The sequence below is a fragment of the Hyla sarda genome, chromosome 6 (genome assembly GCF_029499605.1).
Source record: "Hyla sarda isolate aHylSar1 chromosome 6, aHylSar1.hap1, whole genome shotgun sequence".
NCBI lineage: Eukaryota > Metazoa > Chordata > Amphibia > Anura > Hylidae > Hyla > Hyla sarda.
In genome coordinates this window covers 12,753,253-12,825,341 of record NC_079194.1, presented here as the reverse complement: position 1 = coordinate 12,825,341, position 72,089 = coordinate 12,753,253, and the positions used below count along the sequence as shown (strand labels likewise).

At 43.8% G+C, this 72,089-nt stretch overlaps 1 long non-coding RNA gene across 1 annotated transcript; it reads left to right on the top strand.

Annotated features, from left to right (window-relative positions):
- Positions 1 to 13,345: 13,345 nt before the first annotated feature.
- Positions 13,346 to 61,701, top strand: LOC130277654 (uncharacterized). The gene is made up of 3 exons (XR_008845511.1): positions 13,346 to 13,402; positions 26,055 to 26,144; positions 61,549 to 61,701. It is a non-coding gene; the product is annotated as an uncharacterized LOC130277654 (long non-coding RNA).
- The last annotated feature ends 10,388 nt before the right edge of the window (positions 61,702 to 72,089 follow it).

The window sequence follows — 72,089 nt, the reverse complement described above, 5'->3', positions numbered from 1 at the left end:
CTTGATTGACAGCTGCAAAGAGTCTGACTGAAAGCTGCACAGAGCCTCAGTGGGAGCTGCACAGACTAAAAACAAAAATGGTGCCGTAAAACTTTATTCTCTCTTTTAAAAGCTACACCCAAACAAAAAAGTGTATGTGTGTCAAAATGGTACTATCACCAACAAAAAATCTATATAATAAAATGCAACCCACCATTCGGTCATAGTCCCTGATAATTATTGGATTTCAAACATCACATTATGTATATGCATTATAACCCCTTGCTATTCACCCAATGCGTTTCTGTTCTGCCAACAATAAAGAACAGACCGAACATCATCAGGGGTTAGAGAGGCGCAAAGAGTAAATAAATATATCTACAAAAATGTTTTATCACTAATTTGCAGTTAGTGGCCAAGACAAGAGGTCCTCAATATAGGTATATAAAAAAAAAAAAATAAAAAAAAAATATATATATATATATATATATATATATATATATGTGGTAGCCCTTGGGGGGTGTTGGTAGTGGGGGTATTGTTTCAGTAAATGAGGGGTTAATATTAACCCTATAGTTCGTGAAGCCAGGCTGAGGGCTAGTATGCTGAGGTAATTCTCCGGCCTATCGCCGCCCTTCCCAGTAACGATAGGTGCATGTAATAAAATGACTGGAGATCCACAAAGTAGTTGAACTTTACCTTGAAGAACTTTACTTAGATGTTTGCGGTACATCCAATGAACAATAACAGTCTCAGGCAAACAGTCTTTATATATCTCAATGACTGACAATTGTTGCGGACTTTGAATGAAATTAAAGTCTCTGAATTTAGGGTAATTATTGTAGATCCGTCCAGATTTAGGGGATAGAAAAGGTCCGTGTCAGGATTCGGCAGGTTGGAGGTGGATCCTCTGTGTCAGAGAGGGATTGGCGTGGACCGTACCGGAGGACCGGTTCTAAGTTGCTACTGGTTTTCACATGAGCCCGCCACAAAGCGGGATGGTCTTGCTGCGGCGGTAGCAACCAGATCGTATCCACCGGTAACGGCTCAACCTCACTGACTGCTGATAGTGGCGTGGGACAGGAGGACCAGACAGAGGCGAGGTCAGACGTAGCAGAAGGTCAGGGCAGGTGGTAAGGTTCGTAGTCAAGGGCAACGGCAGAAGGTCTGGTAACACTGGTAAGGGCACTCACAAAACGCTTTCACTAGGCACTGAGGCAACAAGATCCGGCAAGGACAGGAAGGGGAAGTGGGTTTATATACACCTGGAGCAGGAGCTAATAGACACTGATTGGGCCAGGCACCAATTAGCGGTGCACTGGCACTTTAAATCTTAGAGAGCTGGCGCGCGCACGCCCTAGAGAGCGGAGCCGCGCGCGCCAGGACGTGACAGCCGGGGAACGGTACAGGTGAGTAGATTGGGATGCGACCCGCGAGCGGGCGCGTTCCGCTACGCGGATCGCATCCCCGCCGGCAGTGGGTCTGACCGGGGCGCTGCAGAGAGGAGAACGCCGTGAGCGCTCCGGGGAGGAGCAGGGACCCGGAGCGCTCGGCGTAACAGTACCCCCCCCCCCCCTTAGGTCTCCCCCTCTTTTTATCTGCATATCCCTTCATATGAGACGAGGCCAGCAGGAGCGACTCTTGAGTCTCCTTCCAGATAACGGAGAAGTCCTGGGTTATTTCATCTACGGCAGGAACTCCAGAAGAAGTGGGAATGGGAAGGGGGGGCAGAGGGTGAAGCTTGCCACGGGGCAGAGTGGTACCAGGAAGGAGGCTATGAGGAGGTAAGATCTCTGCTTGCTTTTTGCAGAAAATATCAGAAAAGTCCTAGTAAACCTTGGGAGGACCCGGTAAAGGTGGAATCTCAGGAGTTGGAACGGATGTGAGGCATTGTTTGTGACAAGCAGGACCCCAAATCTTGATCTCCCCGGTGGTCCAGTCAAGGGTAGGAGAATGGTGCTGGAGCCACGGCAGACCAAGGAGGACTTCAGAGGTGCAGTTGGGCAGAACAAGAAATTAAATTTTTTCGTGATGCAGTCCAATTCTCATAAGCAGGGGTTCTGTGCGGTAACGCACAGTGCAGTCCAATTTTTCTCAGTTGACAGAAGAAATGTAGAGCGGCTTGACGAGACGGGTTACTGGGATACTGAACCTATTAACGAAAGAGGCCAAAATAAAGTTTCCTGCAGAACCGGAGTCCAAGAAGGCCACAGCAGAGAAGGAGGAGTTAACAGAAGGAGAAATCCGCACAGGTACCGTCAGACGTGGAGGGGCAGAATTTATGCCAAGAGACGCCACTCCCACGTGAACAGGGTGCGTGCGTTTCCCAGACACGGAGGATGAATAGGGCAGTCCACTAGGAAATGTTCGGTACTAGCGCAGTACAGGCACAAATTTTCATCTCTGCGACGAGACCTCTCTTCTTGGGTCAGGTGAGACCGATCCACTTGCATAGCCTCCTCGGCGGGAGGCACAGGAGTAGATTGCAGAGGATTCTGAGAGAGAGGTACCCAGACATCAAGGTCCTTTTCCTGGCGGAGCTCCTGGGGTCTTTCAGAAAAACGCATGTCGATGCGGGTGGCCAAATGGATAAGTTCAGACAGGGTAGCAGGGATTTCTCGTGCGGCCAGGACATCTTTGATGTTGCTGGATAAGCCTTTCTTGAAGGTTGCGCAGAGGGCCTCATTGTTCCAGGATAGCTCAGAGGCGAGGGTACGAAACTGGATAGCGTATTCACCTATGGAAGAACTCCCTTGGACGAGGTTCAGCAAAGCAGTCTCGGCTGACGAGGCCCGGGCTGGCTCCTCAAAGACACTATGAACTTCAGCGAAGAAGGACTGGATTGTACCAGGGGCAGGATCGTTGCGGTCCCAGAGCGGTGTGGCCCATGCCAAGGCCTTTCCAGACAGGAGGCTGACCACGAAAGCCACCTTAGACCATTCAGTGGGGAATTGGTCCGACATCATCCCCAAGCGCAAAGAACACTGGGACAGGAACCCACGGCACAATTTAGAGTTCCCATCGAACTTGTCAGGTAGGGACAAGCGGAGTCTGGAAGTGGCAACTTGCTGCGGAGGAGAAGCAGGAGCAGGCGGAGGAGATGGTTGCTGCTGTAGAGGCAGAAGCTGCTGTAGCATGACGGTCAACTGCGACAGCTGTTGTCCTTGTTGGGCGACCACGGTGGCGAGGTCAGCAAGACTAGGCAGTGGCACCTCAGCGGGATCCATGGCCGCATCTACTGTCAGGATTCAGCAGGCTGGAGGTGGATCCTCTGTGTCAGAGAGGAATTGGCGTGGACCGTACCGGAGGATTGGTTCTAAGTTGCTACTGGTTTTCACCAGAGCCCGCCGCAAAGCGGGATGGTCTTGCTGCGGCGGTAACAACCAGGTCGTATCCACCGGTAATGGCTGAACCTCACTGACTGCTGAGAGTGGCGTGGGACAGGAGGACTAGACAGAGGCGAGGTCAGACGTAGCAGAAGGTAAGGGCAGGCGGCAAGGTTCGTAGTCAAGGGCAACGGCAGAAGGTCTGGTAACACTGGTAAGGGCACTCACAAAACACTTTCACTAGGCACTGAGGCAACAAGATCCGGCAAGGACAGGAAGGGGAAGTGGGTTTATATACACCTGGAGCAGGAGCTAATAGACACTGATTGGGCCAGGCACCAATTAGTGGTGCACTGGCCCTTTAAATCTTAGAGAGCCGGTGCGCGCGCCCTAGAGAGCGGAGCCGCGCGCGCCAGGACGTGACAGCCGGGGAACAGGACAGGTGAGTAGATTGGGATGCGACCCACGAGCGGGCGCGTCCCGCTACGTGGATCGCATCCCCACCGACAGTGACAGTGCAGCGCTCCTGGTCAGCGGGTCTGACCGGGGCGCTGCAGAGAGGAGAACGCCGCGAGCGCTCCGGGGAGGAGCAGGGACCCGGAGCGCTCGGCGTAACAGTCCGGTGATCCTGCAGAGTGCTTGGGGATTGATACACTCGCGATCCTGAATATATCAGCCATTGCCGTAAGGCTCAGGCCTAATTCACTGCGATAGACAGCTGTGCAGATCCTGCTTGTTTGACAGCCCGCGAACAAGAGCGATGCTTACTGCTTGGCTGCGCAGGAACAAGAGAGATGCTTACTGCTTGGCTGCGCAGGAACAAGAGAGAGAACAATGGCCGCCGCTCCCTTATATGGGCAGGGGCGGGGTGAATCTGATTGGTCCGAACATCTGTCATTCACTGTCACACAGTGCGATGGGATTTACTACGTCACAGTGACCTCCAAAGGTCCGTAAGCAGAAATACCATAGAGTTCACCTGACCACGTGACCCACAGGTCCTGCTACGTTATAGACAGGTAATTAACAATTTATAAACATTGATATCATATTTACATGCTTCCTAAATAAACTATTAGTGCAATAACTATCTGGATGAGAGGCGACCAGGGGTGAACAAGACAATGGGGACCCCGACGTCCTAGGGACTCTGGCTAAGGGGACCCACACACGCAGGTACCGGATAGGATACGGTACCGGGACACCATATGTACGTAAGATAACCTGCTAATAGATCAATGCTATCTAGATTTGGGGTTTTAGTCTCTTCTCCTCCCGTCTTTTATAACGCACTCCACTGGGGTATCATGGTACACAAACTGCCAGTGGGGAAAAAGAAGGCCAATCATAAGCGGCTGGATAATAGTTAAAGGGGTATTCCAGGCAAAAACTTTTTTTTATATATCAACTGGCTCCGGAAAGTTAAACAGATTTGTAAATTACTTGTATTAAAAAATCTTAATCCTTCCAATAGTTATTAGCTTCTGAAGTTTTCTGTCCAACTGCTCAATGATGATGTCATGTCCCGGGAGCTGTGCATGATGGGAATATATAACCCCATAGGAGCTGCACAGTTCCCGGGATGTGAGTCATCAGAAAGCAGTTAGACAGAAAACAGCAACTCAACTTCAGAAACTAATAACTATTGGAAGGATTAAGATTTTTTAATAGAAGTAATTTACAAATCTGTTTAACTTTCTGGAGCCAGTTGATATATAAAAAAAAGTTTTTGCCTGGAATACCCCTTTAAGACCAAAGCATAATCCTGCAGTGGCAAGAGACCCGTCTTGTGCCAGGGCTTTAACCTCTTTCACCGTGTCCATGTGCTTGTACTACCACCCGCCATTCTATACATATTGTAGTTGTATTTCATTCAGCTTGGTGGGGGTGCCAAAAGTCTAGAATTGAGGGCCTATCCAGAGGATACACTATCCATTTTAAAAGTCCAGATAACCCCTTTTAACTTCTTTGTTTTGGCTTCTACATACAGTACTAGGTGCTATAAAACCATTTAGGCTTCTTTCACACTGTGACACGGAGGTGCGACGGACGTCAGGGAACACGGGGAGAATAGTGGGAGAAAAAATACATCATGCAAAGTCTTTTTCTACGGCTACTCCCGTCAAAAAACAACTGCTCGACGGACCCCATAATAGTAAATGGGATCTGTCGGGAACCATTATTGCCCATTGTGCCGCTGGGCCTAATGGACCTTTCCAGACGGGGCACAATGACAGTGTGAAAGGGGCCATACATGTAAATATTATCCATAAGCTAAATAAAATGAAATAAACATAAATAACACAGAAATACAGCAAAGAATAATGTTTTATACACTAATATCTGACTGGTAAATACATTGTATTTATATAATTCTTGGATGGAAAGAAAAGCGATATTACACGCTGACAAATATAGCAATGGAAAAAAAAATTAAATCAGATTTATTTGCACAATTTAAGCCTTCCTTGTTGGCTCGAAATGTTAATGTTATTTTGAACTGCCGTTACAAATAAAATGCCATATGCTGTTTATTTTTTATAATTGTACAATTAGTACTTTCTCTGGTTATTCATGCATATGCAAATGATATTTTTACACTGGTCGTAATTTTTTTGTCATTTCTAAACCATTATCTCGAGCACAACTAGATCACTTTCAAAGTACAATATAAAATTAGAGGTTACCCATAATTCTCATGAATTAACATTGCAAATAGTGAGAGCCGACGTTCAGACAGTGCAGGACCCCTGTGCAGGGATAGTGTATAGGGCCCCCTGCTTTTCAATAACTTATCATATTGTCTGGTGTCTTTCTTACAATCTACTGCTATTTATGAGCCAGGAAATCCATGATCTTAGTTTTTTACACACAGTCTCATATATATGTAAGGTTCTGTAGCTTCTAGCAGCTTTTAGGGTGGCAGTGGCCCTCTTATTTGGGCTTCCCCGTAATCGCACAGTTTGCATATATGGTTTTCCCATCCCTGACTTCTGTTGACGGCCATAAGAAAGTTATTTTATCAGCGTTATATCGACAACTCTTGTCCTTGCTGGGGCAGTACCTGACTAAGTGTAGGGAGAGATGATGTATCTGCCATATAAAGTAGTTTCAGGTGAATAGCTCACCTTACTTCACAGATGGTATATAGATGTGTGGTAGCCTTGGGGGGTGTGGAGTAGTTGGGATGTTGTAGTAGGTAAGGGGTTAATGTTAACCCTATAGTTTGTGACGCCAGGCTGAGGGCTAGAATGCTGAGGTAATCCTCCGGCCTATCGCCGCCCTTCCCAGAAATGACAGGTGCATGTAATGAAATAACTGAAGGTCCACAATGTACTTGAACTTGAACTTGGGTAACTTTACTTAAGTGCTTGCAGTACATCCAATGAACAATGACAGTCTCCGGGAAATACAGTCTTTATATAGCTCAATGACTGACAATTGTTGCAGACCTTGAAATAAATTAAAGTCTCTGAATTCAGGGTAATTATTGCCGATCCGTCCGGATTTAGGGGATAGATAAGGTCCGGCGATCTTGCAGAGTGCTTGGGGATTGATACACTCAGAATTTATAAGTTATTGGCCGTCGCCGCAAGGTTTAGGCCTAGACTCACTGATTTCAGCAGCGCAGATGCTTCTTGCTTGCCTGCACAGGAACAAGAGAGAGCGAGAACATGGCCACCGCTCCCTTATATGGGCAGGGGGTGGGGCTAATCTGATTGGTCCGAACATCCGTCATTCACTGTTACAATGAGTGATGGGATTGACTACGTCCAAAGGTCCTCAAGCAGAAATACCATAGAGTTCACCTAACCACGTGACCCCCAGGTCCTGTTACGCTATGGGACAGGTAATTAACTATTTATAGAGCTTTTATATAATATTTAAATGCTTCCTAAGTAAGCTATTGTTGCAATAACCATCTGGATGAGAGGTGACTAGGGGTGGACAGGACAACAGGAACCCCCGACGTCCTAGGGACTCTGGCTATGGGGACCCACAATAAAAAGGTACCGGATAGGATACGGTACCGGGACACCACAGATGACTGTATGACGATGCTATACTATAGAACCCGGAACATTACTTCTCCTTATGTAAGTGCCCTCATACATGGTCCAGCATGCAGTCTAAACAAGCAATGATCTTGTGGACCATGGATCGTTTGTGCAGCCCTCTGCCACCATTGTTCATCAGCAACACGTCCCCTATTAGACAAGGAGATGTGGAGCTGAGGAGCCGGTCAAAATGGCGCAATAAGCTGAGGAAGGAACCTTTGCTGGTTTGTCGTCTGATCACTGACTATTACGCAGGGTGATACCGGCCTATTTGTCCCTGAATGGGCGGTAGAACTGAACAAAAATTTAGTGTCCTCGTATGTCAGTGCCCAACCAGGACCGGTGGATTCCAATGCCTGATCTTTTGTGTTCTCAAGAGAAAAGTTTGGAGGAAAGAGGAGTCTGGAGGAGGACAGCAGGGTTTGGAGGAGGACAGAGGAGTTTGTGGGGGAAAGAGGAGTCTGTAGGAGGAACAGAGTAGTCTGTAGGGGGGCAGAGAAGTCTGTTGGGGAATGAGGAGTCTACAGCATGAACAGAGGAGTCTGCAGGGGAAAGAGGAGTCTGGAGGGAACAGGGAAGTTTGGGGGGGCAGAGGGGTCTGAAGGGAACAAAGAAGTTTTGAGAACAGAGAGGTCTGGAAGAAGGACAGAGGGGTCTGGAGGAGGACAGAGTAGTATAGGGGAGACAGAGGAGTCTGGAGGATACAGAGTAATCTGAAGGAAACAAATAAATCTGGAGGGGACAGAGAGGACTGGAGGAGGATAGAGGGGTCAGGGTCAGTAGATGGATGTGGAGAATGTAAACAAGTCTGTCTGGCATTGGTTTATAAGAATGTGGGCAAAGATGTGATTCTGTTTTTTTGTTTTTTTTTAAGAAAATGTAGCTATCACGGTCAAGTGTCTCAGCCTTGCTGTGCATTCCATAACCAAAAATGGTGATTAAAGGGGTATTCCGACCATAGACATCTTATCCCCTATCCAAAGGCTGGGACTCCGCCGCGATCTCTGTGCAGCACCCATGCAGCACAGTATGTTTAGAACGCTGGGTTTTTGGGGCTGGAGACGTGATTTCATGCCACGCCCCTCGTGACGTCACGCTACGTTCCCTCCATTGTGTCTATCGGGGACATGAATGGAGGGGGCGGGGTGTTACGTCAGATGTCCGGCCGCGGACACCCAGCGTTCTCAACATACTGTTTAGAATGCTGGGTTCTGCACAGAGATCGCGGGGTGTTGCAGTGGGATAAGATGTCTGTGGGCAGAGTTCCTCTTTAAACCTGTGGTTGAACTGTATCTGTAATACAGATAACAAAATTGGTTCATAATACTGTATTGTGACCCTAACCAAAGAATTCTAACACACAAGGATATTTTTTGCAGTAGAACAATTTGTCCTTTTCGCCATTCTTTCATTCAGTACTTTACTATAGTGATTCACGTGATCTACAAACCAATTACTTTTCAAATGTCCATATATCGAAAGAAGCAAAAAACACTTCAGTTTCCATTATGAGAGATTTCGACAGATTCTGCAAATGACGATATCTCTGGATTTTTCAAACACTATAAAATTTTTTTTTTTTTTAGAAATGAATGAATTAACATGAATTATATTCTTTTTCATTGTTTAAAATTAACTTTTTAACAAGTCTTATCTCCTCATCTAATGCTGAATTCTAAAACTTTATTTTAAATTAAATAATTATTGGGTAAACATTCACTTTAAACAAAGGTTTAAATTTTAGCAAATCTGTTATGTAATTTTTTATTCTTAGTGACCGTAAATGCAACTTTTTATAATAGTCGATGGACTATTTGCTTATGTGGTGTCCCGGTACCGTATTACCTACGTTACATTGTGGTGAAGTCCCCAAAGTCAGAGTCCCTAGGAACAGTGGGGGTCCTCTTCCTTTGTTAACCCCTCATCACCCCTCAGTTAGCTAGAATTTATGTAAATATAAATGTAAAGATGTATATTTAATATTCCTACCTTGTTCGCGTCGCGGGACCTGCGGGTCATGTGACCGGTTCACAGAACTCTATGGTTTTGCTGAAGGACCTTTGGTGGTTCTAGTCAGGTGATCACCCACAATCCATTGTAATGGTGAGTGACAGCTGATATGGACCAATCCAAAACAGCCAGCCCCTGCCCATATAAGGGAGCTGCACCATTTTGTCTCTCTCTTGGGTTGCTGACTCTGGACGAGGTAGGACCTCCGCAGCTTACAAGACAATTACTAGGCCAAAGGCTTGTGGCCTAGGCCTGCGCTAGAGACGGATAGTTCTTACAATTCCCCGCTATCTCCTCAAGATCTCTGGACCTAGTCTAACCACTAAATCCAGCAAATACAAGCCTCCTAATCTTAAGAGAACTTTCCGATCCTAAGCAACTGTCAGTCACTGCTGTGCTGTCTATATAGACTCTGTTATCTGGACTGTTACCGATACTTCATGTACAGAAAATCTTCAGTAAAGTTCTTGCAAGTTTTAAGTTCAGCACTGCTGTGGACAATCCATTTATTTTACACTCACCTATCGCTCTTGGGAAGGGTGACGATAGGCCCAGCATCACTACAGAGTTTTAACCCTCACCCTGGCGTCACGAGTGACAAGGGTTAACAGCACCCTTTATTATACAGAACCACAACACCCCAATTACCCTACATCCCCCCACAAGGCTTTCCACACCGTGCTTCACCACACTTAAACCTAAATGGTTAACCTGTTGGGGACCATGGGCATATGGATACGCCCTTGCGTCCTGGTACTTAAGGACCAAGGGCGTACCTGTACGCCCGTTGGAACTTCGATCCCCGCTGCTAGCCAGACAGGGATCGGAACGGGATGCCTGCTGAAATCATTCAGCAGACATCCCGGCACATCACCGAAGGGGGTCCTGAGACATCTCCCATATCGGCGAACGCCGGTCAATTCAGACCGGTGTTATGCGGCGATTCTGGTCCCCGCCGGCACGCCAGGCGGGGATCAGAGCGGGATGCCTGCTGAAATCGTTCAGCAGGCATCCCGTCACATCGCTGGGGGGGTCCTGAGAACCCCCCATATTGGCGATCGCCTCAAATCAATGGTCAATTTAGACCCGAAGACCCGGAAGTGCAAGGTGATCTGGTGACGTAACAGAGTCCCCAGATCATCCAGCAGCCTAGGCAGTGCGAGGCAGTGTAATGCTCCTCCCACAGCAATTTGATTGGACGGTCCTGTACGACCGTCAAATCAAATCTATTGGAGGGAGTGGAGCGCCTCCAGGTCCCCTCAAACCTCTGCTCTGCCCACCAACAGCTGTTATTTGGTGAGCAGATCAGAGCCTGTGAGGAGAAAATGTGAGATCCCCCATACTGTGCCCCAGAGCCCCCCAGATGCCCCCTGTAGCCCCTTGTCCCCTTGCCCTGTTAGGGAAAGCTTGTGTCCGGCAGGGGCAGAGTTTTCATATTTTTTTTTTCTTGTGCAACGCCCGCTGTCTGGGTTTGGAGAGCACTTTTTTGCGTGCTCTAACCCTTACAAGGGCTGCGGCTTACTCCCATAATTTTTTGGGGGCGTGTAAGTTTTTTTTTTTTCTCCACTATTTGCTAACTTTGGCCAGACTCTCTTCGCTGTAAAGAGTGTCTGGCCATTGTTAGTGAATTACCCACCCCACCAGGCTTTTTTGGGGTGCAGCGTTTTTTTCAGGTTTTTCTTTTTTTTAGCACCTTTTAGGGGGATTTGCAGTCCGTTCCACCAGCAGCAGGTCCGTGATGTGATGTGTGGACAGACCGCACCCCTGAGTGCGCCTGCCCTGACCGCTGACAGTAATATATAACTGAGCAGCATTTTTTTTAGGGTTCAGGCAGGTGCTTTTTAATTCCCCTCCTTTTTGGTGTCTTCTGCGCCCCCTGCCGCCACTGAGCCCTAATCAGTGGCGCACACAACTGATTAGGTACTCTCTCTTTGGCGCAGGTTTTTTGCGTTAGAAGTACACCCTTAGTTTGTTTCTTTTCTCTCTTTTTTTTTGTTTTGTTTTTTGTTAATGAGTTAGGTATAAAGTAGAACATATACACAAAGTAAAAAAAAAACACACACACTCCCCACCCCCCCTCCCATAAGTTTTAGGCAATGGCTCACAGGGCGTTTTCAGCGGAGGAGGCATATGCCATACTTGCTTCTGACTCTGAAAGCTTCAGTGAGGGCAAGGAAGACCCCACTTTCCTGGTCTCTTCCTCGCTCTCCTCATCATCAAGTTCTGACCCAGTGACCCATACTAGCCGTCTACTGGTGAGCCTGTCTGAACAACCCCAGAGAACTTTGAGCCCGTGATTCCTGGGTTTGTTGGCAAACCCAGGAATCCAAATTGACTGGAGCGGGGACGACCTCTACCAGACCCTGCTCTACAGTATGGTCATGGCACAGTGACATTTTGAAGCCATAAGGAAATGCCTGCATTACAATGATAATGCAGCATGTCCCCCCCAAGGGGATCCTGCCTATGACCGGCTGTACAAGATACGGCCGATCATAGATCACTTTGGGGCCAAATTTATGGAGGCCAACGTCCCCAAAAGGGAGCTGTCTGTAGATGAGTCTCTTATCAGTTTTAAGGGGAGACTCGTTTTACACCCAATATATTCCATCTATGCAGGCGAGATATGGCGTGAAGCTGTATAAACTTTGTGAGACTACATCCGAGTACACTTATAAGTTTAGCATATACGTGGGTCGAGATTCCCGTATTGAACCCCCAGAATGTTCCCCCCATTCTGGGTGTCAGTTGGAAAATCATGTGGGACCTTTTGCACCCACTATTAGATAAGGGTTACCACCTTTACGTGGATAACTTTTACACTAGTATCCCTCTGTTCAAATCCCTCGCCACTAGATCTACGTCCGCTTGTTGGACCGCTCGGAAAAATCAGAGAGGCCTCCCGACCTATCCCCTCCAGGCGCCATTCCCCAGGAATGAATCCCATGCCTTTAGCCATGAAAACCTGTTGCTGGTCAGGTATAAGGATAAGAGGGATGTCCTTATGCTCACCACAAACCATGGTAACGGCATCACACCTGTCAGTGTCCGAGGTACCACGGCATCGGTTCTCAAGCCTGATTGTATTGTGGACTACAATCAGTATATGGGGGGAGTTGCTCTTACTGATCAAGTCCTCAAGCAATACATGGCCATGCGGAAAACACGGGCATGGTACAAAAAAGTTGTGATCTACATGGTCCAGGTTGCCATGTACAACACACATGTACTATACCGGAACGCTGGCAACACTGGGAGATTTCTACAGTTCCAGGAGGTGCTCATAAAGGTCCTGATCTTTGGCGATCAGGGGGGAGCAGCCCCGAGCACTTCCGGAACTGTATGCACCAAAAATGGAAAAATGCAGAGTGTGTCGCAGGAGGTTGATACGGAAAGACACCACCACTCAATGTGACACTTGCCCCGATCATCCGGGCCTCTGCATTAAAAACTGCTTCAGGGAGTATCACACTTCCATGGAGTACTAAATTCTCCTTTTCCAATTTTAATTCCCCTTGATTTTACCCCAATGTACCTGTCCCCAAAACTCATTTACATAATACCCCTGTTAAGACCTCTGGTGGTATTGGGTCATGTGTCAGAGTGATTTGCATCGGGGGTTTTCATGTTGCCTCAAATGCGCAGCGTTCTCTCTACACCTGAGCGGGTGCACATTTGAGGTAACAGGTTAGGGACGGCCACACACATCACATTCCCAGAATGATGAATCAGAGTATAGGGTTTGGGGCGGGCATAATGTTTACTTTTGGCTGTACTCTGGGTCATCATTCTGCGTACCCAATTGGTATATTATTAGGAAAATTGCAAATTTTTTTTTTCAACAAACTGCCCTTCATCCATTCCTGGAAAATCAATCTAGGAAACGCCCGTCCATTCACAATATGGTCACATGGGGCTGTTTCTTTTTTTAACTTTCCTCTGAATGTAACTGTCAGTTACTGATCTGTCAGGTAGAAACACAGGCTTCGCAGTGCTCTCTCCTCCCCCGAGCGGTGTGCGCATTTTCAGGTAACAGTTTAGGGATTGCCACTCAAAAACACATTCCCATAATGATGAAGCAGAGCATAGTGGTGGGCACACGTTTTACTTTTGGCTATGCTCTGGGTCATCATACTAAGTATACAGATAGCATATCAGTTGGAAAATTGCAATTTTCCTTTTTCCTAAACTACACTTCATCCATTCCTGGAAAATAAAAATAAGAAACACCCGTCCGTTCCAAATGTCCCTATAAATATTCCTCAGGGGTTGCACTTTCAATAATGGTGTCACATGTGGGTTTTTCTTTTTTTTTTTTATCTTCCTCTGAATATATGTAACCACCACGTAATGAAATGTCATAGCCCTCAAATGCGAACATAGCTCTATGAGTCTTGAGTCCTGTTATTTGCCCACACAGCAAGTTACGTCCACATATGGGGTATTTTTTTTACTTGTGAGAAATTGAGCTAAACTTTTTGGGGCTTTTTCCCTATTAGCCCTTGTGAATTAGCAACATTTTGTGTAACAACAGCATTTAAATTGAAAAAATCTATTTTTTAAATTTTACTGGCAACTGTTCCAAAAACCTGTGATGTGTAATATTCACTGTAGCCCCCTTTTTATGTCCCTTGAGGGGAGTAGTTTCCAAAAAGATGGCACAGTTGGGGGGATCCTCTGTTCTGCCACCATGGGGGCTTTGAAAATGCACATGGTCCCAACTACAATTCCAGCCAAAACAGCGCTCCTTCTCTTCTGAGACCTGTAGTGCGCTCGCAGAGCAATTTACGTCAACATATAAAGGTATTTACTTATTCATGAGAAATCGGGCTACACATTTTGGGGGATTTTTGTTCATTTACCCCTTGTTAAAATGAAAAATTTGGGGTAACACCAGAATTTTGGTGTTAATAATCTAATTTACTGTATTAATGTAATGCTTATTACGTTCCTTGAGGTGGTGAAGTTACCAAAATGGTGTCACATGTGGAGGGGGGGGTTCCGCTGTTCTGCCACCATGGGGGCTTTGTAAATGCACATTGCCACCTAACTTCAATGACAGCTTAATTCCTTTTCTTCTGAGACCTGTAGTGCGCTCGCAGAGCAATTTATGTCCACATATAAAGGTATTTACTTATTCATGAGAAATTGGGCTACAAATTTTGGGGGGGATTTTTGTTCAATTACACCTTGTTAAAACTAAAACTTTGGGGTAACACCTTTAGTGTTTAAAATAAAAATTTTCATTTTCATGTCAAACTATGACGAAAAGTTGTCAAACAACTGTGAGGTGTTAAGGCTCACTATACCCCTTGTTATGTTCCTTGAGGGGTGTAGTTTCCCAAATAGTGTGCCATATGTTTTTTTGTTTTTTTTTGCTGGCACCATGGGGGCTTCCTAAATGCAACATGCCTCCCAAAAACCATTTCAGCAAAATGCTCTCTCCAAAATCACAAAGCTGCTCCTTCCCTCCTGAGCCATGTTGTGCGTCTGCAGAGCATTTAACATCCACATATGAAGTATTGCCAAACTCGAGAGAAATTGGGCTACACATTTTGTAAAAAGTTTTAAAAAATGGGGCTACAAGAACATGTTAGTGTAAAAAATGTAGTTTTTAATTTGTTTTCCTCCACTTTGCTGCTATTCCTGTGAAACACCTAAAGGGTTAACAAACTTTCTGAATGTCATTTTGAATACTTTGAGGGGTGTACTTTTCATAACGGGACCCCTTATAGGGATTTCTTACAGAAAGGCCCCTCAAATCCACTTCAAACTTAAAGTGGTTCTCCCTTGTTTATACTGTTTTTTGTTATTATGTTTGTGTGTTATGTGTATATAAGTATGTGTTTTTTTTATGTGTGTTGTGATTATGTATATATGTATTTTCTTACCTTTTGTGAAGATCCGGAAGCTGGCCCCTTTTTCTTCCACTGGCTTGCTGTGTAACCTCGGCCTCCGCCATGTTGTGTTCAGTATATGGGATGTCAGGGGGTGTATTCTTGCTTCTGTCCTTCCTATCTTCTGACGTCCGAGGCAAATCTTTTCTTCCTGTTTCTTCCGAGGCTCAGCGACGAATCTGCGGCCTCTTCCGCCGCATGCGCAGGTAGTTTGTTTGTCTTTTTTACCAATAAAGTTTTTTCATCTAATTGACAAACTGTCTGCGCATGCGCGAGTACGCAAGTGCTACGCTAACAGCGTAGCGTACGTTAGGTCTACGCTAATAGCGTAGCTTCGCGCAAGCGCAGACAGTTTGTCAATTAGACAAAAAAAACTTTATTGGTAAAAAATAAAAATAAAAAAATACCAAACTACCTGCGCATGCAGATTCGTCGCTGAGCCACGGAAGAAACAGGAAGAAAAGATTTGCCTCGGACGTCAGAAACACACACCCCAACATCCCACTTACCGAACACAACATGGCGGAGGCCGAGGATACACAGCAAGCCGCTGGAAGAAAAAGGGGCCAGCTTCCGGATCTTCACAAAAGGTAAGAAAATACATATATACATAATAACAACACACGTAAAAAACACATACTTATATACACATAACACACAAACATAATAACAAAAAACAGTATAAACAAGGGAGAACCCCTTTAACTGGTGCCTGAAAAAATCATATTTTGAATTTTTCATAAAAATTTGGAAAATTGCTGCTTTACTTTGAAGCCCTCTAATGTCTTCAAAAAGTAAAAAAATGTCAACTTTATTATGTCAACATAAAGTAGAAATATTGTATCAATCAATATATAATTTATTTGGAATGTCTATTTTCCTTATGAGCAGAGAGTTTCAAAGTTAGAAAAATGCAACATTTTCAAAATTATCATGAAATTTTTACATTTTTCACTAAGAAATGATGCAAGAATGGACATATATTTACCACTAACATAAATTAGAATATGTCACGAAAAAACAAAATCGGAATCAAATTCAAAAGTAAAAGCATCCCAGAGTTATAAATGCTTAAAGTGACTTTGGTCAGAATTGCAAACAATGCTCTGGTCCTTAGGGTTAAAATGGGCCTGGTCCCCAAGGGGTTAAAGGGGTACTCCTGTTGAAAAAATAAAAAATTTCAAATCAACTGGTGCCAGAAAGTTAAACGGATTGTTAATTACTTCTATGTAAAAATCTTAATCCTTCCAGAAAAATTATCACTCCTCTTTTCCCAATTCGATATCATTGAAGACGTACTGACCTAATAATGACTCAAGATAACATGTCAGTTTTACAGCACAGTTAAAGGGGTACTCCGGTGGAATTTTTTTATTTTTTATTTTTTTCATCAACTGGTGCCAGAAAGTTAAACAGATTTTTAACCCCTTAACGACACAGGACGTATATTTACGTCCTGCGCCGGATTCCGCGATATGAAGCGGGATCGCGCCGCGATCCCGCATCATATCGCGTCGGTCCCGGCACTCATCAACGGCCGGGACCCGTGGCTAATACCACACATCGCCGATCGCGGCTGACAGCCGCTTCTAAAGTGAAAGTGAAAGTGACCCGGCTGCTCAGTCGGGCTGTTCGGGACCGCCGCGGTAAAATCACGGCGTCCCCAACAGCTTACAGGACACCGGGAGGGACCTTACCTGCCTCCTCGTTGTCCGATCGAGGAATGACTGCTCCTTGTCTGAGATCCAGGCAGGAGCAGTCAAGCGCCGATAACACTGATCACAGGCGTGTTAATACATACCAGTGATCAGCATAGGAGATCAGTGTGTGCAGTGTTATAGGTCCCTATGGGATAACAATGATGAGTATAAGAGATCAGTGTGTGCAGTGTTATAGGTCCCTATGGGAGCTATAACACTGCAAAAAAAGTGTTAATAAAGGTCATTTAACCCCTTCCCCAATAAAAGTTTGAATCACCCCCTTTTCCCATAAAAAAAATAAAACAGTATAAAAAAATAAATAAACATATGTGGTATCGCCGTGTGCGTAAATGTCCGAACTATAAAAATATATCAATAATTAAACCGCACAGTCAATGGCGTACGCGCAAAAAAATTCCAAAGTCAGAAAAAGCGCATTTTTGGATAAAAAGTGATAAGTCCGATCAAAAGAAAAATCATACCGATAAAAACTTCAGATCATGGCGCAAAAAATGAACCCTCATACCGCCCCATACACGGAAAAATAAAAAAGTTATGAGGTCAGAAGATGACATTTTTAAACGTATACATTTTCCTGCATGTAGGTATGATTTTTTTCCAGAAGTGCGACAAAATCAAACCTATTTAAGTAGGGTATCATTTTAACCGTATGGACCTATAGAATAATGATAAGGTGTAACTTTTACCGAAATATGCACTGCGTAGAAACGGAAGTCCCCAAAAGCTACAAAATGGCGTTTTTTCTTCGATTTTTTTGTCGCACGATGATTTTTTTTCCTTTTCGCCGTGAAGTTTTGGGTAAAATGACTGATGTCACTGCAAAGTAGAATTGGTGATGCAAAAAAAAAGCAATAATATGGATTTTTAGGTGGAAAAGTGAAAGGGTTATGATTTTTAAAAGGTAAGGAGGAAAAAACGAAAGTGCAAAAACTGAAAAACCCTGAGTCCTTAGGGGGTTAAATTACTTCTATTAAAAAAATCTTAATCCTTCCAGTACTTATTAGCTGCTGAATACTACAGAGGAAATTATTTTCTTTTTGGAACACAGTGCTCTCTGCTGACACCTCTGTCCATTTTAAGAACTGTCCAGAGTAGGAGAAAATCCCCAGAGAAAACATATGCTGCTCTGGACAGTTCCTAAAATGGACAGCAGATGTCAGCGGAGAGCACTGTGGTCATGATGTCAGCAGAGAGCACTGTGTTCCAAAAAGAAAATAATTTCCTCTGTAGTATTCAGCAGCTAATAAGCACTGGAAGGATTAAGATTTTTTTAATTTAACTAATTTACAAATCTGCTTAACTTTCTGGAACCAGTTGATTTAAAAAAAAAAAATAATGTTTTCCATAGGAGTACCCCTTTAAGTCCTGTCTCATATTTGCATCTCATTTATAGACCTGGGTGACCGATTTGGCGCTCCAGCCGGCAACACAATGAAATAGGAATAACTTCTTCCCATCAGTCAATGCCATAAGCCTTACAGTCCCCGGATTCTTCTCCTATCAGCCGCTATTTGCGGGCACTGCCTACAGAAGTAATGTTGTGTGAGCGTTCTCCTCTAAAGGGATCAGTGAAGGCTCCATAATGGAAACTCCTTAGTCAGTGTCTCCCCAAGACTGCGCTTACCGAATGGCAATAGATCTCGGTTCAGTCCCCGCTGAACACTTTATACTGAGACATATTTAGGGGCATAAAGCATTTCATTACTCTTTTGGGAACATTTTCCTAAACTGTGCGATCTACCAATTTACTAATTATTCATCCATTAATTAAGAAACGCACAAAGTCGAATTTCACTATCTAGGGCACCGAGCAATGAAACATAGACATTATTTATGGGACCCTAACTGACCTACATCGAGCTCGATAAAGTCCCTTTTGGAAAAGACACTTCATAGGTTGTCATTATATGGGTGCGTTCACACTGCGCAATCTCCGCTAGCTGAATTCAGCGAGCGGAGATTCCGTCTGGCGGCCGCCGCTGAAAATACTTCGGCGCCAGGGCCGTGGGGCACTGAGCCGTCACCATTGACAGCTATGCAGTGCTTGCGGAATCCACGCAAAGAAGTAACATGTTCTTTCTTTGTGCGGAATTACCCGCCACTGAAATCCCACAGTGTGAACGGGTCTCGCGGAAACCCATTCACACAAATGTTAAAGGGGTACTCCGGTGAAAACCTTTTTTCTTTTAAATCAACTGGTGGCAGAAAGTTAAACATAGTTGTAAATTACTTCTATTAAAAAATCTTAATCCTTCCTGTACTTATTAGCTGCTGAATACTACAGAGGAACACAGTTCTCTCTGCTGATGTTATTATAATAATTATAACACTTTATTTATTGTTGTCCTTAGTGGGATTTGAACCCAAGGCCCCAGCACTGCAAGGCAGCAATGCTAACCACTGAGCCACCATGCTGCCCTTAGCATACATCTGCTATGCATGGTTGCTAAAATGGACAGAGATGTCAGCAGAGAGCACTGTGCTCGTGATGTCATCTGTGTTCCAAAAAGAAAGGAATTTCCTCTGTAGCACTCAGCAGCTAATAAGTACTGGAAGGATTAAGATTTTTTAATAGAAGTAATTTACAAATATGTTTAACTTTCTGCCACCAGTTGATTTAAAGGAAAAAAGGTTTTCACCGGAGTACCCCTTTAAGTTCACACCGTGGAATTCCACTGGAATTCCGTAGTGTGAACATACCCTATGGAGGAGTTAAAGGGGTACTCCGGTGGAAATTTTTTTTTATTTTTTTTTTTCAAATCAACTGGTGCCAGAAAGTTATACAGATTTGTAAATTACTTCTGTATAAAAATCTTGATCCTTCCAGTACTTATCAGCTGCTGTATGCTCCACAGGAAGTTGTGTAGTCCTTTTAGTCTGACCACAGTGCTCTCTGCCGACACCTCTGTCCATGCCAGGAACTGTCCGGAGCAGGAGAGGTTTGCTATGGAGATTTGTTTCTGCTCTGGACAGTTCCTGAAACAGACTCAGACTGTAGTTCTTTCCAGATCAGACTGGAAAGAACTACACAACTTCCTCTTTAAGTGATTGGAGTTTGTTAAAACCTTACAATGTACTGCACTTTTTGAAAAAAAATTATTTAACTTTAATATAATTTTATAGTAGATTCTGCAACTGAAATTTTGCAGAAAGTTCACAAACTATGAAATTATTATTTATTTATACATTTATTATCATTTTTTTTTTTATTTTAAGGCTGATTTTATAATTTTGGCAGTGTCTTGTGTTACCTAAAATCGAAACAAAAATATAAAAAGTGCTAAATAATAACATAATGAATTATTTGAAGCGGTCCCTTTTTTTTTTTTAAATCAACTGGTGCCAGAAAGTTAAACAGAATTGCAAATTTCTTTTATTTAAAAATGTGAATCCTTCCAGTTCTCATCAGCTGCTGTATTTTACAGAGGAAGTTCTTTCCTTTTTTAATTTCTTTTCAGTCTGACCACAGTGCTCTCTGTTGACATCATGACCACAGTGCTCTCTGCTGACACCTCTGTCCATTTTAGGAATTGTCCAGAGCAGGAGAGGTTTGCTATGGGGATTTGCTCCTACTCTGGACAGTTCCTGACACGGACAGAGGTGGCAGCAGAGAGCACTGTGGTCAGACTGGAAAGTTCCTGTGGAGCATACAGCAGGTGATAAGTACTGGAAGGGTTGAGATATTTTAATAGAAGTAATTTACAAATCTGTTTAACTTTCTGAAGCCAGTTTGATATGAAAAAAAAAAAATGTTTTCCACCAGAGTACCCCTTTAACTATCCTAGTGTTCTTTTGGATGTGTGCTTTGGGTCTTTATCCTATTGTTCGACTAATTTTTTTTTATACTTTGGAGCACAATTTGCTCTTAAATACCCTGATAATACTTGATTCCATTGTTCTTGTATCACTTTTTCAAGACCCCAATCACAAAGGCAGCAAAATATTATGGATCCCCCCCCCCCCCCCCCCCACGTTTTCTTGTAGGTGGAGTGAACTTTTCTTTACTGGTTTTACTTTTGTATATATCATCTATGATAACTCTCTTCATCTATAACAGTGGTCTCCAACCTGCAGACCTCCAGATGTTGCAAAACTACAACTCCCAGCATGCCCGGACAGCCGTTTGCTGTCCGGGCATGCTGGGAGTTGTAGTTTTGCAACATCTGGAGGTCCATAGGTTGAAGACCACTGATCTATAACATAACGCTTGTATTCATTGCTAGAGATGAGCGAACTTACAGTAAATTCGATTCGTCACGAACTTCTCGGCTCGGCAGTTGATGACTTATCCTGCGTTGATTAGTTCAGCCTTCAGGTGCTCCGGTGGGCTGGAAAAGGTGGATACATTCATAGGAAAGAGTCTCCTAGGACTGTATCCACCTTTTCCAGCCCACCGGAGCACCTGAAAGCTGAACTAATTTATGCAGGAAAAGTCATCAACTGCCGAGCCGAGAAGTTCGTGACGAATCGAATTTACTGTAAGTTCGCTCATCTCTATTCATTGCCTAAAGGCTCTAGTTTGTTTCTATTAGTCCTTAAAGGGGTGCTCCACTGCCCAAGCATTCGGAACGCTTTGTTCTGAGTGATGAGTGTGGGCGGCGGAGGTCGTGATGTCACGGTCACGCCTCTCGTGATGCCACGCCCCCCCCCCAGGCAAGTCTATGGGAAACATGACAGCTACCACTCCCCATCCCATAGACTTGCAATGAGGAGGCATGGTTTGATGTCAAGAGGGGCGTGGCCGTGATGTCACGACCCCAGCCGCCCGCATCCAGCTTATAAATGAACGCCGAGTGCTGCATAGAGATTGCGTGGGTCCCAGCAGGGGGACCCCGTGATCAGACATCTTATCCTCTATCCATTGGATAAGGGATAAGATGTCTAGGGGCGGAGTACCCCTTTAAAACATTTTCGTAGAAGGATTCTGCTTTGTCCAAGTAACTTTCTTACAATGTTCAGTTTTTTTTTAGAGCAGTGAGGTCCTCTTTTTGGCCTGTTTTGTTTAATATGCCGCATATAGTACAGGTTAAAACCATGATTCCAAATGTTACCAGCTCAGCTTCAAGCTCTTTGGATGTTGCCTTGGGGAGCGTCATTGCCTCATTTTGAACAAACTTTTGAAGGGGTTTCTCATTAATTCTGCTCTTTCCACCATGTCCTGGAAGTTTCTTCTCTGTTCCATGAGAAGCATGCTTTTTGATGGCATTTTAATATACAGGGCCGGCTCTGCCTATAGGCAAAATAGGCAGCTGCCTAGAGCGCCCTCTTGATGGGGGGCGCCGCTCTGCCTGACGCAAGAAAGTTAGACAACCAGCATCTGATCCACTCACTCAGCCAGCAGCATGAGGAGGTTTGTTACAGTGTGTCAGCCCAGTAGTAAGCTAATTACATGAGGAGGGGGTTTGTTACAGTGTGTCACCCCAGTAGTAAGGAGATTACATGAGGAGGGTTTTTGTTGCAGTGTGTCACCCCAGTAGTAAGGAGATTACATGAGGAGGAGGTTTGTTACAGTGTGTCACCCCAGTAGTAAACTAATTACATGAGGAGGGGGTTTGCTACAGTGTGTCACCCTAGTAATAAGGAGATTACATGAGGAGGGGACTTGTTACAGTGTGTCACCCCAGTAGTAAGGTGGGGCATGTCAAAGGGCGGGCCAATGGGTGGAGTCAATGGGGTGGCAAAATTAAGCTTTTGCCTAGGGTGATAAAACTTGCACCAGCCCTGTTAATATGGCATCACCACTTTCCTATAGGCGACCCAAAATACACAGTGCATGTCTCACTATTCAGAAGACAAGATTAAAGATATTTGATATTGGCCATTTCTACTTCGATAACATAGTTCTACAATGAAAGTATGTCAGAGAGCAGGGACTCCTTTCAAAGGTGGGAGTCCCTGATCCTGTACACTGAATAGAGAATGGTGCACTAAATTTGTCGGGCCACCACTTACACTTAGTTCACTTGGTTCAGTAAATGTTAACTCACCACTAAAAATACAAGGGCAGGAACTCCTGTCTTTTGACAGGTGTCCCTGTTCCTGTTTGACTCTGGATCGGCCTTCAAATCTGAATTGGCGCTAATAGCCGATCCAAACATATCCTCCTGAAACAAAGCTGTTTCACTAGGCACTTTTAGGAAATATTTAATATGGTGTGCATAATATTTAGCTGTCATAATAGGTAGGGGACAATGTTGCCCTGCTCTCACCCCAGCCACTGTCCCTACCTATTTGGATGATTCGCCATAAGCAGTGGCCCCCAACTGAGCGATGATCCCTATACTAGATGAGTGCTCAGGGATACAGGGAGAAGAAAGATAAACCGGGTCAACATCAAACTGGCACATAAAAGACAAAATCTGAGTTTTAAAAGGATAAACCCCAAAAAAAAGGGTCAGAACCAAGATGGCAGCACAGTACAGAATCAGAACCAGAAGCACAACAAACAACAGGCAGAGATCAAATGAGGAGAGTAAACTCAGATCCAAATAACAATTAAAGTCAGAGTCAAGAAATAAGGCAGGCAGACAAGATATTTGGAAAATTGAGTTCTAAAAGGATGAACCAACAAAAGGGTCAGAACCAGGATAGCAGCGTAGTACATAATCAGAACCAGAGGAACAACAAACAACAGGCAGACGTCAAACCAGGAGAGTAAACTCAGATCCAAACAGCAGGCAAAGTCAGAGTAAAGAAATTAGGTAGGCAGACAGGATATTGGGAAAATTGGGTGCTGCGAATGCTAGCAGAGTAAGACCAATCACGGGCAACTGTGCCGCACATCCATGTGAGGGGGAGTCTGGCCAATAAGGAGTCTGGGATGCCGGGCCGAACAGGCCCGGCATCCCAGACTCCTTATTGGCCAGACTACCCTGCTAATTTTTAGGGACACGCGGCATAGAAGCCAGGACAGAACTCAGCGCAAGAGTGTGGTCAGGTACCAAAAATGTTGACCGAAACTGTATTCAGGCTAGCCCAAATCTAATGGAAGAATATGTGCATTAACCATTTGTTAATACTTGTATGAAACACATTAGCAGCAGCAGAAGGAGGAACATCCACCCTACCCGGCTCTAAGAAACCAATCAAGTCCTGGTCAGTCCAAAAAGTCGGTGCTAATTTTAATTAGCTTCTTCTTTCCCGAGCTTTCAGATGTAATTAAATGAGCTTAGTTGTGCTCGGTGATGCAGACCGCCTTGTTTAATGACGAACATTATTTCCCTGAACTTCTAATGATTTTCAAAATGCTTATTTATGCAGAATTAGAACAGTAATTAGCTCAGAGCTCCATTCTCTACCTTTACGTTTCGCACCTAGCACCGATGTCAATCGCGCGACAGACCCCCCCCCCTTTTTTTTTCTCTGTCAAAGCAACGGAGCCCCCCCGTTCTAAACAAGCTACTGGGAGCCAAATTGAAAAGCCCCCCAAAAAATTCTTGGAAGACTAATAAAGTAGCTCCCAGCGAAACAGGTGGATTCATTTCGACTCTTCCTCAGCTTGTGCCTTTCTGCATGAAACGTCGCGCGGAATGAGCCGTTTAACCCTTGACTTTAGCTTTAATTTCGACTGGGGCTGTAAAGTAAAAAAAGAAAAAAGAAAAAGGACTTTAATTTTAACTAGCCGGTACGTGTGAATTTAAATTAATAATCCAGAAAATTGAAACAGTTTTGCTACTGTTACCGGGTATTGGCTGATCTTCACGTGCCCTTACGCTCAACCATTCCAGCTCTCCGAGCTTTTGTCTGGGAGGAGAATTTTTTTATTTGTTATTATTTTTATTATTATTATTACGGCCTCTTTTTTTATGTACAGCATAGTGCACCGTAGAAGATCCGTCTCGGCCGGCTGCCTTCTGCCTATGAAAAAATAAAAATAAAAAAATGTATAAAATAAAACACTCCGCACCGAAGGAGTGATAAATCTGTATTAATTTGCTTTCTGAGAAAAAAAAAATATATAATTGGCGCATTCATTACGTCTACTTTAGGTATATTTCAAGTGGGCTGATTTTATGCCTGTTTTTCATGCACTCTACCAAGAGTTTATTGCCTGATTCGAGAAAGCTCTTTTCTACTTTTGACTTATTACTATAACCCTCCCCTTATTTCATTATTTTTTTTTTTTATAACAGGCGGATGATTTAGCGGCCGAAGCTTGTTAGAAGGGAATTTAGAATAGACTTATTAGAAATTATGGCAGCCATTTTTTACAGTCGCTGACTAATGTAGATATAATCAAAATAATTTGGGGGAAAATAAAAAAAAAATTATACTGGTTAATGTTTTTTTTTTTTTCCTTCTTTTTTTTTCTCTTTTCCGAATGATTAATGCAAAAAGCACCAAGAGGAAAAAAACAGAGTGATTAACCAAGTAAAAGCAAATGTGATACTATTATATAGCATGAGCATAAAACCTATTAACTGCATAATTCGGTAATGTTCTATAGGCAGAGGTTTGTATCGTGGGCAGAAAAAAAGGATACGGATAATTGCTTCAGAACTGGGTATGGGCTAAGATGAAAGGCAAGTGAATTATATCTCTTGGATCCTGGATTTAAAGCAGGTTTAATATAATAATAATAATAATAACACTTTAGATCTGTGAAAAGAATTTGAAAAACAAGGAAAAATGCTGCAGCCCGTCATCCGCAAATGATACATTAAATTACAAAACATAAAAGAGGGAAAAAATGGAATAGATGACAACACGGAAGAAAAATACTTATCGCCAGCATGCATACATAGTATAGATTTAATCCTTGAGGACCAATAAAGTATTGTAATGCAGAATATTACAATATCAGTTGTCTGTTAAATGATACAATAATAAACAATTAATTAAACAAAAATAAACAATTTGTTAATTATAAATACATTATAACTCAACATATTATTTAGTGTGGTCTAATGTATATGGTTAGAAAGGACGAATAGCATTATTAAAGGGGATTTTGTAGTCAGTCAGACTCTATTGTAAGCAGAGGTGTGACTTGTATCTTCTGAGCCACTAGGCAAAATCTGCAACAGGGCTCAATGTGCTAATTATAATACTTGTCTCTTTTAGGGCAGATATGCTTTGGGGCCCCCTTAGGCACCTGAGCCCTGATGCGACTACTACCTCTGCACCCCCTATAGCTACGCTCCTGATTTTAAGGTATAGTAACATCTAATTTATCCTATATCAATGTACAGTCAGCTTCCATTCAGCATTGAGCTTTCCTTCAGCGTTCAGCTTCCCCTCAATGTTCAGCTTCCCTTCAGCGTTCAGCTTTCTTTACATTTAGCTTCCCTACAGTGTTAAGCATCCTTTCAGTGTTCAGCTTCCTTTCAGTGTTCAGCTTCACTTCAGTGTTCAGCTTTCCTTCAGCTTTCAACTTCCCTTCAGCATTCAGCTTCCCTTCAGCGTTCAGCTTCCCTTTAGTGTTCAACTTCCCTTCACCGTTCAGCTTCCTTTCAGCGTTCAGCTTCCTTTCAGTGATCAGCTTCCTTTCAGCTATCATCTTCCCTTCAGTGATCAGCTTTCCTTCAGCATTCAACTTCCCTTCAGCATTCAACTTCCCTTCAGCGTTCAGCTTCCCATTAGCATTCAACTTCCCTTCACCGTTCAGCCTCCTTTCAGCGTTCAGCTTCCTTTCAGCGTTCAGCTTCCTTTCAGCAATCAGCTTCCTTTCAGCGTTCAGCTTCCCTTCACCGTTCAGCCTCCTTTCAGTGTTCAGCTTCATTTCAGCGTTCAGCTTCCTTTCAGCGTTCAGCTTCCTTTCAGCATACAGCTTCCCATCGGCATTTAGCTTCTCTTCAGCCTTCTGCATTGGCTATAGGATGTTTGGTGGATTGTCAAATTGGGACAATATCCCGAATTAAACATATTGGCCCTCATTTACTGTTGTGTTGTGTAGGTTACTTTGTCGGTTTTAATTCCCTACAATTTATTTTCCACGGTATTTACTAAGGTTTCCCTACATTTTCCACTTTCCCTACATTTTGCTTTTTTTACACCGTCTCTGATCTGAAGGGTTTTCCTCAGCTCAAATCCACCACATTTTATGTGGAAACCTTAGTAAATATGTTGGGTTTTTGTGAAAATGTCGGGAACACGCCCCTTTTCTGAGGCCACACCCCTTTCCCCAGCGACCACGCCCCTTTTCCGGGTTTTCTTATCAAAATGGAGAGTAAGTCTGGGTTTTTTCAATTCTGGCGCAAATTCTGGCGCAAAATCTTGTGCAGACAGAATTTCTGGGGCAATGCAACAGAATCTGGCGCAACATGTCGGGTTTGCAATAGTAAATGAGGGCCATTGTATCCAGCCCAGGATGAAAAACAAAAATGTATTAATTGTATATTGAAAACAAGTTGGCACAAATGTGGATGCTGACACATTTTTTAAGTTGAATATGGCAGAAATAACCTTATATCCTACAACCACACACTGTGTAGACCAAGCATGCCCGGATAGCCAACGGCCAGACCCCCCCCTCCCTCCCGCCATCAGACATGTTATCCCCTGTCCTTTGTATAGGGAACATGTCTGGGGCTTTGACAATGTTTGGAGTGGATGCCGGGGGTGAGTAGAGCAAGAAATCTGTGAGCAGGAAGTGACATAAGATAAGGGGCGCCATTTGGTCCATTCTCCTGTATAGTCCACTAAATGGGTTATTTCTTGTTGGGTTAATCATCTATACTGCACAAAGGACAAGGGAAACTTGTATTTAAAGGGTTACTCCAGTGAAAAACATTTTTTTTAAATCATCCGGCGCCAGAAAGTTAAACAGATTTGTAAATTACTTCTATTTTAAAATCTTAATCCTTCCAGTACCTATCAGTTGCTGTATACTCCACAGGAAGTTATTTTATTTTTTTTAATTATTTTCTGTCTGACCACAGTGCTCTCTGCTGACACCTCTGTCCATGTCAGGACCTGTCCAGAGCAGGAGAGATTTGCTTTGAGGATTGGCTCCTACTCTGAATAGTTCCTGACATGGACAGAGGTGTCAGCAGAGAGCACTGTGGTCAGACTGGAAAGAACTGCAGAATTTCCTGTGGAGCATACAGCAGCTGATAAGTACTGGAAGGATTAAGATTTTTAAATAGAAGTAATTTACAAATCTGTTTAACTTTCTGGCACCAGTTAATAAAATAAAATAAAATAGGGACCAGGGAGAAAGAATTAAAGAGGGTACTCAGCCTCATAAAATTAATGGCCCAACAATATTACATTGGCTGGAGTCCACATCTCATCAACCCTGCCAATCAGCTCTATAATGGGGCCATCAATTTTAAAAGCCTGGATAATCCCTTTAATCCCTTAAGGACCAGGCCATTTTACACCTTAGGACCAGGCCATTTTTTGCACATCTGACCACTGTCACTTTAAGCATTAATAACTCTAAGACGCTTTTACCGAATATTCTGATTCTGAGATAGTTTTTTCGTGACATATTCTACTTTATTTTGGTGGTAAATTTTCGGCATTACTTGCATCCTTTTTTTGTGAAAAATTCCAAAACTTCATGAAAATTTTGAAAATTTAGCATTTTTTTTTAACTTTGTAGCTCTCTGCTTGTAAGGAAAATGGATATTCCAAATAAATTTTATTTTTATTCAAAAATACAATATATCCACTTTATGTTGGCATCATAAAATGGACATATTTTTACTTTTTGAAAAAATTAGAGGGCTTCAAGGTAGAGCAGCAATTTTTAAAAATGTCATGAAAATTGCAAAATCTGAAGGGACAGATGTTACAGAAATACAACTCCCAGCATGCCTGGGAAGTCTAGGCATGCTGAGAGTTGTAGTTTGGCAAACATCTGGAGGGCTACAGTTTGGGCACCACTGTAACAGTGGTCCCCAAACTGTGACCCTCCAGATGTTGCAAAACGACAACTCCCGGCATGCTGGGAGTTGCAGTTCGGCCTTCCTAGTGATTGCCACAGTAAAAATCACTAAACTTTCAGTTTCATTTCTCCCCCCCACCGTCGATTCCCTACCTGAGCCGGGATCTCCGGTGAATATCTGCGATGATTGCCGGGTCCCACGAGTCTTCTCCTCCAGGTACCAGCCTCCATGTTCTCCCCCCGTTCTGCCTGACATCCAGGGGTGGGCAGAACAGGGGGTTTCCATGGCAACCCACCGTCCTGCTCTGCCATTGGTCAGAATCAGTTCTGACCAATGGCAGGGGATGGGAGGAGATCGCAGCATTGCGACCTCACTCCTACCCTGCAGGATGCTGGGGCCTGTCACTCACAGGTCCGAGCATCCCTATTTTCCGGGTGATCGGGTCACCAGAGACCCGATCAGCCAGGAATAGGAGAAAATTGCATGTCTAAATTGACATGTGATTTTCTGCGATCGCCGACATGCGGGGGTCCCGGGACCCCCCTCGGTATTTGCACGGCATGCCTGTTGAAAGATTTCAGCAGACATGCGTTCCCATCTCTGCCCGGCACGCGGCAGAGACCGGAAATAGAACAGGACGTCCTCTGACCTCCTTGGGCATTAAAGCCCAGGTAGCGGGGACGTTAGAGAATGTCCTAAAGAGGTTAATAGCCCTGGCATTTTACAGTAACCTAGTATGGACATTTTACAAATTGCATCAAGGGTCGGGTTACACGTGCCGTATTTTTCTGCTTATTTTCTGCAGCTGATATTGCTAGCCGTTGACTTCAATGGGTAGGGAAATATGCTGCGGCAAATACGCAGAAAAATACGACTAGTCAATGGTAGCGGGTTTTGCTACCATTGACTTCAATGGGTCAGCAGAAAATCCACAGTGGAGGCAGATTTGCAGGTTTTCCTTCGGACCCAATGAAGTCAATGGTAGCAAAATCTGCTGTGGAGGGTACGATTACACGGACAGATCCCCTGCGGAATTTTTGCAGCATATTTGCTGCAGAAAAGCTGCAGCGTATTTTGCTACCATTGACTACAATGGGTCTGAAGGAAAATCTGCAAATCGGCCTCTACTGCGGATTTTCTACTGACCCATTGAAGTCAATAGTAGAAAAATCTGTGGCGGATTTTCCGCAACAAATAGAATGCGAAAATTTAGCAGGTAATCTGCCCGTGGGAACGGACCCTAAAGGTGTTTATTGCCACATTTGCGCAGGGTATATTAAAAAATAAGAAAAATACTCACCCCTTTGCCCGCTCCCTGTCCAGCAGCATGTCACTTCTTAGTCCCCTGCAGCTTTCATGTGACCAGTTCCTCTAGCACAGTGGTCTGAAACTGTGGCCCTCTAGATGCTGCAAAACTTCAACACCCAGCATGCCCTGACAGCCAAAAGCCTGTCTTCCTTCTCCAGAGGATCCTCGGTGTCCATGAAAGGTAATTCAAGGATTCCCTCTCTTCTCATTCCTTTGTGCAGTGGTCTTTTAACTGCAGTCCTCCAGATATTGCAAAACTTGAACTCCCAGCATGCCTGGACAGCCAAAAGCCTGTCTGCCTTCTCCAGAGGATCCTCGGTGTCCCTGAAAGGTAATTCAAGGATTCCCTCTCTTCTCATTCCTTTGTGCAGAAGTCTTTTAACTGCAGTTCTCCAGATGTTGCAAAACTTCAACTCCCAGCATGCCCGGACAGCCGTTGGCTGTCTGGGCATGCTAGGAGTTGAAGTTTTGCGACATCTGGAGGGCCACAGTTTCAGACCACTGCTCTAGCATGTGATCACTAGTAATTGGCTGCAGTGGTCCCAAGACATATGGACCTCATCATGACGCTCCAGTCAGGGACTACAGAGAGTAAGCAGGACAAAGGGAAGTGTTTTCGCTTTATTTTTGTTTTTTTATTTATTTATTTTTTGCCTCCCTTTTCCTGTGCCAGGACAAATTGGCAACATTTTCTTACACTCCGAAAATAAGGACGATGTGCTCCTGATGTGTGCAGCCTTAGCCAATCATAGCTCATCTCACACTGAACTGCTCTGGGCTGTGCATAGCAGAGTGAGGAAGGAAGTTCCCCTCTGTATGGCTCCAGATGATGTCACGCCTGCTGGGGAACGCCCCTTCCCAGTCTGTGAATCTGACTGAGACTGAGCAGAAAATACAGAGCAATATCAAGGTAGAAAACTAAAAAATAATAAAAATAAAGGCCGGGGGTGGTTTATCATGATGGGGGCAGTGACCTGGGGGGATTATAACATTTAACAAGATCATGACAGGTACTCTTTAATAGCAAAAGGTACAGAAACTTCAGGCTAGCCTCCCATCCCATTTTGCATTCCAATAAAAAAAAAGCCACCCCATTTCTTGTAGAAGAGAACTTTAGACTATTCCCCATTTCTTTTTGCTTCACTTTGGAGAAGGGCCCCCTTTCCTTGTAATATAAAAGGGTACGGGGACTTCAGGCTAGCCTCTTGTCACATTTTGCATTCCAGTGAAGAAAGGCCACCTCTTGTTTGAAGAAGAGAAGGGTGCAAAAACCTTAGGCTAGCCTCCTCAAACCTTTTTGCTTTCCCTTAAAGAAGGGGAGCCCTTCCTTTTAGAAGAGTGGAGTGTAGAAGCGGAGGTTTGGGGACCTCATTAGTCAACAATCCAATTTTTCACTCCCATGGAGAGGGGCTGCCCCTTTTCTAGAATAAAAGAGGGGGCTTGTACCTCAGGCCTCAATCAGGCCTAGTGCAAGGATTTTTTCCACCCTAGGCATAAGCTAATTTTGCCACCCCTTGGCTCCTCCCTATGTATGGAGGCTCGCGCAATGTCAGGATGTTGGACAGACTCGACCTTATTGATCGCCCCTGTCTGCCTCGGAGGTGGCGCTGTACTCCTCCAGCAGGCTGAAAAATGCCAATTATTCTAATACGGGTGGGGTGGGGGTAGCATGGTAGGGTTTTGCTTGATGGGGTGATGCTTCAGATGGGCGGGTGCTTTGGATGTTGGATAATTTTATGGGAGCGGGCAGAGCGGCGCCCCCATCAAGAGGGCGCTCTGGGCGGCTGCCTATTTTGCCTATAGGCAAAGCCGAGACTGCATTCAATGAAAAAAAGAGTAAGCCAACATGATTTGGATCCTAACCTCTGGGCCCCTCAGCACCTTCAGGGACAGATTTCGTGCTATCGATGCCGATGACATTGTGAAATGAGATGGCTATAACAAAATCAACTGATTTTAATATCAAATTCACAAATCAATATTGTCTAAACCCAATTCACGTTCAATTTGTTTATCAATTAAGCAGATTCTCCAGACTTGTGTTAAGGTTAAAGATTATTTTTGCTTTCACGCTTGTTCCTTTCAGCGATATAAGATAAATTCAGCGCACACTTAGTATCCATAGCCGGAGACTCTTCAGGCGAAATCCCAGAACACAACACATTTACCTTATGTTATGGCGCAGTTCTTTGATATAGTTTATTTAATATGTGGTGAATAATGCTTTAATTAGATCCCGCCGAAATGAGACTAGTCGGCCATTAGTAAACACGGGTGTAATATCCCAGTCACTCCGCATGCAGTGCAATATTACTTTCATGAGGAATGACTTGCTTAAAGGGGTACTCCGACCCTAATACATCTTATCAAGAGATGAGCGAATTTCTGAAAAATTCGATTCGACCGATTCGCCAAATTTTCTGAAAAAAATTGGTTCGGACCGAATTTATCCACGGCGAATCGCTATTAAAAACGTATATCTCAATAGGGGTGTAGAACATTTTGTCTTGTCCTAACACGCATAGAGAGTGTGGTGTGATAGTGAAATAATACAGTTATTCAGTATGACATGCAGATTACAGGCATTGCTATTAGATTCACTGCCACAGAGCATCTGGATGTGGCAGATTTTTTATGCAATTTTTATTTTATTTTATTAGAATTTATTTAAATTTTTTGATTACCCATTCTGGTGAGCATTGAGCTGGCAGTCGTCCGCCTGGAGATATACCACCTGTTCCAGCCCCTGCCTCTCAGCGCCCCCCTGACTGAAAGTCCAAATTTTTCATTTAATCATTTAAGGTTCATTGTTATCGCTCCAAGCTGTTTCATTGGATTCTTGTGATAATTCTACAGGTAATATAATGTTGATGACCATAGGGCCTCAGTCTTGAAAAGATTACATCTATTTTTTTAAATTAAAATTTAAGATAGCAAGAGGGGATCATATAGTGGATGAATGACACAGCCTGGAGTTGGTGGCAGCATGAGGAGACCATAGGGCCTTAAAAAGATTAAAAGATGAATTTTCAAATTTGAATTGAAGATTTATGATAGCTAGTGGTACCATCACTTTTTTAGGTAATGCCCCAGGACCAGCAGCATCAGTAGACCATATAGTGGCTGAATAACACAGCCTGGAGCTGGCAGCAGCATGAGGAGACAATAGGGCTTTAAAATGCCTAAGATTAAAAGATGAATTTTCAAATTTACATTGAAGATTTATGGTAGTTAGTGCTACCATAGAGATTTTTAGGTAATATGCCAGGCCCAGCAGCATCAATAAACCATATGGTGGCTGAATGACAAAGCCTGGAGGTGTTGGGAGCATGAGGAGACCATATAGTGGCTGAATGACACAGCCTGGAGTTGGCGGCAGCATGAGGAGACCATATAGTGGCTCAATGGCACAGCCTGGAGTTTGCGGCAGCATGAGGTGAACATATAGTGGCTGAATGACACAGCCTGGAAGCGACGGAAGCATGAGGACACAATATAGTGGCTGAATGGCACCGCATGGAGTTGGCGGCAGATGAGGAGACTATATAGTGGATGAATGAGACAGCCTGGAGGTGGCAGCAGCAGCATCAGGAGTCCTGAAAGTGACCCAGTGACAGAGTGGTGCGGTGGGTGGCAATACCAGCACCCGGTGACAAAGATGGGTGAAAAAAGGTCTGATGCAGAGGAATGTTTGTAACTGGGGAGCACTGCCTTAAATCTGTTTGGCACTATCCATATTTGCGAAGTGATGGTGTGGCACCATAGTCAATCTACTCAGATGCATCAGGCATTGGTGGTCGGAAATCCTGGCTGATCCATGCTTGATTCATCTTCTCAAAGGTCAGTCTCTCCACATTGTTCTTGGACAGACGAGTTCTCCTTGGGGTGACTATGGGACACGGTGGAGGATGAGGAGGCGGAGTCACACACTGTCGCAGGACCAACGGCCTGAGAGCGTGGAGGCGGAAGTGGCGTGACCTGTCCAAGTTGCTGTTGTGGCTGTGCAGGAACCACATTCACCCAGTGGGCCGTAAAGGACATGTATTGTCCCTGACCATAGTTACAGCTCTACATGTCGGCACTGTCATGCACTTTGGTACACTTTCTAAGAGTGGGGTGGTGGGTGTTAATACCAGTACCGGTGACAAAGGTGGGTGAAAGGAGGAGAACTTGGCCTCAGATGTGTGGCATCAGGCGGGTGGCAGGATCAGAATAGTAGCTGAGGTAGGTAGGCAGAAGAAAATGGTCTTTTTTTGTCAAAGTGTTGGTGTGCACAAGTAAATATTGAGGATATGCATTACGGAAAACTTAACTTTTAACATTATTCTTAGGACAAAATATATGGATCCGCATTCTTTTTTAAATCTAACAAAAGGAAAGGGGTCCAAAAAACACCCTGTGCCACCTACACCACCAAGTATAGATGCAATGCAAAGACCTAAAAGGTGGAAGGGAACAATGTATTGTTCATTGTAACAGGTGGGGGTAAAAACTTCCCCTGTAAGGCCCTACTCTCGTGTTATTAATACCCTTTCTCTGCAAGTGTTACTCGTCTTAAAAAGTGCGGCCCCACACAGGAACCTCTCCCCATTTCCACCTAAAAACACTGCCATTTCCCAGGGTTTTTTGTTGGAAATAGGGAAAGGTTCCTGTGTGGGGCTGCACTTTTTAGGACGAGTAAGGCTAGGTTCCTACTGCAGAATTTCTGGGCAGAATTTCTGCCGGAGATCGAGATGGCGGCGCTAGGACCGAGCAGACTGCATTGCTGCCCCCATAGACTCCAATACATTTCTGGGTTGATCTTTTGGGAGATCTGCTCAGAAGTGCATTGCCATGGGAACTATGGGAACGACAATGTAGTCCGCGCAGTCTTAGTGCCACCGGCTAGATCTCCGGCAGAAATTCTGCCCAGAAATTCCACAGTGTGAACCTAGCCTAACACTTACCAAAAAGGGAATTAATAATGCGAGAGTAGGGCCTTACAGGGGAAGTTTTTACCCCCACCTGTTACAATGGACCATACGTTGTTCCCTTTTACCTTTTAGAGATCTTTGCATTGCATTAGAGATGAGCGAATCGAAGCAGACGAACCCGAATTCATTACAAATTTCATGATTTATTTGATTCTCAACGAATGCGAATATCGCTGCGATTCTATCGAGCAAATCTCTTCATTAAACTCCATTTAACAGCGTTCCAGGCTCCGGGACACCTTAAATGGCGGATCCACATGTCAGTACATGGGGCAGGGAATGCTGGGAATGCAAGGCGGGAAGGGAGGTAGACATGATGACCCTGAATCACATGCAGGATGCAGCCTATCAGCATTCATTGACCCCTGTGATGTCACAGCCCTATATAATCGGCTGCCATTTTGCGGTTGCTCATTTCATACCATACACTGCAGAGGGATAGGACGGACTGCGTGTCTCTGTGTTACACAGACACGCTGAATTGGTCATACCGCTGCGTTGCACTGCCAACTGCTAGTCACATCAGCATTGCGGACAGAGAGCAGTGCTTTGCTTGTTGTCACTGAGAAGGATTTTGATGCCAGCCATTAACCTCCCTATCACTTAATTCAACATTTTATCAGAGGGGGGCAGATAGCTTTTCGTTGCCTCATACATATCAACAAGCTGCCTGAACTTCATGAACCTTATCACAGGAGGCAGGAAAGATTTTTCAGCACAATTTTGTGTATTTTTCCCACAAAAAATCATCTGCTGCTTGTACTAGTCTGCAGACGAAATAATAACCAGCAGTTCACACCATTCTTAACACTCTTTGACAGAGTGCAATTTTGGGTTTAATACACATTTTTCTTTTTTTTGTGGTACTGCACTGTTGTGTCCTGATGCTGTTGTGCAAAAATAAGTTTTTTCAACGGACTGTAGTGCATTTTTCTGCCCTCATACATGCATACCACATACCTACATCAAAGCAGTCTGCTATTTTGTATCTGTAAATCTGTAACAAGTCTAGATACTGGGAAAGTCCAGGCAAAAGTTATCACCGGCTCGTGTTTAACGAAAATACATTTTCCAAGTGTACTGTAGCACATTGTTTTGCCCTCAAACGTGCAAAACCACATACCTACATCTAAGTAGTTTACCATATTGTACCTGTTAATCTATCAGGGGCCTACATACTGTGAAAGTCTAAGCAATGGTACTCACCAGTAGTGTTGCTCGCGAATATTCGCAATGCAAATTTTTTCCGCGAATATCGCATATTCGCGAATTCGCGAATATTCGCGAATATAGCACTATATATTCACAATTACGAATATTGTTTTTTTTTTTTACAGTACACATCACGGTGATCACCCCTCTCTGCTTCCAGCTTGTGTGGTGTAAAGAAGGCTCTAACACTACTGTGTGAGACTGGCGTGCAAATTTTCGTATATGCGCAAATTAGCATATGCAAATATTTGCATATGCGGATTTGCGCATATGCTAATTTTGTTATATGCTAATTTGCGCATATGCTAATTTTACGCATATGCAAAATTTCACAGATGAGAAATTTCGCATTTGCAAAAGTAAATCGCGAATATTACGAATATGCGAATTTAGCGAATATATGACGAATATTCGTCCATATATTTGCAAAATATCGCAAATTCGAATATGGCCTATGCCGCTCAACACTACTCACCAGCTGGTGTTGTAACCCCTTAAGGACCAGGGGTTTTTCTGTTTTTGCACTTTCGTTTTTTCCTCCTTACCTTAAAAAAATCATAACTCTTTCAATTTTGCACCTAAAAATCCATATCATGGCTTATTTTTTGCAGCGCTAATTTTTACCCAAAAATCTATGCCGAAACAGAAAAAAAATCATTGTGAGACAAAATTGGAAAAAAGAACAAAAAAAAACGCCATTTTGTAACTTTTGGGGGCTTCTGTTTCTACACCGTACATTGTTCGGTAAAATTTACACCTTCTCTTTATTCTGTAGGTCCATACGATTAAAATGATACCCTACTTATATAGGTTTGATTTTGTCGCACTTCTGAAAAAAATCATAACTACATGCAGGAAAATTTATATGTTTAAAATTGTCATCTTCTGACCCCTATAACTTTTTTATTTTTCCCCGTATGGGTCAGTATGAGGGCTCATTTTTTGTGCCGTGATCTGAAGTTTTTAGCGGTACCATTTTTGTATTGATCGGACTTATTGATCACTTTTTATTCATTTTTTCATGATTTAAAAAGTGACCAAAATTACGCTATCTTGGACTTTGCACGTACGCCATTGACCATGCGGTTTAACCCCTTAAGGACGCAGCCCTTTTTCACCTTAAGGACTGAGCCCTTTTTCGCAAATCTGACCACCGTCACTTTACAAATTAATAACGCGAAAACGCTTTTACCGAATATTCTGATTCTGAGATTGTTTTTTCGTGACATATTCTACTTTATTTTGGTGGTAAATTTTCGGCGCTACTTGCATCCTTTTATGGTGAAAAATCCCCAAATTTCATGAAAATTTTGAAAATTTTGCATTTTTCTAACTTTGAAGCTCTCTAATTGTAAGGAAAATGGATATTCACAATAAATTTTATTTTTCTTCACTAACACAATATGTCCACTTTATGTTGGCATCATAAAATGGACATACTTTTGCTTTTTGAAAAAATTAGAGGGCTTCAAAGTATAGCAGCAATTTTCAAAAATGTCATGAAAATTGCTAAATCTGAAGGGACAGATGTTACAGAACTACAACTCCCAGCATGCCTGGGCAGTCGAGGCATGCTGAGAGTTGTAGTTTGGCAACATCTGGAGGGCTACTGTTTGGGCACCACTGTAACAGTGGTCTCCAAACTGTGACCCTCAAGATGTTGCAAAACTACAACTCCCAGCATGCCCAGACAGCCTTTGGTTCTCTGGGCATGCTGGGAGTTGCAGTTTGGCCCCCCTAGTGGTTGCCACAGTAAAGATCGATTTACTTTCACTTTCAATCCCCCCCCCCCCCCCCCCCACTGTCGATTCCCTACCTGATCAGGATCCTGCAGGCTCCAGCGAAGATCCCAGGTCCCCAGGCATCTTCTCCTGCAGGTACGGCCTCCATCTTCTTCCCAGAGCCCCTCGACATCCAGGGCCATGGCAACCCCCTGTTCTGCGCTGCCAGGGGATAGGAGTAGATCGCAGCTTTGCGATCTCACTCCAATCCTTTAGGCTGATCGGGGGTGTTGCTAACAACTCCGATCAGCCATATTTTCCGGGTGATCGGGTCACCAGAGACCCGATCAGCCCGGAATTGGAGAAAATCGCATGTCTGAATTGACATGCGATTTTCTCCGATCGCCGACATGGGGGGGTCTCAGGACCCCCCTGGGCGATGTGCCATTTTGCCTGCTGAATGATTTCAGCAGGCATCCGGCTCCGGTCCCCAACCGGCTAGCGGTGGGGACCGGATTTCCCACGGGCGTATGGATACGCCCTCGGTCCTTAAGGACTCGGAATGCAGGGCGTATCCATACGCCCTGCGTCCTGAAGAGGTTAACAATATATTTTTATAAATCGGAAATTTTCACACGCGGCGATACCACATATGTTTATTTTTATTTACACAGTTTTTTTTTTATGGGAAAAGGGGGGTGATTCTAACTTTTCTTGGGAAGGGGTTAAATGATCTTTATTGACTTTTTTTCACTTTTTTTTTTTTTTTGCAATGTTATAGCTCCCATAGGGACTATAACACTGCACACACTGATCTTTTACATTGTTCAATGGTTTCTCATAAGAAACCATTGATCAATGATTCTGCCGCTTGACTGCTCATGCCTGGATCTCAGGCACTGAGCAGTCCTTCGGCGATCGGACACCAGGAGGCAAGGTAAGGGAGCCTCCTGCTGTTTCACAGCTTTTCGGTATTCCGCGATTTCGCCACGGCGATCCCGCACAGCCCCCTGAGCTAGCCAGAAACGTTTTAATTTCACTTTAGACGCAGCGTTCAAATTTGAACCGAATGTCTAAAGGGTTAATAGCGCGCAACACCGTGATCAGTGCCGCGGGTCCCGGCCGTTGTTAGAGGCCGGGCCAGACCCGCTATAGAACCTGTTATAGAACGGGAGTGGACTCAGGAGTACGGGTATGTCCTTGGTCCTTAAGTGGTTAAAAAAATACAGTGTTTTTAGGCTTATCGTAGCGCATTTTTCTGCCCTCATCAGTGCATACCGCATAGGTACATCTAAGTAGTGAACCATTTTGTACCTGTTAATCTGTCAAGGGCCTAGATACGGTGAAAGGACAGCCAATAGTACACACCTGCTGCTGTTCTAGACAAATACTGTTTTAAGTGTAGTGAAGCGTATTGTACTCCCCTCATATACACAATAAATATGTCAGGAAGAGTATTGCCAGGACATGCACAGAGGAGTGGCAGAGGCCTAAATTCATCAGGCACAGCTAGAGGTCACAGCAGAGTAGGGGTGTGTGCCAGCCGGAGTCGCAGCGAGAGGTCTGAGCTCCCGGTGCCAGCTGGCAGTCGTGTCGTGACCAGCAACCCAGCAGTCGTGATTGATCTGTTCACTCGGTCATCCACTTCATCTCAAGTGACATTCGACACCCCCAGTCGATGGGTTCCTCACACTCAACACTCATGGCCCTCATGCTGCTGCTGCAACCTCCAGGCTTTGTCATTGTGCTGCTCTATGGTCTCCTCATGCTATTGCTACCACCTCCAGGCTCTGTCATTGTGCCGCAATATGGTCTCCTCATGCTGATGCTGCCACCTCCAGGCTCTCTCATTCTGCTACTCTATGGTCTCCTCATGCTAGTGCTACCACCTCCACACTCTGCCATTGTGCAATCATATGGTCTCCTCATGCTGATGCTACCACCTCCAGGCTCTGTCATTGTGCTGACATGTGACTCCTTGTTAGATTAGGTCCTTTGTACCCACACGCCGAGGCCTGTGCCACTAAAACTTGGGAGTTAAAAGTTCCATTTCAAAATCCTCAATTTCAATTTCAAAATCTCAGATTTCTATTTAAAATTCTTGGGACTCCGGTCGGCTCAGTTTTGACCCGTATGCGGTTTCCTGACCGGACCTAAAACCGTAGTATACTACGGATTTAGGTCCGGTCCAAACCCGCATAAGGGTCAAAACGGAGCCGACCGGAGTCACCGTTTGACTCCGGTCGAATCATTAAAGTAAATGGAGTCATGGGCTGATCCGGCCGGGGTATGGGAGCGCCTGGTTTGCCTCTCCCCCCGCTGGATCCGGCACCCGTATGTACAAAACGAGGTGTGAATGCACCCTTACTGATGCTTCTGGGCTTGGGCCTTACATTTTAAGGATGTTTAGCACTAGCTAAATACATGCTTAGTAGAAATTTCAACATTGATCTTTCAATGTAAGGAGTTATGAAACCCTCTGGTGTACTGCTGATGCCTGCTCCTGACTGTGTCTTTCAGGAACTACCTAGTTTATTGATGCTTCTGGGCTTGGGCCTTACATTTTTGGAGGTTTAGCACTAGCTAAATACATGCTTAATAGAAATGTCAACATTGATCTTTCAATGTAAGGCATTATGAAAACCTCTTGGGTACTGCTGATGCCTGCTCCTGACTGCTCCTGAGTCTTTCAGGAACTACTTGGCTTACTGATGCTTCAGGGTTTGGGCCTTAAATTTTGGGATGTTTAGCACTAGTTTACATACATGCTTAATTGAGATTTCAACATTGATCTTTCAATCTTAATAGGTTATGAAATCCTCTTGTGTACTGCTGATGTCTTTTCCTGACTGTGACTTTCAGGAACTACTTGGCTTACTGCTGCTTCTGGGCTTGGGCCTTACATTTTTGGATGGTAGCACTACCTAACATGCGTCTTCAATAGAGATTTCAACATTCGCCTTTTAACCTCTTAAGGACGCAGGGCGTATGGATACGCCCTGCATTCCGAGTCCTGAAGGACGCAGGGCGTATCCATATGCCCGTGGGAATTCCGGTCCCCACCGCTAGCCGGTTGGGGACCGGAGCCGGATGCCTGCTGAAATCATTCAGCAGGCATCCCGGCATATCGCCCAGGGGGGTCATTTTGCCCCCCCATGTCGGCGATGGCCGCAGATCGCTGGACAATTCAGTCCAGCGATCTGCAGCGATTCCGGGTCAATCGGATCTCCAGTGACCCGGTGACCCGGAATTACTGGCTGATCGGGGCCATCTCTGACGGCCCCGAACAGCCAGAGCCAGCAGGGGTGAGGTGGCACTGGTGCCACCTCACGATCACCCTGATTCGTCGGCCGGTTTACCGGCCGACCAATCAGGGCGCCTGCTGCGGGTGTCACTCCCGCACCCGCTCCGCCCCTCTTCTGGAGGACATGAGCGGGTGCGGGAAGAAGACCCCGGGTGCTGGGGACCCCGATCCCCGGTGTCCCTGTTGGGATCGGGGCCCCAGGAGCGACGGCTGTGGCGAGGGACTGTCCTGCGAGGGAGCAGCAGCAGGAGGTGAGTGACAGCTCCCAGCATGCAAAAAGGGCATGCTGGGAGCTGTAGTTATGCAACAGCAGGAGGCAGACCACCACAACTCCCAGCATTCCCTTCTGGGCATGCTGGGACTTATGGTTTTGCAACAGCTGGAGGCACATTTTTTCTATGGAAAAGTGTACCTTCAGCTGTTGTATAACTACAACTCCCAGCTTGCACAAACAGCTAAAGTGCATGCTGAGAGTTGTAGTGGTGCATCTGCTGGTTGCATAACTACAACTCCCAGCATGCCCATTGGCTGTCGGTGACTGCTGAGAGTTGTAGTTTTGCAACAGCTGAAGGCACACTAACTTAGTGTTTCACGACCGGTGTGCCTCCAGCTGTTGCAAACTACAACTCCCAGCAGTCACCTTACACCATGCACCGTACATGCTGGGAGTTGTAGTTTTGCAACAGCTGGAGGCACACTGGTTTTGAAACACTGAGTAAGGTCACAAACTGAGTGATACATAACCAGTGTGCCTACAGCTGTTGCAAAACTAAAACTCTCAGCATGTACAGTCTGTCAGCGCATGCTGGGAGTTGTAGTTTTGCAACAGCTGGATGTCTCCTCCCCCCCCATGTGAATGTACTCACATGGGCGGAGGTTTACAGTAAGTATCGGGCTGCAAGTTTGAACTGCGGCAAATTTTCTGCCGCAGCTCAAACTGCCAGCGAGAAACTACTGTGAACCCCCGCCCGTGCGACTGTACCCTAAAAACACTACACTACACTAACACAAAATAAAATAAAAAGTAAAAAACACTACATATACACATACCCCTACACAGTCCCCCTCCCCTCCCCAATAAAAATGAAAAATGTCTGGTACGCCACGGTTTCCAAAACGGAACCTCCAGCTGTTGCAAAACAACTACTCCCAGTATTACCAGACAGCCACTGACTGTCCAAGCATGCTGGGAGTTTTACAACAGCTGGAGGCACCCTGTTTGGGAATCACTGGCGTAGAATTCCCCTATGTCCACCCCTATGCAATCCCTAATTTAGGCCTCAAATGCGCATGGCGCTCTCACTTTGGAGCCCTGTCGTATTTCAAGGCAACAGTTTAGGGTCACATATGAGGTATCGCCGTACTCGGGAGAAATTGTGTTACAAATTTTGTGGGGTATTTTCTGCTTTTACCCTTTTTAAAAATGTAAAATTTTTGGGAAAAGAAGCATTTTAGGTAAAAATGTTTTTTTTTTTTTTTTTTACATATGCAAAAGTCGTGAAACGTCTGTGGGGTATTAAGGTTCACTTAACCCCTTGTTACGTTCCCCGAGGGGTCTAGTTTCCAAAATAGTATGCTATGTGGATTTTTTTTTTGCTGTTCTGGCACCATAGGGGCTTTCTAAATGCGGCATGCCCCCAGAGCAAAATTTGCTTTCAAAAACCCAAATGTGACTCCTTCTCTTCTGAGACCTGTAGTGCACCAGCAGAGCACTTTTCACCCCCATATGGGGTGTTTTCTGAATCGGGAGAAATTGGGCTTCAAATGTTTGGGGGTATTTTCTGCTTTAACCCTTTGTAAAAATGTAAATTTTTGGGGAAACCAAGCATTTTAGGTAACATTTTTTTATTTTTTTTACATATGCAAAAGTCGTGAAACACCTGTAGGGTATTAAGGTTCACTTTACCCCTTGTTACGTTCCCCGAGGGGTCTAGTTTCCAAAATGGTATGCCATGTGGGTTTTTTTTTTTGCTGTCCTGGCACCATAGGGGCTTCCTAAATGCGGCATGCCCCCAGAGCAAAATTTCCTTCAAAAAAGCCAAATGTGACTCCTTCTCTTCCGAGACCTGTAGTGCGCCAGCAGAGCACTTTTCACCCCCATATGGGGTGTTTTCTGAATCTGGAGAAATTGGGCTTCAAATTTTGGGGGGGTATTTTCTGCTATTACCCTTTTTAAAAATCTAAAACTTTTGGGAAACCAAGCATTTTAGGTAAAATAATTTTTTTTTTTTACATATGCAAAAGTCGTGAATCACCTGTGGGGTATTAAGGTTTACTTTACCCCTTGTTATGTTCCCCGAGGGGTGTAGTTTCCAAAATGGTATGCCATGTGGGGTTTTTTGCTATTCTGGCACCATAGGGGCTTCCTAAAGGTGACATGCCTCCCAAAAACCATTTGTCGCTCCTTCCCTTCTGAGCCCTCTACTGTGCCTGCCGAACAATTAACATAGACATATGAGGTATGTGCTTACTCGAGAAAAATTAGGTTTCAAATACAAGTAAAAATGTTCTCCTTTTTACCCCTTGCAAAAATTCAAAAATTGGATCTACAAGAACATGCGAGTGTAAAAAATGAAGATTGTGAATTTTCTCCTTCACTTTGCTGCTATTCCTGTGAAACCCCTAAAGGGTTAAAACGCTTACTGAATGTCATTTTGAATACTTTGGGGGGTGCAGTTTTTATAATGGGGTAATTTATGGGGTATTTCTAATATGAAGACCCTTCAAATCCACTTCAAACCTGAACTGGTCCCTGAAAAAAGGCGAGTTTCAAAATTTTGTGAAAAATTGGAAAATTGCTGCTGAACTTTGAAGCCCTCTGGTGTCTTCCAAAAGTAAAAACACGTCAATTTTATGATGCAAACATAAAGTAGACATATTGTATATGTGAATAAAAAAAATTATTCGGAATATCCATTTTCCTTACAAGCAGAGAGCTTCAAAGTTAGAAAAATGCTAAATTTTCACATTTTTCATAAAATTTGGGGATTTTTCACCAAGAAAGGATGCAAGTTACCACAAAATTTTACCACTATGTTAAAGTAGAATATGTCACGAAAAAACAATCTCGGAATCAGAATGATAACTAAAAGCATTCCAGAGTTATTAATGTTTAAAGTGACAGTGGTCAGATTTGCAAAAAATGGCCGAGTCCTTAAGGTGAAAAAGGGCTCAGTCCTTAAGGGGTTAATGTTAGGGGCTGTGAACCCCTCTTGTGTACTCATGCTGCTTCCTGCTCCACTCTGTCAGCCCGTTGGTCCTTTGACAGTGTGCGACTCCACCTCCTCATCCTCCACCGTGTCATCAGCCTCCACTGCCCGGACAAGTCTCAATGGCCCTTCAGCATACCATGTGGCGATGTCACGCTGTTCTTCACATGGTTTGCCTTGGCGAAAAGTGTTGGAAACAATGGCTGGTCAGGGCAATGGAGATGTTGCGCCTACATCTCATGGCCACATGAGCCCTGCGGGGGCTTCTTACATTTGCCCCTTTGTACCCACATGCCGGGGTCCGGGACACTAAAACTTGGAGATAAAAGTTCAATTTCAAAATCATTAATTTAAATTTCAAAATCTTAAATTAAAATAAAAATATCATAAATTTCAATGGCCTCCTCATGCTTCAGCTAACTCAAGGCTGTGTCATTCAGGCAGTATATGGTTTACTGATACTGCTGCTGGGCCTGAGTCTGGGACTGAAAATGTTGTTATTGTGGCACTAGCTATCCAAAATCTTCATTTTAAATTTCCAAAATTCTTGTATTTTTTCTTGGGGATTGTGTAGCCCTGGTGTCTCCTCATGCTTCAGCAAACTCCAGGCTGTGTCATTTAGGCAATATATGGTTTACTGATACCGCTGCTGGGCCTTGGTCTGGGAATAAACATTTTGCTATGGTAGGAAGCACTAGCTATCCAAAATCTTCATTTTACATTTCAAAAATTCTTGTGTTTTTTCTTGGGGATTGTGAATAGTGTTGAGCGGCATAGGCCATATTCGAATTTGCGATATTTTGCGAATATATGGACGAATATTTGTCATATATTCGCTAAATTTGCATATTCGTAATATTCACGTTTTATTTTCGCATGTGCGAAAATTCGCATATGCATAAATTTGCATATGCAAAAATTTGCATATTCAAAAATTAGCATCAACGGAAATTTGCATGTGCGAAAATTAGCATATGCAAAATTAGCATATGCGAAAATTCGTACGCCAGTCTCACACAGTAGTATTAGAGCCTTCTTTACACCACACAAGCTAGAAGTAATTACGAATATATAGTGCTATATTCGCGAATATTCGCAAATTCGCGAATAAAATTCGCATTGCGAATATTCGCGAGCAACACTAATTGTGAAGCAATGGGGTCTCTTCAGCCTTCAGCCAACTCCAGGCTGTGTCATTAAGGCAATATATGGTTTACTGATACTGCTGGGCCTTGGTCTGGGAATATACATTTTGTTATGATAGGTAGCACTAGCTATCCAAAATCTTCATTTTAAATTTCAAAAATTATTGTGTTTTTTCTTGGGGATTGTGAAGCCCTGGGGTCTCCTCATGCTTCAACCAACTCCAGGCTGTGTCATTCAGGCAATATATGGTTTACTGATACTGCAACTGGGCCTTGGTCTGGGAATAAAAAGATTGTTATGGTAGGTAGCACTAGCTATTCAAAATCTTCATTTTAAGTTTCAAATATTCTTGTGTTTTTTCTTGGGGATAGTGAAGCCCTGGTGTGTACTCATGCTTCAGCCAACTCCAGGCTGTGTCATTCAGGCAATGTATGGTTTACTGATGCCGCTGCTGGGCCTGGGTCTGGGAATAAAAATGCTGTTATGGTAGGTAGCACCAGAAATCCAAAATCTTTGGTTTAAATTTCTGAATTCATCTTTTAATCTTAGTGATTGTGAAGAGCTAGTGGTCTACTCATGCTGCTGCCAACTCTTGGCTGTGCCATTCAGCCACTATATGGTCTCCTCATGCTGCCAACACCTCCATGCTGTGTCATTCAGCCATTATATGGTCTCCTCATGCTTCAGCCACCTTCAGGCTGTACCATTCAGACACTATATGGGCTCCTTATGCTTTCTCCACCTCCAGGCTGTGTTATTCCGCCAATATATCGTTTCCTGATGCTGCTGGGACTGGGATGCTAACTCAATATATGTTATGGTAGCACAAGCTAACATAAATGCTTAATTGAGATTTCAACATTGATCTTTCAATGTCAGGGGTTATGAAACCCTCGGGTGTACTGCTGATGCCAGCACCTGACTGCTCCTATGTCTTTCAGGAACTACTTGGCTTACTGATGCTTCTGGGTTTTGGCCTTAAATTTTTGGATGGTAGCACTAGCTAACATGCATCTTCAATAGAGATTTAAACATTCAACTTCTAATGTTAGGGGTTGTGAACCCCTCTTGTGTACGTGTTTCAGGAACTACTTGGCTTACTGTTTCTGCTGGGCCTGGGCCAAAAAATTTTGATGGTAGCACTAGCTAACATACATCTTCAATAGAGATTTCAACATTCATCTTTTAATCTTATGGGCTGTAAGTTTTTTCAAGATTGATGCCCTTTGGCCCTCAACATCATATGACCTGTAGAATTATCACAAGAATCCAATTAAACATATTGGAGCAATAGCAATGAACCATAACTGATTAAATGAAACATTTGTACTTTCATAATCAGGGGGCACTGAGAGGCAGTGGTTGGAACAGGTTGTATCTCGGCTGCCGGATAACCACCAGCTCGATTCTCTCCAGAATGGGTAATGTAAAAATGTAATTTTCACATCAAATTACATTAAATATGACATAAAAGATCTCTTTATCCTCTTCAATTTTGACACCTTATGGTCTCCCCGCTGCCACATAGACGCTCTGCAGCGGTGATTCTAATGGCAATGCCTGTAATCTGCATGCCAAAGTTAATAACAGACTCCCTATGCGTGTTACAGCAAGGCAAAGTGTTCTATACCCCTATTGGGGCTTTCTTTAGGCCAGAAATAGCCGTTTTTAATACAGTTTCGCCGCAAATTTATTCGACCCGAACCAAATTTTTCGGAAAATTTTGGTGAATCGGCCGAAACAAATTTTTGAAAAGTTCGCTACAGAGCATCAATAGTTGGTGGTGTGGGTGGAACATGGTGTTTTTGCACACCTTTCCTTTTTTTAGATTAAAAAAAAACTGGGGTCCATACATTTTATCCTAAGAAAAGTTAAGTTTTAGCTAATGCATATCATCAATACTTACTTGTGGTCTAATACAGAGGAATTTCTGTAACTGGGGACCAGCACTTTAATTATGTTTTGCAGTATCCATGGCAGCACAATGAGAGAGCCTGGAGGTGGCAGCATCAGCATTAGGAGACCATATGGCGGCACAATGACAGAGCCTGGAGGTGGCAGCATCAGCATGAGGAGACCATAGAGCAGCACAATGAGAGAGCCTGGAGGTGGCAGCATCAGCATGAGGAGACCATAGAGCAGCACAATGAGAGCCTGGAGGTGGCAGCTTCAGCGTAAGGAGACCATATGGCTGCACAATGACAGAGCCTGGAGGTGGCAGCATCAGAATGAGGAGACCATATGGCAGCACAATAAGAGAGCCTGGAAGTGGCAGCACCAGCTTGAGGAGACCATATGGCGGCACAATGACAGAGCCTGGAGGTGGCAGCAGCATGAGGACCATTCCAACTGAGGGTTGAGTCTGAGGAATCCACCGACTGTTCACTGGGGGTGTCGGATGTCACTTGGGATGAAGTGGATGACTGAGTGAAACTATGAATCACGGCTGCTGGGTTGCTGGTCGAGACACGACTGCTAGCTGACACCGGGAGCTCAGACCTCTCGCCGAGACTCCTGCTGCCGCACACCCCTACTCTGCTGAGACTTCAGCCTGCGCCTGATGAATTTAGGCCTCTGCCACTCCTCTGTGCGCGTCTTCCCTGCCTGACATACTTAGTGTGTATATGAGGGGGGTACAATTCGCTTCACTATGCTTAAAACAATATTTGTCTAGAACAGCAGCAGGTGTGTACTTTTGACTGTACTTTCACAGTATGTAGGCCCTTGACAGATTAACAGGTAAAACATAGTACACTACTTAGATGTACGTATGTAGTATGCTCTTATGAGGGCAGAAAAATGCGCTACAGTATGCTTAAAAAAAGTATTTGAGTACAACACCAGCCGGTGAGTACTTTTGCCTGGCCTTTCACAGTATCTAGGCCCTTGACAGATTAACAGGTACAAAATAGTACACTACTTAGATGTACATATGTGGTATGCACTTATGAGGGCAGAAAAATGCTCTACAGTACGCTTAAAAAGTTATTTGAGTAAAACCCCAGCCGGTGATAACTTTTGCCTGGACTTTCACAGTATCTAGGCACTTGAGAGTTAACAGGTACAAACTAGTACACCACTTTGATGTAGGTATGTGGTATGCACTTATGAGGGCAGACAAATGCGCTATAGTACGCTTAAAAAGGTATTTGAGTAAAACACCAGCCGGTGATAACTTTTGCCTGGACTTTCACAGTATCTAGGCCATTGACAGATTAACAGGTATATAATAGTACACTACTTAGATGTAGGTGTGTGCTACGCACTTATGAGGGCAGAAGAATGCACTACAGTATGCTTAAAAAATAATTTTCGGTGAAAAATGCTCTGCTCCCTGTCTACCAGAACGCTGACGTTACTAGGAGGTGAAACACTGCTGGAAAAAGCTTTTCTGTGTAACACACACACACAGGCTGTCAATCCTATTTCTTTGCACTGTAATGAATTAAGTGACTGGCCGCAATATGGCTGCTTATTACATAGGGCTGTGACATCACAGGGGAGGCTGGCTGCTGATAGGCTGCATGTGATTCAGGGTCATCCCGCCTACCCTTGTTCCCGCCTTCCCAGGATTCCTTGCACCATGTCCTCACATGTGGATCTGTCATTTTAGATGCCCTGGAGCCTGGACCACACTAAATGGAGTTTAATGAAGCGATTTGCGGAATAGAATCACGGTGATGCTTGCATTCGCTGCAAATCAAATTTTTCATGAAATTCGTAACAAATTTGGATTTCTCATATTTGATTCGCTCATCTCTAATCTTATCCCTTATCCAAAGGATAGGGGATAAGATGTCTGATCGTGGGTGTTCCGCTGCTGGGAACCCCCACAATCTGTCATTCAGCACCCAACTTTGCAAGCTCTCCATAGCACTGGAAGCTCCGTGGTCATCATGCTGCACACTCGGAGCCTCCAGCGCTGCAGAGAGCTCACAAAGGTGGGTTCGCAATGACAGATTGCGGGGGTCCCCAGGGACAAGACCCCCGTGATCAGACATCTTATCCCCTATCCTTTAGATACGGCATAAGATGTATTAGGGCCAGAGTACCCCTTTAAGAGGGCCCTATAAGAGTACCTGTCATGAAAAAAATGTTGATATATTGTATAGTAACACATGCTTACCAACTTTCTAAATGCATGTTATTAACAGTAATGTTTATTTATTGGTTTACTTTCTGTTGGAAAAACCCACCACTAGGGGTCTCCCTAGATGTCCTGGCCGAAAGTCTCTTATAGATTTTGAACTCATGCTGGCCTGGCAAGAGTCCGAAATCTCATGCTGCAGCCGGGACACGTGATGAGCACAGTGCAGCTCCCTGTCAATCAGACAGGCGGGAGCGAGCACTGTGCCCGCAGCACAGCTCCTGACTTGGCCGGGCGGTTCCTCCTCTCTGTATGGCAGTTACAGTGCTAAATAGAGAGGAGGAGACTCAGCAGTTGACGGCCGAGCGGTGTGCAGAACCTCCATGCGGCACTCCCGAGAGGGCATAGAGGAAGAAGGGCGGAAGTGAGCCCAAGCAGGGTTAAAATGACGTTGCACCTGCCGGGCCACGGCCTCTTCCTCCCTCACACACGGCCGGCAGCATGAGCAGCAGGGATAGGAGAAGATAAGGTACTTAGCAGCTGTTTTAAAAAAAAAAAAGAAAAAAACAGGGATAGTGTCAGTGAGAGTCAGGGACAGATGGGGAAGGGGAGGGTGGATTAGGGACAGTTTAGTTGATGATAGGTACTCTTTAACTTTATTATGGAACAATAATTGGGCCTCCAGAACCTTATTTCAATCAGAACCTTATTTAAATCAGTGTAGAACCCTATAATAATGGGAGTTTGGTTGATGGCAATCAGGGGAGGTCCATGTATTGCTATCATAGAATGTACTATTAAATTCCTGAAACCAACCTAATTCTCTTCTGGAGATCTTTTAGAGGGAAAAAGAGAGACCAAAGGGCTTTGTGTATTATTTAGGTTTAGATGCTCCTTTTGGTGCACAGATAATTGGCTACTCACTATAGAGCGCAAATCAATGTGCAAATCACCAAAATTATTGGGGAGCTCTCACAGAAGAATGCTGCTAACCTGAAGACCGCAAGAAGAGAAACAAGCTGATCCTGTTGTGAAACCAAAAAGGGAGACTGCGAAAGGACCTCTCGAACTTGTGCTGCACTCCCAATGGATAATTCCAGAAACCTTCTTGTTAAGCTTCAAACGTCTTCTCTGTATTGGACTACAGTAAAACAGCGCCAATAACGTGTTTCAGGGGATTTGCCCCTTCATTGGATTGGAATACAATACAGTAGACGTACACGTGCAATTGGCTTCCAAATCAAGTGGGAGGTGCCATGCTGTCATAATATTCATTATATACAACAATTTTTGAGGTGACCAAATTGTCTTAGAACAAAAAAATATGAGTTCTAAATTTTAGAAAAGTTTCTTTTCAAGAAAATCAATCAAAATAACATCCGTCATTTTAATGATCAGAAGAAGGGTTAGGGGTTAGGGATTGTATCCCGCACCCCTAGTAACCCTAACGTAGAGTAAGGGTTATGCTGTCTTGGCATAAAGAGCTTAGATATAGTCCTACTGTCATAAACAACATTTTCGGGAAATTGGGGTACTTCCCAATCTGAATATCAAAGTATTCTGACAGCTGATTCAATCAAATCAAAGCCAGAGTGAATAATTTCTAGTAATCTTCTCTTCTCTAACTTCATCAGTTGAGTTACATTACAATATTATATTGGTTTAAATCAGAGATCTCCAACCTACCGTATTTTTCGCCCTATAGGACGCACCGGCATATAAGACGCACCCAATTTATTGGTGCAAAATCTAAAAAAAATAAAGATTCTGAACCCAACAGTGGTCTTCAACCTGCGGACCTCCAGATGTTGCAAAACTACAACTCCCAGCATGCCCGGACAGCCGTTGGATAGGAGGTAATACTCACGTGTCCCCGCCGCTCCGGACCCGTCACCGCTGCCCTGGATGTCGCTCCATCGCTGTCGCCGCGTCCCCGTGGTGTCCCCGACGCTCCGGACTTCTTCTTCCCCGGGATCCACGCTCTCCGTCGCCGTCATCACGTCGCTACGCACACCGCTCCTATTGGATGACGGCGTGCGCGACGACGTGATGACGTCGAAGGAGAGCGCAGGGGATCCCGGCACGGAGAAGACACCGAGGAGGCAGGTAAGGTCCCTCCCGGTGTCCTGTAAGCTGTTGGGGATGCCGCGATTTCACCGAGGCGGTCCCGAACAGCCCGACTGAGCAGCCGGTTTAGTGCTATTTTTGCTTCAGATGTGGCGGTCAGCTTTGATCGCCACATCTGAAGGGTTAATACAGGGCATCACCGCGATCAGTGATGTCCTATATTGGCGGCGGGTCCCGGCAATCATCTTGATGGCCGCAGGTATTCGCCGTATAAGACGCACCAACTTTTCCCCCCCAGTATTGGGGAAGAAAAAGTGCGTCTTATACGGCGAAAAATACGGTAAGTGATGTTCAGGATAAAATCCATGTGCCCTTGAGGGACTCGCCAAAAGTTAATGTGTTGTACGCAAAGAGCCGGCACAAAGTCTACAGTCCCGAGACTCCTGAAACTGGCTGCTTCTACCTGGACATGTTATAGGAAGGAATTATACCACCCATAGAGGAAGATCTGCCACATATGTTTGCCAATAACTTAGTGAAACTCTACTGGGATGTTGGATCAACCAAATAGGAAACAATTCACCAATCATGTGCCGGCCTCCACAATCACCAAATCTAACACCCTGTGACTTTTTTCAGTGTATCCGCCCCCCCCAGGCACAGGATCTGACCGACCTGAGACAAGGCAAATTTACCCTGTTTTGTGGATAGGACATGTCTGCATTTATATTAATTGCCAGTAAATATGGTCAAAACTCAGGACCCCGCTGTAGACCCACCTAGCAAAGGAATGAGCAACCATTGGTCTTAATGGAAGTTGTTGTCGTTATTGTGTTTTTGTTTTATTTTTTTGTTTTTCAATAAAAAAAAAAATATATTTTTTTGTCTCGCTGTACAATTTTTGGGCCAAATTTGACATTGCAAAGTACAATTGGTCCTGCAAAGAACAAGCTCTGTGGAAGGAAAAATAAGAGTGATGTCAAAATGCAAAAATGTATATTGGCTGCACCCTCAAGGGGTTAAAGGGGTACTACCATGGAAAACTTTTTTTTTTAAATCAACTGGTGCCAGAGAGTTAAACAGATTTGTAAATCACTTCTATTAAAAAAAATCTTAATCCTTCCAGTACTTTTTAGGGGCTGTATACTAAAGAGAAATCCAAAAAAAGAAATGCATTTCCTGTGATGTCCTGACCACAGGGCTCTCTGCTGACCTCTGCTGTCCATTTTAGGAACTGTCCAGAGAAGCATATGTTTGCTATGGGGATTTTCTCCAGTTCCTAAAATGGACAGCAGAGGTCAGCAGAGAGCGCTGTGGTCAGGACATCACAGGAAATGCATCTCTTTTTTTGGATATCTCTTTAGTATACAGCCCCTAAAAAGTACTGGAAGGATTAAGATGTTTTAATAGAAGTGATTTACAAATCTGTTTAAATTTCTGGCACCAGTCAATTAAAAAAAAAAAAAGTTTTCCACGATAGTACCCCTTTAAATCAGAGAACACAATCAATAATGCGATGTCTCTCCCAGGTAGAAGATGCAGAACGTTAGATTGCGGGAGGATACAGAGGAGGTGAATTGAATAGGTGCTGTGGATGCATTTTGAATTAAAGGGTTACTCCGCTCCCCAGCGTCCGGAACTCAATGTTCCGAACGCTGGGTGCAGGCTTCCGTGTTCACACCCGCCCCCTCGTCACGCCCCGCCCCCTCAATGCAAGTCTATGGGAGGGGGCGCGACGGCTGTCGCGCCCCCTCCCATAGACTTGCATTGAGGGGGAGGGGCGTGACATCACAGGGCGGGGCGTGATGACACAAGGGGGCGGGCGTAAACACGGAAACCCGCATCTAGCATTCAGAGCATTGAGTTCCGGACACTGGGGAGCGGAGTAACCCTTTAAGCATGAATAATGTAATCTACAGGCCCTTTAGAATAGATCTTTAGGCAAAACCCTATACAAGGAGCCCAGAACGGTCAGAGATGTGACAAGAACAACACGACGTCCCGTGAAAACCGACAGTACAAGACGTATACTTTACCTAAGAAATCTTATTGACCGGTAACCCCAAGAGACCGGACAGAGGAGCCGCAATTACACGACTTCTCCTGTGTTCATAAATCACGGCTACCAATAAGAACCTACAGGAATAGATACTTTACAATTTTGTCTTTTTTTTTTCCCCCCCCTTCTTCCCTTTCTGGCCTTAAGAGTTATGTGCCCGAGGGGCCGGGAAATGAAATTGGAAAAAATAAATAACAAATCAAAAATTAGAATTGATTGGATAAATAATTTCCCTCAGTCGGTTTCTTAATAAGTGATTGATCCACAAATCAATATTCATTATTTCCCAGGCTCTACCAAACTGTTTATCGAACAAATGAACAGCCCAAGCCGTAGTGACACGAAATAAAAAATAAATAAAAAAAGTGGAGCGATTTCTTTAATAACTTGGGCTGAGCAGATCGTCCTGTTTTACCTGGTCGTTCCGCGCCGGTGAACTTGTCATTGAATCCATTTGTGTGATAGAGAAGCCGGGAATGTGGGTAATAGAATGTAATATGCCATAAATGATTTTCCATAGGACTCTGTGTTGTATTTGTTTAACGTTGCGTGCGTACGCCTCATTTGTTGCTCTTCATTTGGTATGCACGTCTGGGTAGACATGCTCGGAATCATGATACCGCACTTAGGAGGATGATTGTGTAATATCAAGGCCCCTGAAGTCCGTTTTGCATTCATTATTGTCAGTATTTGTGTAGCATTTTATATTACACGTTTGTTTAAGTTGTTGAATTTCTTATTATTAAAAGGGTTATCCAGGAAAAATACTTTTTTTTATGTATATATCAACTGGCTCCAGAAAGTTAAACAGATTTGTAAATTACTTCTATTAAAAAAAATCTTAATCCTTTCAGTACTTATGAGCTTCTGAAGTTAAGGTTGTCCTTTTCTGTCTAAGTGACACGTGTCTCTCCGATGACACGTGTCTCGGGAAACGCCCAGTTTTGAAGCAAACCCCCATAGCAAACCTCTTCTAAACTGGGCGTTTCCCGAGACACGTGTCATCAGAGAGCACTTAGACAGAAAAGAACAACCTTAACCTCAGAAGCTCATAAGTACTGAAAGGATTAAGATTTTTTTACAGAAGTAAGTTACAAATCTGTTTAACTTTCTGGAGCCAGTTGGTATATTAAAAAAAGTTTTTTCCTGGAATACCCCTTTAAATGTGCAAAGCCTCAGCTGGAATCACAGATACTAACTCTGTACGAAATAACTGAAGGCGTATGTTGCCTACATCTATAGAAGACATCTACACCTGGTTATCCGGAAATTCCATAAGTACCTAAAACATGTCTCCAAAATGTTTAATATTTTTCTTTTTGTGAGAATGTTCTGCATCATTCAATGTTTCAGTGCCCTCAGAGATGTCACCTGTTTTGGCCTTCAGAACACAACAATTTTGTTTAACCTCTTAAGGACATAGGACGTTCTCTAACGTCCCCGCTACCTGGGCTTTAATGCCCAAGGATGTTAGAGAACGTCCTGTTCTATTTCTGGTCTCTGCCGCTCGCCGGACATGCTTCAGCAGGCATCCAGGGCAAACGCCGAGGGGGGCCATGTAGGCCCTTGCGATCTGCGGCGATACCGGGCTGATCGGGTCTCTGGGACCCGACCGCCCGGTAATTTTGCATGATCCCGGCTGTCACAGACTGCCAGGACCATGCTAATGTATAGGAGCGAGGTGGCAAGCCTGCCACCTCCTCCTATTCCCTGCGATCCGTCGGTTAACTAACCGACCAATCGCAGGGGGGGGGCGGTTACTTCCTCCCGTCCTGCCCAGCCCCTGGAAGTCCGGAGAGGACGGGAGGAAGACCGGAGGATGCGGCGGGGGATGGGGGAGTGCTGGGGAACGGCCCTGATACTTACCTCGTCCCTGAAGACCCAGATCCTGGCGATGAAGACGGCGGCGGCAGCGACAGGTGAGTTCCTCTGCAGCCGCATTCGGGCCCTTTACAGCAATTCACGTCGACGTAAAGCGACATGCATTGCTGTAATGGGACCCTGTATACTACAACTCCCAGCATGCCCAGACAGCCCTTGGCGTCTGGGCATGCTGGGAGTTGCAGTTTTGCAACATCTGGAGGTCCACAGTTTGGAGACCACTGTGCACTTCCAGGTGTTGCAAAACTACACATCCTCAGCATGCCCTTACTGTCCAGGCATGCTGGGAGTTGTAGTTTTGTAACATCTGGCCCTTCAGATGTTGCAGAACTACAACTCCCAGCATGCCTGGACAGTTTTGGCATACTGGGAGTTGTAGTTTTGCAACATCTGGAAGGGCACAGATTGGGAACCACTGTATTAGTGGTCTGCAAACTGTAGTCCTCCAGATGTTGCAAAACTACAACTACAAGCATGCTGGGAGTTGTAGTTCGGCAACATCTGGCTCTAAAGTTGTTGCCGAACTACTACTTCCAGCATGCCTGAGAATGTTTGGGAGTTGTGGTTTTGCAACAACTGGAGGCACACTTGTTGGGAAACATTGTCTGTTTCCTAACTCAGTATTTCCCAACCCGTGTGCCTCCAGCTGTTGCAAAACTATAACTACCAGCATGCACTGATAGACTGTGCATGCTGGGAGATGCAGTTTTGCAACAGCTGGAGGTCCCCCCCCCCCCAGTGAATGTACAAATTGCAAATGCAGCAAATTTTGCGCGGCAGCTCAAACTCGCAGCGGGAAACTCGCTGTAATCCCCCGCCCGTGTCACTGTACCCTAAAAACACTACACTACACTACACTAACATAAAATAAAAAGTAAAAAAACACTACATATACACATACCCCTACACAGTCTGGTACGCCACTGTTTCCAAAATGGAGCCTCCAGCTGTTGCAAAACAACAACTCCCAGTATTGCCGGACAGCCGTTGACTGTCCAAGCATGCTGGGAGTTTTCACAGCTGGAGGCACCCTGTTTGGGAATCACTGGCGTAGAATACCCCTATGTCCACCCCTATGCAAATCCCTAATTCAGGCCTCAAATGCGCATGGCGCTCTCTCACTTCGGAGCCCTGTCGTATTTCAAGGCAACAGTTTAGGGCCACATATGGGGTATCGCCGTACTCGAGAGAAATTGCCTAACATATTTTGGGGGGCTTTTTCTCCTTTAACCCCTTATGAAAAAGTGAAGTTGGGGTCTACAACAGCATGTTAGTGTAAAAAAATAAATTTTTTACACTAACACGCTGGTGTTGCCCTATACTGTTCATTTTGACAAGAGGCAAAAGGGAAAAAAAGACCTCCAAAATTTGCAACGCAACTTCTCCCGACTACGGAGATACCCCATATGTGGGCGCAAAGTGCTCTGGGGGCGCACAACAAGGCCCAGAAGGGAGAGTGCACCATGTACATTTGAGGTGATTTGCACAGGGGTGGCTGATTGTTACAGCGGTTTTGACAAACGCAAAAAAAAAAAAAAAAACACATGTGACCCCATTTTGGAAACTACACCCCTCACGGAATGTAATGAGGGGTGCAGTGATAATTTACACCCCACTGGTGTCTGACAGATCTTTGGAACAGTGGGCTGTGCAAATTAAAAATTTTATACAGCCCACTGTTCCAAAGATCTGACAGACACCAATGGGGGGTAAATGCTCACTGTACACCTTGTTACATTCCTCAAGGGGTCTAGTTTCCAAAATGGTATGCCATGTGGGGGTTATTTTGCTGTCCTGGCACCATAGGGCCTTCCTAAATGCAACATGCCCCCCGAGCAAAATTTGCTCTTAAAAAGCCAAATATCACTCCTTCTCTTCTGAGCATTGTAGTTCGCCCGTAGTGCACTTCAGGTCAACTTATGGGGTACCTCCATACTCAGAAGAGATGGGAATACAAATTTTGGGGGGTATTTTCTGCTATTAACCCTTGCAAAAATGTGAAATTTGGGGGGAAACGCACATTTTAGGGAAAAAATATATATATTTTTTTTACATATGCAAAAGTTGTGAAACACCTGTGGGGTATTAAGGTTCACTTTACCCCTTGTTACGTTCCCCAAGGGGTCTAGTTTCCAAAATGGTATGCCATGTGGGAACATGCCCCCCAAAAACCATTTCAGAAAAACGTACTCTCCAAAATCCCCTTGTCGCTCCTTCGCTTCTGAGCCCTCTACTGCGCCCGCCGAACACTTTACATAGACATATGAGGTATGTCCTTACTCGAGAGAAATTGGGCTACAAATATAAGTATACATTTTCTCCTTCTACCCCTTGTAAAAATAAAAAATGTGGGTCTACAAGAACATGCGAGTGTAAAAAATGAAGATTGCGAATTTTCTCCTTCACTTTGCTGCTATTCCTGTGAAACACCTAAAGGGTTAAAACACTGACTGAATGTCATTTTGAATACTTTGGGGGGTGCAGTTTTTATAATGGTGTCATTTGTAGAGTATTTCTAATATGAAGACCCTTCAAATCCACTTCAAACCTGAACTGGTCCCTGAAAAATAGTGAGTTTGAAAATTTTGTGAAAAATTGCAAAATTGCTGCTGAACTTTGAAGCCCTCTGATGTCTTCCAAAAGTAAAATCACGTCAATTTTATGATGCAAACATAAAGTAGACATATTGTATTTGTGAATAAAATTTTTTTTTATTTGGAATATCTATTTTCCTTACAAGCAGAGAGCTTCAAAATTAGAAAAATGCAACATTTTCAATTTTTTCATCAAATTTTTGAATTTTTCACTAAGAAACGATGCAAGTATCGACAACATTTTACCAATAACATAAAGTAGAATATGTCACGAAAAAACTATCTTGGAATCAGAATGATAACTAAAAGCATCCCCGAGTTATTAATGTTTAACCCCTTAAGGACCAAGGACATACCGGTACGTCCTTGGTCCTGCTCTCCTGATATAACGCGGGGTTACACAGTAACCCCGCATCATATCACGGCGGGCCTGGCGTCATAGTGAAGCCGGGACCCGCCTCTAATAGCTCCCAGCGCTGATCGAGGCGCCGCGCGCTATTAACCCTTTAGCCGCACGCTCAGAGCTGAGCCGCGAGGCTAAAAGCGAAAGTGAAAGTTGCCGGCTAGCTCAGTTGGGCTGTTCGGGATAGCCGCGGCTAATCGCGGCATCCCGAACAGCTTACAGGACAGCGGGAGGGCTCCTACCTGCCTCCTCGCTGTCCGATCGCCGAATGACTGCTCAGTGCCTGAGATCCAGGCATGAGCAGTCATGCGGCAGAATCATCGATCACTGGTTTCCTATGAGAAACCAGTGATCAATGTGAAAGATCAGTGTGTGCAGTGTTATAGGTCCCTATGGGATAACAATGATCAGTGTGTGCAGTGTTATAGGTCCCTATGGGACCTATAACACTGCAAAAAAAAATGAAAAAAATAAGTGAATAAAGATCATTTAACTCCTCCCCTATTAAAAGTTTGAATCACCCCCCTTTTCCAATAAAAAAAAAAACACAGTGTAAATAAAATAAAAATAAACATATATGGTATCACCGCGTGCGGAAATGTCCGAATTATAAAAATATATGATTAATTAAACCGCTCGGTCAAAAAGATTCCAAAGTCCAAAATAGTGCATTTTTGGTCACTTTTCATATAATTTAAAAATCAATAAGCCCTATCAATGCAAAAACGGTACCGTTAAAAACTTAAGATCACGGCGCAGAAAATGAGCCCTCATACCGCCCCATACACGGAAAAATAAAAAAGTTCTAGGGGTCAGAACATGACAATTTTAAACGTATTAATTTTCCTGCAGGTAGTTATGATTTTTTCCAGAAGTCCGACAAAATCAAACCTATATAAATAGGGGATCATTTTAATCGAATGGACCTACAGAATAAAGATAAGGTGTGATTTTTACCAAAAATGTACTACGTAGAAACGGAAGCCCCCAAAATTTACAAAACGGCGTTTTTTTTCAATTTTGTCGCACAATGATTTTTTTTTCCATTTCACCGTAGATTTTTGAGCAAAATGACTGATGTCATTACAAAGTAGAATTGGTGGCGCAAAAAATAAGCCATCATATGGATTTTTAGGTGCAAAATTGAAAGAGTTATGATTTTTTAAAGGCAAGGAGCAAAAAACGAAAATGCAAAAACGGAAAAACGCCCGGTCCTTAAGGGGTTAAAGTGACAGTGGTCAGATGTTCAAAAAACGCTCCGGTCCTAAGGTGTAAAATGGCCTGGTCCTTAAGGAGTTAAAGGGGTACTCCGGTGGAAAACGTTTTTTTTTTTTTTTTTAATTAACTGGTGCCAGAAAGTTAAACAGATTTGTGAATTACTTCTATAAAAAAATCTTAATCCTTCCAATACTTATCAGCTTCTGTATGCTACAGAGGAAGTTCTTTTCTTTTTTCATTTATTTCTCTCTGACCACAGTGCTCTCTGCTGACACCTCTGTCCATTTTAGGAACTGTCCAGAGCAGCATATGTTTGCTATGGGGATTTTCTCCTACTCTGGACAGTTCCTAAAATGGACAGAGGTGTCAGCAGAGAGCACTGTGGTCATAATGTCAGCAGAGAGCTCTGTGTTCCAAAAAGAAAATAATTTCCTCTGTAGTATTCAGCAGTTAATAAGTACTGGAAGGATTAAGATTGTTTAATAGAAGTAATTTACAAATCCGTTTAACTTTGTGGCACCAGTTGATTACAAAAAAAAAAAAAAAGGTTTTCCACCGGAATACCCCTTTAATCTCTTCATTCTTGTATTCATAGATGTATTCTCTCGTGATCTCCTGAACAGGGCCCTGGCAGTCTGCCAGAAGCGGCCTTTCCAACCCCAGCAGGAAGTCGCGGCTGACACCCCCCCCTCCATGTATCTCAATGGAATACATGGAGGGGGCGTGTTGCCTGAAGCTCCATGTGGGGGACAGCACATCCCCTTCCAGCAGACTGCCGGGGCCCCATTAAGGAGATCCCGGGGGGTCCCAGCATTCGGACCCCCCCACGAGATCTATAACATATCCTCTATCCTTTGGATAGGACATAGTTACATAGTTAGTTACATAGTTAGTATGGTTGAAAAAAGACATACGTCCATCAAGTCCAACATGTTATATTTCACTACAGAACTCCTTTAAAAAGAACCTGTCACCAAATTAACTTTTCTAAACTAACTCAGGCTATGTTCCCTAACTACTCCTAACACTCCTCCCATCCTTAAAAAAAAAAAAAATTCTAGCTCTAAAAAGCTGTGTATCTTACCGTTCTTCTTGCTCGCATAGTGCAATCTCCCAGAAGGAGAAAGTGGGTGTTTCCCAGCAGGCACGACATCACTGAAGTCTGCTGGGGGACCACTTCTGCCCTCACATCGTTGCAGTGCTGAGATGAATAGAAGACCTCAAGCTCTATGCATCTTTCAATGAGGCTCTGTGCAGCTGTCAATCAAGCTCCATGCAGAGAAACATTTCCTGAGTTTTGTCTCCTGCCAGGCCTCCCTGCCTTAATTGTGGCAGGGAACAGAACAGAGCCACCTAGTGGCCGCTTTTTCAAGTACATTTTAAAGAAATTTATGTTCATAATTTTAAAGGCAAGTGAATGGGAAAGTGTCTGCTAATTACACATGGAACACTATTTTAAAAGTTTTATTCGGTGACAGGTATTCTTTAAGGCTTGTGTTTTATGAGAAGTTATATTTCTAATATTTTTTATTTTTTTCCAGCCCAGGACCGCTTATACAGGTGAGACTTATACATGGGAGGGGTGATGTTTTAATTTGTGAGTCAGAGGAAGTGCCTACTGCGTGAAACAATTGTCGCTCCAACTAATGCATATGTACTCCTGCACTTGTTCGAAAATGAGGGAATAAATGCAGAATTCTTTGAATAAATGGTGAGTGCCATCTATTATTTTAATCTTTATGCTATGGAAGTTAAAGACTTTGGATACTTTTCTGGATAGAGCGCCCCACTGAATGCACAGCCCCAACAGTGATTGTGACCTGATATATCCTGCCACCACTTCTTATTATGTGTTAAAGGGGTACTCCACTGCTAGAAATCTTATCCCCTATCCAAAGAATATGGGATAAGATGTCTGATCGTGAGGAGTCCAGCTGCTGGGGCCCCCAAGATCTAAACAAAGGCCAGGTTCCAGCGGCAGTGGTCGTGACGTCACGGCCACTCTCCCTTGTGACATCATGCCATGCCCCCTCCATTCATGTCTATGGGAGGGGGGGTGTCGGCCGCCATGACGTCACAAGCACGGCTTCCGGCACCAAGCGTTCTGAAAGAAATGTTCAGAATGCTGGAGCACAGGAGTGCCCCTTTAAGCTATTGCAAAATAAAACAGCTGTGCCAACCCTCACTCTCTACTGGTTATTATATATTTTTAATAGTACCATATTGGGGTTCATATATAATGCATACATGAGGTGCTATCCTCTGGTCTCTTCTTTTTTTTCTCCTTTTAGGATTGTGTAGAGGAAAAGATATGGAGAAGGGGACAAAAACATTTCTGCTGCACTGAAAGTTCAGCGGCCTCCATAAGAAGGAACAACCAGGACTCTTCCTAGAGCAGCCGCCCCACCAAACTAAATAATGGGGGGTGAATGGCCTTGGTAAGAGAGGAGACTAGGATCCCAATGGTCAATGGGGATAAGCTCCAAAGATCTTGGGTGCAGATGGGAGAAACCTTGTAGCGATATGTAAAAAATTTTAATCATCTGATCCCCGCCGATCAAATCTTTTGACATGTCCAAAATGTCCATTGGCCATTTAATTTTTTTGCAGTTCAGTAAAATTTCAGTTTTATCAAATGTATATACTTTTCATTGTTACTACTTTCGCAGAATAAAAACACATGCAGAAATTCGTTTTTGTGTCTGCATGTTCTGAGACATAACTTTTTACTTTTCATTAAGGCAGCTGTGTAGACTTATTTTTGTTGACATTTCCATTGGTACCATGGTAGGGTTTATATATATATATATATATATATATATATATATACACAGGGTGGACCATGTATGTGGATACACCTTAATAAAATGGGAATGGTTGGTGATATTAACTTTCCTGTTTGTGGCACATTAGTATATGTGAGGGGGGGGAAACTTTTCAAGATAAATTGTGACCATGGCGGCCATTTTGAAGTCGGCCATTTTGCATCCATCTTTAGTTTTTTCAATAGGAAGAGGGTCATGTGACACAGGAAACTTATTGGGAGTTTCACAAGAAAAACAATGATGTGCTTGGTTTTAACGTAACTTTATTCTTTCATGAGTTATTTACAAGTTTCTGACCACATATAAAATGTGTTCAATGTGCTGCCCATTGTGTTGGATTGTCAATGCTACCCTCTTCTCCCACTCTTCACACACTGATAGCAACACCGCAGGAGAAATGCTATATACTGCTATATACTACTATATACACCGCAGGAGAAATGCTAGCACAGGCTTCCAGTATCCGTAGTTTCAGGTGCTGCACATCTCGTATAGTCACAGCATAGACAATTGCCTTCAGATGACTTTTATCTTTGGGGTCATCTGAAGGCAATTGTCTATGCTGTGAAGATACGAGATGCGCAGCACCTGAAACTATGGATACTGGAAGCCTGTGCTAGCATTTCTCCTGCAGTGTATATAGTAGTATATAGCAGTGTATACGGATACTGGAAGCCTGTGCTAGCATTTCTCCTGCGGTGTATATAGTAGTATATAGCAGTGTATACGGATACTGGAAGCCTGTGCTAGCATTTCTCCTGCAGTGTATATAGTAGTATATAGCAGTGTATACGGATACTGGAAGCCTGTGCTAGCATTTCTCCTGCAGTGTATATAGTAGTATATAGCAGTGTATACGGATACTGGAAGCCTGTGCTCGTATTTCTCCTGCGGTGTTGCTATCAGTGTGTGAAGAGTGGGAGAAGAGGGTTGCATTGACAATCCAACACAATGGGCAGCACATTGAACACATTTTATAGGTGGTCAGAAACTTGTAAATAACTCATGAAAGAATAAAGTTACGTTAAAACCAAGCACATCATTGTTTTTCTTGTGAAATTCCCAATAAGTTTGATGTGTCACATGACCCTCTTCCTATTGAAAAAACAAAAGTTGGATTCAAAATGGCTGACTTCAAAATGGCCACCATGGTCACCACACATCTTGAAAAGTTCCCCCCCCCCTCACATATATTAATGTGCCACAAACAGGAAGTTAATATCACCAACCATTCCCATTTTATTAAGGTGTATCCATAGAAATGGCCCACCCTGTACTGCACTACTTTTGCATCGGTGTGTAATGCTGTTTGGAATCCTATGAGGCCCTCTCTCTGGCCTCTGGTAGCGGTAGATTGAAAATGATAGGCCTTCATAAGGTCTCCAGATGCCAGAACAACACCCTGGCTCTCAGCTATTACATTGTGAGGGGAGGGGGATGGCTCTCACCCTGATGGGCTGTGTTTGACACCACAGAAGAGATAATAGCACAAGGCTAGATTTGAGGGTCTGTATGAGCCTGTTACAGGATACTGCCAATCAGCCTTTCACTGACCAAGGCGGGAGTTTGCTGCAGCTGGCAATTAGCTATGCACAGTATGCCATGTTGGGCCCCAAAAGCCGGAAGAAGACCGGAGACGGAGGTCGGAAGCCTGATTCCACAACGGCATGAAGGAAAGTTAAAGTTCATTGTTTTTATTCCAGTAGCCCATCATACTGCGTTTAGCTAAACACCAGCTAGTGCGATGTCCCACCTTGGTCGGTGGTGGGTTGAGCGGCAGTGCCATGTATCGGGCCCGAGTCTGGCCTTCTTCCTGGTGCCTGAGCCCATTACATAAACACTGCCATCACTTGCCGAAGTCGGACATTGCCGTAGCCAGCGATTAGCTGAGAGCAGTGTACTGGGTTGGGCCCAAAAAGCTGGAAGAAGACCAGGGCTGGAGGACGGAAGACTAATTACACCGGTACCAGGGGAACAGCGGGAGGTAAGTTAAAGTTTATTATTTTTATTCCGACAGCCAGAGTATATAGGAAAAATAAAAGCCAATGGCTGTCCGGGTATGCTGGAAGTTTTAGTTTGTAACCACCTGGAAACACTGTACTTATGTATATGAGTGTTGTTATTATTATTCTTATTATCATTAGTATTATGAATTTACCGGTATTTATTTACTTATTTATTATTCACAATATCTCGGCATATAATGAACAGAACGTCACCTTAAAGGGGTACTCCGCTGACCCAGTTTTCAGAACATTTTATTCTGAGCACTTGGAGCAGGCGGCGGGGGTAGTGACGTCACGCCACACCCCCTCAATGCAAGTCTATGAGAGGGGGTGTCCGCCACGCCCCCTCCCATAGACTTGCATTGAGAGGGCCTGGCGTCACGAGGGGGCATGGCCATGACATCACGGACGCCGGGTGATGCACAGAGATTGCGGGGGTCCCAGCTGTGGGACCCCCGCGATCAGACATCTTATCCTTTGGATAGGGCATAAGATGTCTAGGGGCGGAGTACCCCATTAAGGCTTTAAAAACTTCCGTTCTAGTTCCTTTCCGATTTTCGAAACAAAGTCAAAGGATGCATTTGTTTTTGTTTTTTTTTGTTTTTTTAGAGATTAAATGAGTTCATGTCATTTTCTAGTAAAACATGTTTTGTCTCTGCCGTCTACAGGTAAGCAATATTATCGCAAACAAACAAATTTCGCTTAATCCCTCGTGCAATCCCTCGTGCATTTCTGACATCCAGAAGTACAGTGATAAAAATTTCAGGTTTTTTTTCGGATAGAGCCATTATTGTCGAAAATGTTAATGGCGTTTACTTTTCTTTTTTTTTTTTTTTTATAAAACGTGATCGATAGCTTAGTGGAAAGTACTCATAAATTACTAAAGGCAAAATACCATTCTATTAGCACTCAAAGCTTTTTCACGACATTTGTCAGTCTGCATTTTCCTGAAAGAAGAAGAAGGGAAAAAAAATTAATTTGCTGAAAGCCTATTTTTTTTTTTCGTTCTTTTTTCCCCCCCAACCTTTTTACAGAAACACTTTTTCTCGTGAGTCATTTAGGAAATGCAATTCTGAAGTATTCATAATATAAGTCTCACTTTACAATGTACCTCTCTCTCTCTCGTTCTCCGACAGTCTTGAAAGTTGCATGTTTTATGAAATCACCACCTTTTGTCATTTCTTTTTTTTCTTTCTATTATGACACTATTAGGAAATAAAAAAGCGATTTATGTAAATGTAGATAGAACGGGGAAAAAAAAAAAAAAAAACCTTAATGGAAGTTACCATGAGCGACATCTGTGCACGATCATGAGAGCTTATACTAATTTTCGAAAGATTGTTCCATTCATTACAGGGTATTGTTGCCTGCAATGGTTAAGCCCTATTTTCCATGTATTTAAGACATGAAACTGAGTGGGTAAATGTAAGTCTAATCAATACCACTTTTCATTCTGCTCCTAATGTGCCGCCTTCCCTTTTCTTTACCTCCAGCATGAAATCCTAAAAAGATCTCGACTTTGGAGTCATAAAATGTAATTCTTCTGCAGAAACACAGACAATAATGCTCCCCCGTATTCGGGGCTGTATTGCATATTCTAATGGCATTTGGCTAAATTGAGTATGGATTTAACATCAAAGGCTTCATGAATTTTTCAAATGAGATATTAAAGTCAATATTTCAAGTGAAAGATATTTCAATTTAGTTGCATACACAACAATAAAAAAAAAAGACTTCAAGAAAAAAAAAAAAAGAAAAAGCAATACAGCTATAGTCTTGTTTTTCCCCGCGTTGGTTCATTTGTAAAATTATTAGGTTCTAATAAAATCCGACATGATGCCATAATGACAACGGAGTAACATATACCCCCCTCCGTCCAATAAAAGGACAGACATGTCATGGATTCTCGATACGTTTGCCGATACAGTCTTGGCATTTGCTGTTACAGTATCTGCACGGGATGATTCGCGCGGCATTGTCGTTAATCAGATTATTCCGAACGGTAAAAAGATGGACTGCGTAGTAAATCAATACGGGCGAAGGCATTGTTCATTCTCAATAGTGTCATAAATATTTCCCCTTATAAAAATGGGGCCAATGACAATGATTACGATGTGGTTTGTTTTGTGTGCAAAAAGAATTATGTTATTGGTTAGGACAATCATTATTCCATCATTGGCGAGCCGTCACTATCTCGGCGGAAAGGCCCCTAATACATAATTCTGAGTTTTAATTCATGAGATTGAATTGTTTTCTAACAGAACGGATGTTTGTGCCTTCGGATAATATTGTATTTTTGCATCATTAAGAAATGGGTTTATCTCTGTAGGGCGGTCAATCACATAGGCCAAGCCCAATGGTTCAGATGACTGCTTATTTTTCCTGATCACCTCAGGTACATCTAACCCCAGGTACATCGAACCGGAGGGATCTAACGTAATCTGACACCCAGGAGCACCCCAACCTCCGGTTGGGGTGCTCCTGGGTGTCAGATTACGGTAGATCCCTCCTTTCCAGCAGCACGGTATCTCAGTGGTTGGTGCTAAAGACTTGCAGCGCTGGGGTCCTGGGTTCAAATCCCTCCAAGGAAAACATCTGCAAAAAGTTTATATGTTCGACCTGTGTTTGTGTGGGTTTCGTCCCACACTCCAAAATATGAGATAGGTGAATTTAGATTGTGTGTCCCAATGGGGCCAATTTAAGTGGTGCGGGTTATGTTGGTGCTCCATACACAAAGGAATTACCAAAATAAAGGAATTTTTATTTCCACCCTCGAGCAGGAGAATGGTAGACATGCTAGTCCCCACAGACCAGCCTTTATGGGTATATCTTACATATATGACTCTCTAGACTCTGTTGCCACCACAATTTGCACAGGAATCTAACTTCCAACCTCTCATTTAGCCTGATGAAGGGCCTTACCTGAGATTTTGCTATATGAATGAATGTAAGAACATGGCTAATGCTTTATAACATGAAGAATACATTGTAAACACGTTAAGCGTACACTTTGTTTGGAGTGAAGAGTTATTGTTGATGCACTACATGTACCTGAGATCAGCTGAGCATTCAGAGAAGGGATAAAGCTGCTGCCGGACTCCTCTAGCATTGTCTATATGAGAGCAAAAGGATAAGGTAATTTTAACATTTCCCATCCTGCTCTCTCTCTCTCAACATCATCTGTAGCATATAGTCAGGATGCCATCAGTAACCATCAGTAAGGGTCTGACTTCTGGCACCAATCAACTGCTTGAAGATGTGTCTTACTCCTCTGAGCACCAAAACATCTTCTCCTGCATCATCATACTATAAGTAGTAGTGGTGCAAGGTACTGTTGCTTTGTCCAATTCACTTGAATAGTTGCCCTATTTGCTCTTAGGATCCCCAAAAATGTAATACTGATGGGCTATCCTGAGGACAGGCCATTCGTTTCACAAGGCCAGGTGACCCCCATAAGGCCATCTCATGTTGTAGCCTTACAGTCTTATGTTGTATTCTTACATTTCTGTCAGGATCCAGACTAGCGGCTGGTGAGGACACTGGAGGTGGATCCTCTGTGCCAGAGAGGCGATGGCGCGGGTCGTACTGGGGGATCGGTTCTAAGTAGTTACTGGTCTTCACCAGAGCCCACCGCAAAGCAGGAGAGATTTGCTGCGGCGGTAACTACCAGGTTGTGTCCCCCAGTAGCGACTTGACCCCTCTGGCCGCTGAGACAGGCGTGGTACAAAGGACAAGGCAAAGGCAAGGTCAGACGTAGCAGAAGGTCAGGGCAGGCGGCAATGGTTCGTAATCAGGGGCAACGGCAGAAGGTCAGATACACAGGCTAGGCAATACACAAAACGCTTTTTCAGGGCACAAGGCAACAAGATCCGGCAAGGGGAGGAAGAGGAAGTGAGTATTTATGCATTTTAACTTGATTGGGCCAGGCACCAATTAGTGGTGCACTGGCCCTTTAAATTTCAGTGAGCTGGCGCGAGTGCCGGGAGGAAGACACAGCAGGACCTGACTGGTAAGTGACTTGGGATGCGACCCGCAGGCGGGGACGTCCCGCCACGCAGAGCGCATCCCCGCCAAAGGCAGGGGGACAGCGCTCCCGGTCAGGGACAGTGACTGGAGCGCTGCTACACGCCGAACGAGGCGAGCGCTCCGGGGAAGCCGCGGGACCCGGAGCGCTCGGCGTTACAATTTCTAACCAGATTTGTGGACTCCAAATGGATGTGGAGCTCAGAAAGGCATTGAATTTGGCTTCTTAGAGTAAGTCTCTTGGACTAGGTATCCATTTATCATAGCATTTGTGGACAATTAGATTGTAGCCTATTCTTTCAGACAACAATCCTCCAACTCCTATAACTTAGTTGGCTTTCGTTGGTGTCCAGTAGTCTTCATGCCACAGATTCTCAGTTGGTTTATGATTTGGGATTGGACTTGGTCATTCTGAAGTCTACCACTGTGTCCTTTTGGACTCTAAAAAGAAAGAAGATCCCACAGCCCAGCCCTGCTTTGAAAAGCTGGCTTTATATCTGCACCACAACATCAAGGACAATCTACATATGATTCAGCTGAAGACAAGGGGAACTATCACCATCTACCTCCTTTCATCGTGTCAGCCCTACAGAGTGGGACAACATTGTGGAAGCCTTTGTTCTGGAGTAATATGTTCCCTCTGGGCTGTTGGAATTCAAAGACATCTTCTTTTTTTGCCCTATCAGTGCAGCTTTAGCTGTTAATTTAGGGCCATTGTCCTGTTGTAAGATGAACCTCCATCCCAGTCTCAAATTCTGAACCAGTTTTCCAGACCTGCCACCCCCATCATGCTTTACTGTAGAAAGGATGTTCTTGGGGTAATGGAAAGTGTTGGGTTTGCGCTATACATAGCACTTCCCTTGATGGCCAAAGAGTCCAATATTTGTCTCATCAAAACAGCTTCTCAAATTGCTTGGCACGTCAGCCATATTCAGTTTTGTAAACTATGAAAAATTTACAAGTTTGAGATGTAGTGGCATTTTATAAAATAATGGCATATCGCTAATTCTGTACTTTTAGTTCTGTATCACCACCGATCTTGAGAAGGAATCCTTGGGGGGGGGCAATAATTATTTTTTACCCTGGGGAATGAAAAGCCTAGTTATGGAACCTACAGGGATTCTCTATCATGTAGGACATATCTTGTAGGACATAATCATGCAAAACAGCCTTCATGCTACAGTTTCGAAGGGTTATTCTGTGATTTAGGGGACAATTCTAGGGTGCAAGTAAAAAACAAAAATTTGAGAAAATGCATATGACAATGGATTGCTCTTCACAAAGAGTAAATATTTATTTTTAATCCCTAATATTCCTTATCCCGTTTGACATTCACCCCCTCGGTATTTGTACTAATGTTGTTGATTAGCTGTTTTGATGAGTCGTCAAGGCCACAATTTATTGAAATGTGTAGGCGAGAATTAACAAAACATCTTCATTGTGATAAGAAAACTATTATGTATGCATTCTCTTTGGATGTTGTACAATATAAATAACTCAACGTAAATAAATACAAAGTCCATAGAGGCATAAAGAAGCGGCAACTCAACACAATTTCTTTCTAGGTTTTTATTGCAGGTACACTGAGCACCGTCCGTTTCACACTACATTGTGCTTCTTCCTGCCGGAAGAAGCACAATGTAGTGTGAAACGGACGGTGCTCAGTGAACCTGTGTGTATCCTGCTTGTGCACCCACACCTTGCACAAGAAAAGCCCAGCATGAAATTGTTGTGAGTTGCCGCTTCTTTATGCCTGGATGGACTTTGTTCATTGCTACATTTGATTGCTACTTGAGGCTGAGCACCACCTACGGGGCTGATGTTTTAGTGACTGTGCCTTACTATGCAGCTTATTGAGGATGTGAATGGTGTTCCCCCAATATAATTGAAAGAAGTGGTGCCAGCTATCAGTACTTGTAGATTTGGATAAATAAATACAGGCCACCTTAAAATACAAGACATGGATGGATCTAATAACCTTTGGTGCCGGTTCTTTGTAGCAAAAACAATGGCAAATGCAGCAATAGAAGAATAAGAAAAAGAAATCACCTAGTGTTTATAGTCAGACCACATATGGAATACTGTGTACAGTACTGGGCACCAGTGTACAAGAAAGATATAGTGGGCAACCAGGGTAATATGTGGAATGGGAGGACTACAGAACCCAGAAAGATTATCAGAATTAGGGTTATTTAGTTTGGAAAAAGAAGGCTTAGGGGAGACCTAATAACTATGTATAAATATATAAGGGGACCGTACAGAGATCTCTCCATGATCTATTTATACCCAGGACTGTATCTATAACAAGGGGGCATCCTCTACGTCTAGAGGAAAGAAGGTTTCTACACCAGCACAGACGGGGGTTCTTTACTGTAAGAGCAGTGAGACTATAGAACTCTCTTCCAGTGGAGGTGTCATGGTGAATACAATAAAAAAGATCAGGAGGGGCCTAGATGCATTTCTGGAGAATAATAACATTACATGTTATGGATACTAAATTAATAGGGACAGAACGTTGATCCAGGGATATATTCTGATGCCATATTTTGAGTTGGGAAGAAATTATTCCCTCTGGTATGGGGCAATTTGCATCAGCCTCATAAGGGTTTTTTGCCTTCTTCTGGATTAACACAGTAGGGCCACAATAGGGATATAGGTTGAAGTTGATGGACTCTGGACTTTTTTTCAACCTTATGAACTATGTTACTATGTTGGGTTGAAATAATAATTTAAAAAAAAAATAATATATATATATATTTATATATATATATATATATATATATATATATATATATATATATATATATATATAATATGAGAAAGCCAGCGTGAGGCTGGCGAAACGTTGTCCTCTGCATGTTATGGAATAAACCTACACTCCTGATTGCAACTTGTGGTGTGCTGCATCCTATTTTTTGTATTTGAATAAAGGAACCGGTGGACCCAGGCTCCAATTATGCGAGCACCCCGAATCTACCTATACCTACTATTGCTTGATGTGCTGCTTTTATTTGGATTATATATATATATATATATATATATATATATATATATATATATATACATATATATAGTTATTTCATCCTAACATATCTGAAGTGCCTTTGTGTTAAAATGCATGAGAGAAATGCATTACTTAAAGTTTTACACTTGCTGAATTCTCTCCACGGTGCTCCAGTCCTTTCTAAGATACAGTAAGAAGGAACATCTGGCTTTCGCAATTGAATT